This window comes from Aquarana catesbeiana, linkage group LG09 (assembly GCF_042186555.1).
Source record: "Aquarana catesbeiana isolate 2022-GZ linkage group LG09, ASM4218655v1, whole genome shotgun sequence".
NCBI classification, from domain to species: domain Eukaryota; kingdom Metazoa; phylum Chordata; class Amphibia; order Anura; family Ranidae; genus Aquarana; species Aquarana catesbeiana.
Window position 1 is genome coordinate 26,688,800 of NC_133332.1, and position 72,089 is coordinate 26,760,888.

At 43.7% G+C, this 72,089-nt stretch overlaps 1 protein-coding gene across 3 annotated transcripts; it reads left to right on the top strand.

The window, feature by feature from the left end:
• The first annotated feature begins 7,424 nt into the window (after nt 1-7,424).
• On the top strand, nt 7,425-51,611 carry LOC141107441 (carbohydrate sulfotransferase 6-like). 3 transcript variants are annotated; one of them, XR_012235908.1, is made up of 2 exons: nt 7,425-8,304; nt 33,571-34,257. XR_012235908.1 is itself a non-coding variant. In XM_073598161.1 (2 exons), the coding sequence occupies exon 2, from the start codon at nt 48,578-48,580 to the stop codon at nt 49,697-49,699; it is 1,122 nt and encodes a 373-aa protein (XP_073454262.1). In that variant the 5' UTR covers nt 8,059-8,304; nt 48,503-48,577; the 3' UTR covers nt 49,700-51,611. The 3 variants fall into 3 exon arrangements, 2 of the variants coding, with proteins under 2 accessions (XP_073454262.1, XP_073454263.1); XM_073598161.1 differs by lacking the exon at nt 33,571-34,257 and adding an exon at nt 48,503-51,611 and having other exon boundaries at nt 8,059-8,304; XM_073598162.1 differs by lacking the exons at nt 7,425-8,304; nt 33,571-34,257 and adding exons at nt 38,324-38,485; nt 48,503-51,611.
• The last annotated feature ends 20,478 nt before the right edge of the window (nt 51,612-72,089 follow it).

Sequence of the window (72,089 nt, forward strand, 5' to 3'; positions counted from 1 at the left end):
TCATCAGCTGCTCCTCAGTTTTTCATCAGCTGCTCATCAGTTTTTCATCAGCTGCTCATCAGTTTTTCATCAGCTGCTCATCAGTTTTTCATCAGCTGCTCATCAGTTTTTCATCAGCTGCTCATCAGTTTTTCATCAGCTGCTCATCAGGTTTTCATCAGCTGCTCATTGGTTGCTCATCAATTTCTCATCAGTTGCTCATCAGCTGCTCATTGGTTGCTCATCAGTTGCTCATCAGCTGCTCATTGGTTGCTCATCAGTTTCTCATCAGCTGCTTATCAGTTTCTCAGCAGATTTTGCTTCTGTTTTTTACATCCACTTCCAATGCAAGACGTATGCAAAAATTGACCGTTTATCAGTTTACTTTAATTTTTTTGTCTGTTCCATTTTTTTTAATGGAACAAAAATAGGGCTTTGATTTGTTTCAAAAAACAGATGTAAACTGATGTAAATGGATGATCGTCCATTTACATCAGTTTACATCTGTTTTTTGAAACAAATCAGGAGAACAACCATAGGGGGACAACACTGCTGTTTCAAAAATACTGTACAATGTGGTTGATCATCCATTTACATCTGTTTTTCCATAGAGATGCATTGGTGTCTATTTTTCATCTCTCAACAGATGGATGAAAAAAGGACAAACGGCCTGCATGTGTGAAAGGGGCCTTAATCTAAACCCAAAAGGTAATATATTTCACTTTGTCAGTCATGTCAGTCCTCCCTTGTGGTAGCTACATTAGTCTTCATTTTCAAGTACATGTTCTGCTAGTACTTAAATGTACTGGCCATTTGTTTGTACTAAGACTTAAAGTAGAACTATAGGCAAAACTATTTTTTTCCCCATTTTGGATAGAGTAAAGGAGTATTATAACCCCTGTCAGTTTTTTTTTCGCCATCCGTGTCCCATTGCGGAGATTTCACCTCAATTCCTGTCCCATAACCAAACAGGCAGTGAGAGGAAATCCCTGAAAATGAAGGGCATTCCTTGAGAACTTGTGTCCCCATTGGAAGATTTCCATGCTGTTACTTTTTAAAGGACAACCCAAAATTTGGGATTTTCCTAGTCAAAAAAGTTTATTGAACATACAGTAATAAAAAGATGTATTAAAGTGGAGTTCCACCCATGGGGTCCATTAAAAAAAAAAAAAAAAATTAAAAGTCAGCAGCTACAAATACTGCAGCTGCTGACTTTTAATTGGACACTTACCTGTCCCTGGGTCCAGCGATGCGGGGGATAGAAGCCCCGCTCGTCCCCCCGCCTCTGCTCGTCGGCGCCGGCATTTCAACTGTGGGCGCCGGGCTGTGGCTTCACAGCCTGGCACCCACTGCGCATGCGCGAGCGGTGCCGCGCGCCGTGATTGGCCGCACAATCACCTGGGACCTGTAATGGGTCCCAGATGATTGACAGGAGGGAGGGAGCAGAGCCGAGCCCTTCCTGTGCGGAGGGGGAAGTGATGTCACCAGCCCAGACAAAGGAAGAGGCAGACTACGAGGGACCCCCTGGCAACATGCATTTAGAGGTAAGTAAAAAAAAAAAAAAAAATATCCAAATGTTTTTTTGTTTTTTTAGAATTTTTCAGGTATTTTTGTTTTTTTTCGGTGGAACCCCACTTTAAGTACGTTTACAAGTCTATATAAAGTAAGCTCATTGTTATACAATAGAATTTATATAAATATTTAACATGAAATTTTCAAATATTAATAATCAGGTACACAAAACCTAAAATAAAGGTGGAAAGTAATACATCAATTTCTTTTGGATGTATTTGAGAAATCTATACCACCTATAAATATTAACTATTAGTTATATGTGTACGGATCAGGTGCCAAAATTTGGGATTTTATTTTCACTTTCAATGATAATGGTAAACAGGACAAATAGAGAGAGTATATCTCCTTAACGGGATACAGAAAGAAATAAAAACTGACAGGGGTTCTAATCCCTCTCCACTCTGTCCAAAACTAAAAAAAAAAGTTTTGTCTTTTGTTATATTTTAAAATACGCGATGATCCTGTCAGAAATGTAGTGTCTTTGGTAACTTCCAGTGGACTGAAATGTAATCTAAAACAATGATATCAGCTTTCCAAACAATTTTCTGAGAACTACAATCCAACACCCCCCCCCCCCCCATGTAATGCAGAAGAGGAGAGGGGGAGGCATTTGTAATCCAAATCAGGAGAACAACCATAGGGGGACAACACTGCTGTTTCAAAAATACTGTACAATGTGGTTGATTTATTAAAGGCAACTAGACTGAGCACTTTGGAAAGTACAGTTGTTCCAGAGCTTAGTAAATGAGGTAAAGCTCCACTTTGCAAAGATTACCCAATCACAAGCAGGGAAAAAACCCCCATAATTTTTGCTTGCATGTGATTGGATCAGGGCCGGATTAAGAGCATCATGGGCCTGGTGCTGAGGATTTCGGAGGGCCGTTTTTATTCCTAATAAATGAAATTAAACGCAAACCATTTATTGTTAAAACAAATTACGTATTTTAAACAAACTGCTCATTCACACTGTATGTGCAAGAGAACCCGTGAGAGTGAGCCCACATTTTCTTGATACTTTTTAAAAAAAATATTTTTTTAATTGTTGCAATCTTTTATTGTTTACATTGTTATTTATGTTTTTATTTTATTTTATTTATTTTTTTACAATTTAACTTTTTATTTGTTTTTTTTCCACAATGCTTTTTTTTTTGGGGGGGGCAGTTTTTTTAAAAATATTTTTAATATTTAAATATTTTTATTTTAAATTTTTATTTATTTTTTTACAATTTCATTTTTTATCTTTATTTTTTCAAAATGCATTTGGGGCTGGGTTTGTCAGTGGACGGCATGAGTAGGGCAATGACAGTGCCCAAATGGTCAGTCCAACCCTGCTGGGCCTATATTAAGGTAGGGGCCTGGAGCTGCAGCTCCAATAGCCCCTACGTTAACCTGGCCCTGGGTTGGTTGTAGGGTTGCCACCTGTCCAGGATTCACCTGGACAGTTCGGGTTTGGAATCATGCGTCCGGGTTTCAGACCACCTGCAACCCGGACACATTATTCAGACCAGACTATGGCTTCCCAGCAGGGTTTCTGGCTGCAGTTGTGTAAGCCGAGAGTTTCTGTTGCACTCTCTTTCACAATGCGCAAAGCCAGCACTAACAATTACCCCCCCCCCCCCACACACAGACGGGAGAGGAGAGTGGGGTTGATATGCTCCTCTTCCTTCCGCCCCTACCCCTCTTTGTCTGCCCACACTTCAATCCCTGGCGCTGTGCTTCAGAAAGGGAAAATGGGGGCCAGGAATTTGAAGTCCAGCAGCCTCAGATACATCTGGATGAGAGGTACTGACTCCCAAGGGGTGAGTGAGCTCACCATCCATCCCTCTCTGTGACTGAAGTCTCCCCCTTCTCTCTCCTGCCTCTGAGTAAGTACACTAAGGTAAATCCGGGTTCTCAGAGTACCCCTTACATCAGAGTTCCCCTTTATTCCAGTGGCCACAGTGTTCCCCCTTACATCAGAGTCCTCTCCGTACATCAGAGTTCTCACTGTTCCCCCTTAAAGCGGAGTTCCGCTTAAAAAAAAAAAAAAAAAAAATTAAAAGTCAGCAGCTACAAATACTGCAGTTGCTGACTTTTAATAATCGGACACTTACCTGTACCAGGGTCCAGCGATGCGGGGGATCGAAGCCCCGCTCATCTCCCCCTCTGCTCGGCGGCGCCGGCATTGTAAATGTGGGCGCCCGGCTGTGGCTTCACAGCCGGGCACCCACTGCACATGCACGAACCGCAACTGGCTGCGCAATTATCTGGGACCTGTGACGTGTCCCAGATGATTGCCTAGAGGGAGGGGTGATCTCCCTTTCTGCACCGAGGGAAGTGACGTCAGGAGCCCAGGCGCTGAAGGAGGCAGATTTCGAGGGACCACATAGCAACAGGCATAACAAGGTAAGTAAAAAAAAAAAATTTTCTCCAAATGTTTTTTTTTTTTATTTATTTCATGCACGTTAACCTACCTGGCGGTATAATTATTTCAGATTTTTGATGCTGAAAGCGGTACAATTATTTTGCACGGAAATTTGGCGTTTTATATTGTAGGCCTGTAATTCTTAGGAATAACTCACTTAAATCTGTCCAAACAAGAGTCTAGTAGACATCCCGGGTATGATAAAGTTTGAAAAATGAAATAAAAAATTATAATATAATACATAACTATAAATAATTATAACAAATAATAATATAATAATAATAAAAATGATTCAATAATGTAATCAAATCAAAAACACTGAAATTTGCTCAGTCGCAGAATTGTCGCTGTCATTACTTTTCAGTGTTTGATGACGGATCTCCCCACAAATCACTATCGCTCAATTCTGCGAGTGTTTCTAATTTATTATCGCTGTTTTCTAGCTGGTCTAAAAGCACTTTTGACGTAAACGGACACTTTTTGGTTGCTATGGACAATCTCCAGTTTCCTGGCAGAAAGAACACTATTTATAATATAAAACTGCATGCAGGACACTGGACAGACCACTAGGGACAAAGGGGATGTGTAATTATTTGATACAGTACACTGTAATCTTACAGATTACATTATTGTATGTGTTTTTTACTTTTTGAATTTGGCGCCGAACTCCATCCCCGTGCGTCGCAACCCTCGCAGGGAACGGAGCTCGGCACTGTGAATCGAGCGAGACACGGCGGCTCGCAGATCACAGCGGGGAGACATCGCAGGATCCAGGGGACAAGGTAAGTAACCTCTACAAGGATCCTGCAATGCGATCCCGAGTCTGGCTCGGGGTATACCGCTTTTGGTACTGAAAATCTACCCCGAGCCACACTCAGGAATACCGCCAGGGGGGGTTAATGACATTTTTTTTTTGGGGTGGAATTCCACCTTAAATCAGGGTTCCTGGAGTTCTCCCTTACATCAGAGTCTGCAGAGTCCCCCCCCCCCCCCCTTACAGTGTAATGCCCCATCCACACGGTCGGACATTGATCGGACATTCCGACAACAAAATCCTAGGATTTTTTCCGACGGATGTTGGCTCAAACTTGCCTTGCATACACACGGTCAAACAACGTTGTCGGAAAATCTGATCGTTCTGAACGCGGTGACGTAAAACACGTACGTCGGGACTATAAACGGGGCGGTAGCCAATAGCTTTCATCCCTTTATTTATTCTGAGCATGCGTTGCACTTTGTGCGTCGGATTTGTGTACACACGATCGGAATTTCCGACAACGGATTTTGTTGTCGGAAAATTTTATCTCCTGCTCTCAAACTTTGTGCGTCGGAAAATCCGATGGAAAAAGTCCGATGGAGCCCACACACGGTCGGAATTTCCGACAACACGCTCCGATCGGACATTTTCCATCGGAAAATCCGACCGTGTGTACGGGGCATAACCTGAACTTATGTAAAAGAGGAACTCTGTGGACTCTGATGTAAAGGGGGACTCTTGTGATTAACTTCATTTGATTAGAAATGTTATTTACCGTATTTATCAGCGGATAACACGCACCCCAAGTTTAGGAGGGAATTTTATGGAAAAAAACTTTTAGGAGGGAAGTTTAAGGAAATAAAACCTTACATTTAAATGCCCATCAATGCAGCCTTATCAGTGTCCATCTACAGCCTTGTTCATCATTGCAGCCTTGTCCAGTGTCATTGCAGCCTTGTCCAGTGTCATTGCAGCCTTGTGTCATGATTGCAGCCTTGTGTCATGATTGCAGCCTTGTGTCATTGCAGCCTTGTGTCATTGCCTCCTTGTGTCATGATTGCAGCCTTGTGTCATGATTGCACCCTTGTGTCATTGCTGCCTTGTGTCATGATTGCAGCTTTGTGTCATTGCAGCCTTGTGTCATGATTGCAGCCTTGTGTCATGATTGTAGCCTTGTGTCATTGCAGCCTTGTGTCATGATTGCAGCCTTGTGTCATGATTGCAGCCTTGTGTCATGATTGCAGCCTTGTGTCATTGCAGCCTTGTGTCATGATTGTAGCCTTGTGTCATTGCAGCCTTGTGTCATGATTGCAGCCTTGTGTCATTGCAGCCTTGTGTCATGATTGCAGCCTTGTGTCATTGCCTCCTTGTGTCATGATTGCAGACTTGTGTCATTGCCTCCTTGTGTCATGATTGCAGACTTGTGTCATGATTGCAGCCTTGTGTCATGATTGCAGACTTGTGTCATGATTGCAGACTTTTGTCATGATTGCAGCCTTGTGTCATGATTGCAGCCTTGTGTCATTGCAGTCTTGTGTCATTGCCTCCTTGTGTCATGATTGCAGCTTTGTGTAATTGCAGCTTTGTGTCATTGCAGCCTTGTGTCATGATTGCTGCCTTGTGTCATGATTGCAGCCTTGTGTCATGATTGCTGCCTTGTGTCATGATTGCAGCCTTGTGTCATGATTGCACCCTTGTGTCATTGCTGCCTTGTGTCATGATTGCAGCCTTGTGTCATTGCAGCCTTGTGTCATTGCCTCCTTGTGTCATGATTGCAGCTTTGTGTCATTGCAGCCTTGTGTCATGATTGCAGCCTTGTGTCATGATTGCAGCCTTGTGTCATGATTGCACCCTTGTGTCATTGCTGCCTTGTGTCATGATTGCAGCCTTGTGTCATTGCAGCCTTGTGTCATTGCCTCCTTGTGTCATGATTGCAGCTTTGTGTCATTGCAGCCTTGTGTCATGATTGCAGCCTTGTGTCATGATTGTAGCCTTGTGTCATTGCAGCCTTGTGTCATGATTGCAGCCTTGTGTCATGATTGCAGCCTTGTGTCATGATTGCAGCCTTGTGTCATGATTGCAGCCTTGTGTCATGATTGCAGCCTTGTGTCATTGCAGCCTTGTGTCATGATTGCAGCCTTGTGTCATTGCAGCCTTGTGTCATGATTGCAGCTTTGTGTCATTGCCTCCTTGTGTCATGATTGCAGACTTGTGTCATTGCCTCCTTGTGTCATGATTGCAGACTTGTGTCATGATTGCAGCCTTGTGTCATGATTGCAGACTTGTGTCATGATTGCAGACTTTTGTCATGATTGCAGCCTTGTGTCATGATTGCAGCCTTGTGTCATTGCAGCCTTGTGTCATTGCAGTCTTGTGTCATTGCCTCCTTGTGTCATGATTGCAGCTTTGTGTAATTGCAGCTTTGTGTCATTGCAGCCTTGTGTCATGATTGCTGCCTTGTGTCATGATTGCAGCCTTGTGTCATGATTGCAGCCTTGTGTCATTGCAGCCTTGTGTCATGATTGCAGACTTGTGTCATTGCAGCCTTGCCCAGCCTCATTGCAGGCTATTTAAAATTGGCGCCGATCTCCGCTGATTGTGAGAGGAGTGTAGCGAGCGCCGCTGACATACACAAAGCCGAGTGTACTCGGCTAGGCTTGGCTCCTCTCGCAGTCCCGCCCAGTCCCGCCCCTATGATGGACATAACAATGGCGGGATTGGGCGTGACTGTGAGCGGAGCCGAGCCTAGGCGAGTACACTCGGCTTTGTGTACGTCAGCACTCGCTCGCTCTGCTCCGCTCACAGTCAGCGGGGATCGGCGTATAACACGCACCCACGATTTTGCCCTGATTTTAAGGGGAAAAAAGTGCGTGTTTTTACGCCGATAAATACGGTCATTGCAAAATATATGTATAGTTTATACTATAAAAAAAAAAGATTGCTGTGCGCCGCTAAAGTGGGTTTGACTTGAAGAAAAGGTGGCAACCCTAATTGGATGATGGAAGTCAGCAGAGCTTCTGCTCATTTACTAAGCTCTGGAGCAACTGCACTTTGCAAAGTGCACAGTCTATTTGCTTTAAGTAAATGAACCCCAGTGAGTCAATGTTGTCACCCTAGGACAGGAGGTATATAGCTAAGATCATCATGTGGAAAAAAAGACAGAAAAAAAAAAATAATAATAATAATAATAATGTAGCCATTGCACCTGAGGACTGGTAATCTGAAATCTATCACATTTTTGTTTTTAGATTTAGATAAGATTTAGTAAGTATTTTTCCATGCCCTCACCCTCTGCAATGCACACGTATATCATTTGTACTTTGACTTGCACATTCCTAAGTATTACAATATCTTCTTCCTTATAAACACCTGTCCCTTATGACATCTGTTATTACATTGACTTAAATCTAAATGCCGCCCATCCTGTTTGAAGCCTCTCGTTACTCCGCATCTCATTGTCAGGTTGGTTTCTTCTCCTTCCTTCCTCTATAAATTCTCACTCAGACTTTCTCTTCACTTCATCGATTTTCCAGTTGTCATTTCACAGCGGGATCCTTTCTGCTACGGCTCCAAGGTACATTATTCACAGGTAAGCCGGATACATATGAATCCAAAAAAAAAAAATACAAATTAATAATTCTGACTACAATAATGTCATTGCCTGAATAGTTTTGTTTTTTCTTTTTTTTTGCTTTGCAGACTAGGAAGACCAATGGGGTGGATTTAGTAAAGGCAAATAGGTTGTGAACTTTTTTGCAAGTGCAGTTGCTGCAGAGCTTAATGAATGAGGGAGAGCTCTGCTGACTTCCATCATCCAATCATGTGCAAGCAAAAATGCTGTTTTTTTTTTTTTAATTTTTCCTTGCATGTGATTGGATAATCTTTGCAAAGTGAACCTTCACCTCATTTACTAAGCTCTGGAGCAACTGCACTTGCAAAGTGCACATCTATTTGCATTTAGTAAATCAACCCCAATGTGTAATAAGATTCTGTTGATCTTAGAATTTCCTTATGCAATATATCATTTTGATTTTTTATTATTTTTATTTACTATTATATTATACTACATGATAAATACCGTATATTAAAATCCTATCTTTTAAAATAATAATTTATTATTTGAACATTATATAACAAGATATTTACTTTTAAATGGTGCAGTTATACAGTTAGATATATAGAGAGCGAGAGAGATACAATTTTTTTTTATATAAGTGTGTGTGTGTGTATATATATATATATATATATATATATATATATATATATATATATATTATTTTTTTTTTTATATATAATATATATAAGCTGTATAATTGCACCATTTAATAGTAAATATCTTGTTATTTAATGTTCAAACAATAAGTTAATATTTAAAAGACATAAGGTTTTAATATACAGTATTTATCATGTAGTATAATATATATATATATATATATATATATATATATATATATATATATATTCTATTATTACAATGTTCAAGAAAAAGAGGGTTTGGGACTTTAAATGAGGGATCTGGCATGGCTAAAAGATGAGTCAATGTAACAAGACATGTTTTATTCAATAAAAAACATGACATGTCATGTAATTTACTATGTATGTACTCATATTGCCATGTAATGTTTTTTAATGAATAAAACATGTCTTGTTACATTGACTCATCTTTTAGCCATGCCAGATCCCTCATTTAAAGTCCCAAACCCTCTTTTTCTTGCATACAGATAGGGATGGAGATGTGTGATCATCCCACACACCTCATTTAAAGTCCCAAACCCCCCCCCCCTTTTTTTGTTTCATATTATTACAATGTTATTGGTTAGCATTGTCTAGTCCTATTATTTCTGTCAGCCTGGGTTCACACTATAGTGATGCGGGAACCAGTGCGATTCCAGCGCCGGTTCCCGCATCGCATCTCTCCCGCAGGCAGTTCACACCGCCTTCTGTGAACGCCTGCGGGTGTCAATACAGTGCTAATGACACCCCCAGATCAGTTCACAGATCGCAGTGCAAACTGTGGATTCGGACAGAAATCAGATCGCATAGGTGCGAACACCCATGCGATCCGATTCCAATGCGGGAAAAGAAAAAGTCCCTGCACCTTTTTTGTGTGAATCCAATTTGAGTTTTTGGCCATACAATCTGTATGGCTGAACTCACATCGCATAGACATCGCATGTGATCAGCACAGCAATGCGGGTGCGAATCATATGTCATGTCTGTGTTCGCAAGAGTGTGATACCCGGGCTTAAGGTTCTCATTTTTGAAGCTTTTCATATACAATATATCATTTTGATTTATTATTATTATTATTATTATTATTATTATTGTTTTATTATTATTACTATTCGTATAATATAAAACATGATAAGTATATTAAAATCCTATTTATTTATTACAATGTTATTGGTTAGCATTGTGTATTCCTATTATTTCTTTGAAGGTTCTCATATGCAATATATCTTTTTGCTTTATTAAAATTATTAACTATTATTATTATTAGGGTTGTCCCGATACTGATACTAGTATCGGTATCGGAACCAATACCGAGCCAAACCGCTGGCAAAGCGCAGCTGCAGTGCGGTTTTAACCATTTTTTGGCCCGCTAGCGGGGGGTAAAAAGTGCCCCACTAGCGGCCGAATAGTGCCGCTAAAACGACGGTAAAGCGCCGCTAAAATAGATGACGCCTCAGTGTGAAAGTAGCCTAAATATTAGAACAAATAAACTGGCGCTCAGAGGCTATAAGGCAAATGACTATAAAAGTTAATGAAATTATAAAGTCTAAAAGCTGGATCAATCACGGTGTAATCAGGACGGTGTTGGAAGTCTTGGACAGGAGCCAGGAAACAGTCTATAAAGCAGGAGAGGATCCCTGGAGGATAAGTCATAGGTAAAACAAAACACCTGAATAAAACTTTTCTTTTCTTGTAAGAATTTGTGTGGCCAGATTCACGAAAGGCAGCTCTTCTTGTTGAGAGAAGTCAAACTCAGATCCATCCAGGTAAAAAAGAGAGAGAGGAGCGCCACTAAGTAAAATCATTTATTCACCAATATAAGAACAAAGTATCAACTTACATTTAGGAGCGGTATATAGAACAGACAGATGTGATTCCTGATAGAAGAGGGGGAAGGGAACAGTCAGTGATTCCCCGGGGATGCCTCCAAACACGACGCAGTCTGGCGGGGAGGCCAGGACGGTACACAGCCTGTCTGTGCGGAAGGACGGAGCGGCAGCCCAGGAAGCCGCTGGCAATGTTGTCAAAGAGGAAAAACATTAGACGTGTGCAATTCCTTTTGTTACGAATCGTTATTCAGAAGATTTTAATGTATCCGAATTTCAGAATCATAATAGTAACAAATTTCAACGAATCCAAAATAAACTATAACAAAATGAATTATGCAGATTAAAATATAAATTCTAATTTGAAAATGAATTCAAATTCAAGAATGAATTTGAAATGGAAACACATTGCAATGAATACAGTAAGTGGAATAAGATGTCGATGATTCCTACTTAGGATGATTTATAATATATAAAATAATAATACATTTTTTTTAAAGATTTTTTTTTATATCCTAGACCGCTACAGCTCTCCACATATGATACTAGGAGGAGACTTCAATATGACGGCACACCCCGCTCTCAATAGAAGTAGAATAGTCCCTTCTTCTAAGGCCTTCTCTAAATCCATTAACCGTTCTCTCAGCATAGTTCAACTAATTGATTCATGGAGCGCCCATAACATAGGCATTAAAGCTTACACCCATTATTCCCACCCACACAACTGCTATGCCCGGTTGGACTATATTGTTTGCACACCAATATTGCTTGCTAACTCATCCAAAGCGCATATTCACCCATGCCCCATGGTCAGATCACAACATGGTCTCCTTTGACACATCCCATGTAGGTTTAGCTCCAACTCCATTCAACTGGAGCCTAAACGATTCCCTTCTAACAGACCCCTCCAATATCCAAAAAATATCTACTCATATAGAAAATTACTTCACTGAAAACTCAACAGATGATATACTCCCTACCTCACTTTGGTCAGCACACAAAGCCGTTTTCAGAGGCCACCTAATCAGTATAGCAGCAGCCAAGAACAAAGACAGACTCACTGAAATTAAATGCCTTACGAAGGACCTAGACCATCTATACAAAAAACTAAATTATTCACTCTTCCAAGAACTGAATCATCAAATACAATCTTAATGCCAAGCTTAAGATTCAATTCTATCAGCTCTCAGATTATCTAAGGCTAAATTTCTACTACAGGGAAACTCTACATCTACCATGTTTGCAAGAAAGCTCAATCAAGAACATAAACCACCCCATATCTACAAATTACGAGACCAAAAAGGCAATCTGGTTAGCCATCCCCAAGACGTTCTTGAAATATTCACATCCTTTTACAAAAACCTCCTTTCTGATCCGCAACCCTTAAAATCAAACCTCATCTTTTAATTGGCTTAATAACCTCCAACTTCCAAACCTTAACAATGAGCAAATTAACTCCTTGAATGATCCTTGCAATGATTTAGAAGAAATAAACATAATTAAAACTCTTAAAGCATCCACTGCCCCAGGCCCTGATGGTTTTACTTCATCCTACTACAAAAACTTTGCACCCCTTTCAGCACCTAAACTTACCAAATCATTTAACCACATCCTTCAAGGTAACCACTTCCCTGAAGAAATGTTTTTGGCCAATCTCGCTTTAATTCCAAAACCACTCAAAGTCCACACCCTCCCACAAAACTTTCGCACCATCTCAGTACTAAATAACGACCTCAAAATCTTTGGCAGAATGTTAGTTGACAGACTTGTGGCAGTGATTACTATGATTACTAATCTAATTCATACAGATCAAACCGGCTTCATCCCAGGCCGACAAATAGTAGATAACATTAGACTAGTCACAAACATCATTCAAGATGCCAATCTTCACTCACGCCCGGTTTGTCTTCTCAGCTTAGACATTCACATTTGGTAGCCTAAACTGGTCCTACCTCAGTCATCTACTCCCTAAATATGGTATTTCCAACAAATTTCTACACGGCTTCAACGCCCTTTACCATTCCATACAAACTAGAATTAAAATCCCCGGTAACAACTCGGATTTCTTCCCCTTAAGCAGAGGAACCAGACAAGGTTGTCCCTTATCCCCACTTTATTTGCATTAGCAATTGAACCCCTGGTACTTGCATTGAGAAGCAATAGTAATATAAAAGATTACACTAAAGGGCCTAATGAATTTAAATTAAGCCTATACGCAGTAGACATGTGCACAGCCAAAAGATTCGTTCATTTTCGTTTCATTAGTTTATTTTTTTTTTGTTTTGTTTTTCGGGTCATTCGTTATGATCGCGATTCGTAAATTCGTTCATTCGTAAATGCGTTCGTTCGTACATTCGTAAATTCGAACATTCATTCATTCGTACATTCGTTCATTCGTACATTCGTACATTCGTACATTTTTACATTTGTTCATTTGTAAATTCGTACATTCATAAATTCTTAAAATCATACATTTGTAAATAAGAAAATTCGGAAATTTGTAAATTCGAAGTTTGAAAATCCAAAAACCCAAAAATTCAAAAATCTGAAATAGTAACTAACTATTAAATTATAGGTATTGTAATTTCCTTTCAAATTTGACTGTCAGTGAACGTAACAAATACGAATTTATCAGAAGTTACGAATTATCCAAAACGAATGCTGCATCTAAACAAATGGAACGGAACAAATTAATAATAAATAATAATAATAAAACGTTGTTATTATTATTATTGTTATTTATTATTATTAATTAATTACGTTCCATTCCATTTTTTCGGATCATTCATAACTTCGGATAAATTTGTATGTGTTACGTTCACTAACAGCCAAATTTTAAAGGAAATTACAATACCTATAATTTAAAAGTTACTAGTAATTACTAATAGTTAAGTTATTATTAGTTAACTATTATTTCAGATTTCCGAATTTTCGAATTTACAAATTTACTAATTCACTAATTTACTAATGTACGAATGTACGAATGCCCGAATTTACGAATGTCCAATTTTATCGAATTTACAAATATTCGGAAAAAATTCGTTAAACAAGTTTTCGTTAATTCGGATATTCCCGAATTAACGAATTTGTCGAAATTAGTTAAAAAACGAATTCGGAACGAAACGAATTGCACATGCCTAATACGCAGATGATGCTCTCCTAGTCTTATCAGACCCACTCATATCCATACCCAACCTTCTCACCAAACTCAAAACATTCCACAATCTTTCAGGCCTGGGTATTATTAATAAATGTTCAGCCCTACCTATCAATCTCCCTCAAAACACGCAATCTCTGCTACAACAAAACTTCCCATTCACATGGTGTTCCCAATCTTTCAGATCCCTCGATATACATATCACACCCTCATTTAAAACACTCTACAAAGATAATTACCCCCCACTCTTTTCCCACATTAGCTCCTTACTTAAAAAAATGGTCCTATTACCACATTTCCTTCCTTGGAAGAATTTGTGCCATTAAAATGTCAACCATTCCCAAACTTCTATACTACTTTAGAGCCCTCCCAATCAACATCCCCAAAACTAGAATAGAATCCCTCCAAAGAGAAATTAATAAATTTATCTGGGCAAACAAAAACCTAGATATAGCTACTCTCTTATGCACAGACCACAAATGAATGGAGGACTAGGTCTTCCAACCTATGGCACTATTTTCTTGCTGCCAGACTCACACAACTATCCCAAACGTTTCCCCCTATCCATAACATTCCCTGGAAAATATTTGAATCAATCTCAATCTCCCCACTACACCTACAGGGCATCTTATGATCCAATCTATACTCCCATCGCACATTAAATAAATCCAATACAATAGTTGCCCAAATTCTCCTATTATGGCTAAAGATCAGGGATCCCAATAAATTATCTTCAAATGTTCCACCTCTAGCCTCATGCTAGGTTTATGCAAGCATATAACAACAATAACATATTCACAATCTGGATTAAAAATAACCTAACTACATTGAGATCATTCATCATTAAATCAGAATTCCCTTCCTTTACCACTCTTCAGACTACCGTATTTTTCGCTCCATAAGACACACCTGACCATAAGACGCACCTAGATTTTAGAGGAAAACAAGAAAAAAAATATTCTGAACCAAATGGTGTACTAAAATATTTACCAGTGCCCATGAAATGCAGCCTGACCTGTGCCGAAGAAACGCAGACTTACCAGTGCCAATAAAATGCAGCCTGACCATTGCCAATTATTGCAGCTTGACCTGTGCCAATTATTGCAGCCCGACCTGTGCCAACTATTGCAGCCCAACCTGTGCCATTATTGCAGCCTGACCTGTGCCATTATTGCAGCCTGACCTGTGCCATTATTGCAGCCTGACCTGTGCCAATTATTGCAGCCCGACCTGTGCCAATTATTGCAGCCCGACCTGTGCCAATTATTGCAGCCCAACCTGTGCCAATTATTGCAGCCCGACCTGTGCCATTATTGCAGCCTGACCTGTGCCATTATTGCAGCCTGACCTATACCATTATTGCAGCCCGATCTGTGCCATTATTGCAGCCTGACCTATGCCATTATTGCAACCTTACCATTGCCATCTCTTGGGCTGCTCTGTCTTCTATCTCGACAAGCCGGGAGATCGCCCGGCGCTTGCGGGGGCTTGGGATGTCTTTCCTCTGCTCTCCTGACTCTCTTCTGGTATTAACGTGGCGTTGGCAGGGGGGGGGGCGCTGCTGGAAGCGCCGGGGGGGGCGGTGCCGGCATTGGCGGGGGGCGGTGCCTGATGTACATTCGGATCATAAGACGCAGAGACATTTTCCCCCATGTTTTTTGGGGGGAAAAAGTGCGTCTTATGGTCCGAAAAATACGGCAAATACAATTTACCCCACTCAGAACTCACCCATTACACCCAAATCAAACGATTCTTTTCACAACACTACTCATTATATATCCACACTCCAAACACATTCTTTGAAGAAATATGCATAAAATCCTCGAGGGATAGAGGCCTAATTTTACAACTCTATAGATACTTGAATTCCCTCACTATGAGAAAAATCAGCACCGATGATACACTGGGAGACTGAATTGGATTGCTCTTTTACAACGGATTTGTGAAATATCATGATAGACAATCTCCGTAAGAGTAACAGAGCAATCTCATTTAGGGAATCCCCAATTAAACTGTTTTCTAGATGGTATACGACTCCCTCCAGAATACACTCCTTCTACCCTGAAACCTCCCCTGACTGCTTCAGGGGCTGCTCAGAACTTGGCACCTTCTTGCACATCTTTTGGAGCTGAGAACACCTTAAACCAATTTGGCAAACCGCTACAGCCAGAATTGAAGAATCATCCAAACAAAAAGTTCCTCTCGCCCACAAGCATGCCTTTTTATATGCTAATGTACCAAACATACGAGTACCATGTAATAGACTGCTACATTCATTGATCAGTTCGATCCAATGGATGATAGCATTCAATTGGAGAACCAACAACCTACCATGGACGCAGGTCTTATCCAGGATGGAAATGCTCTGACCACACCCTTCAAGATATTATATATATTTTCAATGAGAAATGGAATTATTGAATATTACCATAAAATTTCTCTCGCATAATACATCCTCAGTTGATTTATTAGCAGATAGCAACAACGTCACTTCCAAATCTCAGGATATAATTATTCTCACGATTTAAATAATCTCTAGATTGACCTACTTAATTATATGTTATTATCTCCTCTTTCATTACACTTATATGATTGTTATCATTCTTTTACTGTATTATCCGTATACCACATTATATTGTTCTATGAAACTTCCTTGCATTGAAAATGTATGTTCAAACTTTCAAATAAAACTTTTGTAAACAGAATATGATAGAATAGAATAGAATGAATATAGCCATCTTACGAAATTCTAATTTAAAAAATTTACAAAACTAATCTGAATATACGAAACAAACCATTCTAACATAACGAAAAGGGATGAGCCGAACACTGATTGGGTTCACACCAGAACATGCAAACAGACAAAAAATTTGTTCAAACACGCGAACACTGTTAAAGTCTATGGGACACGAACGTGAAAAATCAAAAGGGTTAATTTTAAAGGCTTATATGCAAGTTATTGCCATAAAAAGTGTTTGGGGACCCGGGTCCTGCCCCAGGGGACATGGATCAATGCAATTTTTTTTTTTTTTTAAACAGCCGTTTTTTCGGGAGCAGTGATTTTAATAATGCTTAAAGTGAAACAATAAAAATGAAATATTCCTTTAAAGTGGAGTTCCACCCAAAAGTGGAACTTCCACTCATCAGGTTCCTCCCCCCCCTCCGGTGACACAGTTGGCACCTTTCAGGGAGGAGGGGGGTGCAGATACCTGTATATTACAGGTATCTGTACCCACTTCCGGCGTAGATAGCCGCAGAATCTGCGGTTATTTACGCCACTTCCTGCTCCCTCCCCGCTGCCTGCTGGGAAACACACGGGTCCCAGAGGCAGCAGGGAGCATTCGTATTGCGCGGCGCGACTCGCACATGCGCAGTAGGGAACCGGGAAGTGAAGCCGCACGGCTTCACTTCCTGATTCCCTTACCGAAGATGGAGGCGGCAGCACCCGAGGACGGAGAGACGCTTCGGCCTCGGGTGCCGACATCGCGGGCGCCCTGGATAGGTAAGTGTCCATGTTTTAAAAGTCAGCAGCTGCAGTATTTGTAGCTGCTGACTTTTAAAAAAAATTTTTTCGGCGGCGCTCCGCTTTAAATATCATGCCTGCTTGGTCCCCTTAGTCTGCCTATAAAGAAGGCGCATCTTCCCCATGTTTTTAACATTACCAAAGCAAAAATGACATTTATGGATTTTAGGAACGACCCCGTGCCAAAGTAAAAAAAAAATGGCGTGGGGGTTTTCCCAAAACCCATACCAGACTCTTATCCGAGCATGAATGCTCGGATAAGGGTCTGGTATGAAGTTAGGGGGCGATCAAAGGGTTAACTGTGTGCCTAACCAGTGATTTTGTGTAAACTGTGTGCTGCTTTTACTAGGGCAAGTGATGGATTTTATTCCTTTTTGTGTCCTTTGCAGGGACACAAAATCCATTACTTTCCCCCTGCCAGAACACAGCTCTACTTTGTTTGCTTAGGCAGAGCTCTGTTCTCTAACGATCGGCGGGTGCCGGCAGACATCCAGTGCCCGGCACCTGCAGATTGGTTTCTGTGAAGCGGCCCGCCAGCTGAAGTGCAGAATCGCATCAATAGATAAGATTTTGCACAGAGCGGCAGTACATCTGCTATAGGGTGGTCCTTAACCACTTCAGCCCCAGAAGAATTTACCCCCCTCCTGACCAGAGCACTTTTTGCGATTCGGCACTGCGTCGCTTTATCTGACAATTGCGCGGTCGTGCGACGTTGCCAGGGCCGTCTTTATTATTGATAGGACCCTGGGCAAACATTTTCTTGGGCCCCCCCCATGCAATTTTGCTCTCCATCCAAAAAACTGGTCCAGGCTCACTAATTGGTTGCTGCACATCTTTACTGTTCACTGATTCGGTTACTAGAGGTTACTGCACATTAATACTGCTCACACATTGGTTGCTAGAGGTTACTGAACATTATTACCGCTCACTGATTGGTTGCTGAAAGTTTCAGCCTTTTAGCCATTTTTTATCCTTTTAGCATCCATTTATTTACAACACATGCCAGCAGAGAAACAATAAGTGCCATACTTACGCACCAAAAACACGTCAACAGACACAATATATATATATATATATATATATTTTAATATACATATATATATATATATATATGTATATATATATATATATATATGTATATATATATATATATATATGTGTGTGTGTATATAACAGACACTATATATATATATATATGTATATTAAAATATATATATATATATTGTGTCTGTTATATACATATATATATGTATATAATATACGGTATATATATATATATATATATATATATATATATATATATATTATAAATTACAGAAATTGCAGCTATTCCCACATCAGCAACCACCCACAGTCAGAGCACTAAACACGTTGCGAGTGTGTGGGTACAGGAACCGAAGGGAAATCGCATGGAAAATGCAGGCACAGCTCTCCATACAAATAAATGGGCTGTCGTACCCGGCAGATGTGGGCCTCAAACCCACTCAAGTGTGAACCTAGCCTTGGGATGCAGGGCAGTGTACACATGTCAGTAGTAGGTAGGACACTGTACAGAGGTTAGTAGTATGTAGGGCAGAGTACAGAGGTCAGTAGTATGTAGGGCACTGTACAGAGGTCAGTAGTATGTAGGGCAGTGTACAGAGGTCAGTAGTATGTAGGGCAGTGTACAGAGAAAAGTAGGGTGGAGGACAGGAGATGACAGGACAGAGGATAGGCAGTCAGTAGGGCAGAGGACAGCAACAAGACAGTGTACAGATGTCAGTGGGATGTAGAGCAGTGTATGGAGTTTACTAGAGCAAAGGGCAGTTTTCAGGGTTTAGCAGGGCAGAGGACTGGGAGACACCAGGGCAAACAACTGAGCGTCACAAGGGCAGAATACAGGGGGTCTAGAGGGAACAGTACAAGGGGGTCAGCATTGTACAGTAAAAGGGGTCAGGAGAGTTAAGGACACAGTGCAGGGAGTGAGGGCAAAGTACAGGGGGGCCAGGAGGTAAAAGTGTGGAGATGGGAGGGCACAGTATGGGCGTCAGGAAGGCACAGTACAGGGGCTGGCAGGGCACACACCAGGGGCTGGGTGGGCACAGTATGGGCATTGGGAGGGTACAGTATGGGTGTCAGGAGGGTACAGTAGGGGCATCAGGAGGGAACAGTAAAGAGGTCAGGAGAGCACAGTATTGGGGTTGAGAGGGAACAGTACGGGGGGCAGAAAGGCACAGTACAGGGGTCAGAAGGGCACAGTACAGAGGTAAGGAGGGCACAGTACAGAGGTAAGGAGGGCACAGTACGGGCATCAGGTGGGCACAGTACAGAGGTCAGGAGAGCACAGTACGGGGGTTGAAAGGGAACAGTACGGGGGGCAGAAAAGCACATTATGGGGGTCAGAAGGGCACAGTACAGAGGTAAGGAGGGCACAGTACAGAGGTAAGGAGGGCACAGTACGGACATCAGGTGGGCACAGTACAGAGGTCAAGAGGGCACAGTACAGGGGTGGGGAGGGCACAGTATGGGGGCTGGGAGGAAACACACGGGGTCCGGAGGGCATACACTAGCTAGGGGGCAGTAAAAACCTGGAGGCAGTGACAACCTGTAATAAACCCATCATTTCTCCTAGCGCTACATGAAAAATATGCCATCTTCCCATTTGTCAGCAAACATGCAGCACTTCTATGCTAAGCTGGAGTAATTCAGCAGACTTAGCATAGGGTTGCCTGCAGATGAGTTTATCTCCACAGTCCAGACACACTAGCTCAGGACACGGCTTATCTCCTCAGCGCGCTATCACACCACACTCCTCCCAGCGGGCGTGATCTCATAGATCGGGCACATCCCCGCCCCCCCGTCCTACATCCAACAGGAGGCTCCATCTTAGGGATGTCCCTTCGTTCAGGAGAGTGCCCGCAAAACAGCGGGGGTACATGGGGCAGAGATTCCAGTCTGTGCGGACAGTGGACAGCAATCCCCAGTACAGTGACCTGCGATGTGCTGTCCCAACCGCGGCTTTGATTTTTGGGAGCTTTCTGACATTTTGAGAGTATGGGCAGCGCGGTCTCTAGGGGCAGCTGCTTTGGGCCCCCAACAATGACCGGGCCCTGGGCAGCTGCCCCTTTTGCCCTGCGGTAAAGACGGCCCTGGACGTTGCACCCAAACAAAATTGACGTCCTTTTTTTCCCACAAATAGAGCTTTCTTTTGGTGGTATTTGATCGCCTCTGTGGTTTTTATTTTTTGCGCTATAAACAAAAAAAGAGCGACAATTTTGAAAAAAAATGCATTATTTTTTACTTTTTTGTTATAATAAATATCCCCCAAAAATATATAAAAAAAACTATTTTTTTCCTCAGTTTAGGCCGATATGTATTCTTCTACATATTTTTGGTAAAAAAAAATCGCAATAAGCGTATATTGATTGGTTTGCGCAAAAGTTATAGCGTCTACAAAATAGGGGATAGATTTATAGCATTTTTATTATTATTATTTTGTTTTTACTAGTAATGGCGGCGATCTGCGATTTATGCGATCTGCGTTCTATGTCTACATACTTGCTAATAGGCAAGGCTTTTTTTGCAGCGGGAACGCGGGGAGCGCAGATCCGGCACCTTTAGCACTGAATGTATGTAATGGAAAGGGGTGCTGGGGTGAAAAACACAGACCCCCTTGGGAAATGGGATTTTGAAAGTGACCAAAAACACCAAGTATTAACCCATTCCTGCCGAGCGTACGCAGATATGCGGCCTCAGCTTTCGGGGGTTATACCGGGATGATGCCCGCCGTTGCAGGCATCATCCCCGTACCGTTTTTTAGAGCGTGCGATCGGCATTCCAGGGATAACAACCGATGCGGCTAAAAGCCGCTCGATTGTTATCCCGGAGGAGCGGGAGGGGACGTCCCCCTTCCCACTGCCACCTCCCGCTGCTCTGACCAGGCCTCACGTCCCACCGGGAGACCCGATCCTCTATCCGCCACTTCCGGTGCCTTCAATCCAGTCTCCTGAATGAAAACACGGAAGCGACGTCACAACGTCACTTCCTGTTTACTCGGCTGCCAATGGCACCGGATTTAAAAAAATATACAGTATTCAGAATCGCCGTTTTTGGCGATCTGAATACTTTGAAGTACAAAGGAGGGATTGTAGGTCTTTTAGACCCCCGATCCCTCCATAAAGAGTACCTGTCACCACCTATTACTGTCACAAGGGATGTTTACATTACTTGTGACAGCAATAATTAATGATATAAAAATAAATAAAATAAATAAATAAGAAAAAAAAAATTTTTAAAGCGTCCCGTTCCCGCGAGCTCATGCAGCAAAGAAAACGCATACGGAAGTTGCGCCCGCATATGTAAACGGTGTTCGAATCATACATGGGAGGTATTGCTGCGATCGTCAGAGCGAGAGCAATAATTCTAGCACTAGACCTCCTCTGTAACTCTAACCTGGTAACCGTAAAAAAAAAAATTAAAGCGTTGCCTATGGAGATTTTTAGGTACCGTAGTTCGTCGCCATTCCACGAGGGTCTAGGGTCTCTGCTAAAAAAATATATAAAATGTTTGGGGGTTCTAAGTAATTTTCTAGCAAAAAATATGGATTTTAACTTGTAAACACCAAATGTCCACGGACAAATGTGTGTTGTCGGATTTTCCGAGCGTGTGTACACAAGTCCGTCGGACAAAAGTCCAAAGTACAAACACGCATGCTCAGAAGCAAGGACGAGCCGGAAGCGGTCGGTCTTGTAAACTAATGTTTGTAACGGAGAATTAACATTCGCGTGACGTGGCAAATTATTAAATCTGGAAATGCAGCGCACAATTCTCTTCTTCTTTAATGGGATAATAATGAAGCTGCTTTGCTGGTGATACTGATGAAGTTTTTGCAAACAAATTTTCAAAGGCTTTTTTTTTCTAGTGATCTCAAGAATAATATTATTATGCTTTTTTTTTTTTTGGGCAAGTTACCACAAAACCATTATCCTGTACTTTTTAAGATCAAAGATACAACTATGTTGGTGTCCCTTGTTAATTTTACTTTGTATTTTTTTTTATTGTAACTGCCTACTAGGGATGAGCCGAACACCCCCCGGTTCGGTTCGCACCAGAACCTGCGAACGGACCGAAAGTTCGCACGAACGTTAGAACCCCATTGACGTTTATGGGACTCGAACGTTCGAAATCAAAAGTGCTCATTTTAAAGGCTAATTTGCATGGTATTGTCCTAAAAAGGGTTTGGGGACCCGGGTCCTACCCCAGGGGACATGTATCAATGCAAAAAAAACTTTTAAAAACGGCCGTTTTTTCGGGAGCAGTGATTTTAATGATGCTTAAAGTAAAAAAAAAAAAAGTGAAATATTCCTTTAAATATCGTACCTGAGGGGTGTCTATAGTATGCCTGTAAAGTGACACGTGTTTCCCGTGTTTAGAACAGTCCCTGCACCAAATGTCATTTTTAAAGGAAAAAATCTCATTTAAAACTGCTTGCGGGTTTAATGTAATGTCGGGTCCTGACTCCTGGCAATATGGATGAAAATCAGTGAGACAAACGGCATGGGTACCCCCCAGTCCATTACCAGGCCCTTTGGGTCTTGTATGGATATTAAGGGGAACTCCGCACCCAAATTAAAATAAGGAAAGGTGTGGGGCCACCAGGCCCTATATACTCTGAACAGCAGTATACAGGCTGTAGGTTTGTTGTTAAGTAGAATCGCTTTGTAATTTAGAACGAGTACATTTTTAACGTGTTTAGCTCCAGCCAAAAAATCTTTTTTAAGCTTTTTGGAAAACATAGGGAAGGGTTATCACCCCTGTGACATTTGTTTTGCTGTCTTTCCTCCTCTTCAGAAGATTTCACCTCACTTTTTGTCCCAATGGATTGGAAAGCATCAGTGGAAAGGAGAAATGTTTTTCCCATATTAACTCTTACAGGAGAGAATTTCCCTTCCTAGGGGTAGATTTATTCTCACTTCCTGTTGTCTCCTTCCGTTTGCAAGTAGGAGTCGTTTGTAAGTTAGTTGTTTGAAAGTAGGGTCCTGCCCTATATACTCAGCAGAAATTTGGGCCTTAGGTGTTGCTGTGGCCACAACACTGTAAGCCCTCACAGGGCTCTGCTGTGAAATATTAGATCAAGAATTGTAATTACATGCCCCTGTTGAACAGGAGCTGAAAAATTAGGCCTTAGGCACTGGTGCTGGTGCCACAACACTGCAACCCCTCACAGACACTCTAGTTGGAATGCAGGAACGAGCCCTGCTGCAAAGTATTGCATCAAAAATTGTAATTACATGCCCCTGTTAAACAAGGGCTGAAAAATTGGGCCTTAGGCACTGGTGCTGGTGCCACAACACTGCAACCCCTCACAGACACTCTAGTTGGAATGCAGGCACGAGCCCTGCTGCAAAGTATTACATCAAAAATCGTAATTACACGCCCCTGTTAAACAGGGGCTGAAAAATTGTGCCTTAGGCACTGGTGGTGGCACCCAGAACCAAAAATGTTCTTACAAGCTATCAGCGTGATGATTGAGGAGGAAGAGGATAATTACTCAGGGATAGTCACTCAGCATCAGCATAGGCAGTCTTTGAAGGGATCTGAGATTTCAAAAAAAATTATTCGGTTACATCAGCATCAGGTGTTTGGTAGCTGGTGGTGATCCAAGACTCATTCATTTTTATGAAGGTCAGTCGATCGACCGAGTCAGTGGACAGACGCACCCTGTGATCGGTTACCACGCCTCCAGCAGCACTGAATGTGCGTTCCGAAAGAACGCTGGATGCAGGACAGGCCAGTAGCTCAATTGCATACTGTGCAAGCTCTGGCCAGTGATCCATCCTCAAGACCCAGTAACCCAGAGGATTTTCGGTGGGAAAGGTGTCCAAGTCTGATCTTGCCCCTAGGTATTCCTGCACCATGTAAAACAGACGCTGGCGATGGTTGCTGGAACCGATCATACCTTGGGGCTGCGGACCAAAAAATTGTCTGAACGCATCGGTCAGACGGCCACCTTCTCCACCGCTCCTTCTTTGACTGACCGAAGCCTCAGCAACACGTTGTCCAGAAACAGGAGTTTGTAACCTCCCAGTCTCTGGGAACGCGTTGCACAGACCTTTCTGCAAGGCCTCCCGAAGATGTTTCATCCTCTGCTCCCTCTGCGATGGCAAGATAAGGTCCGCAACCTTACCCTTGTAACGTGGATCAAGGAGGGTTGCCAGCCAGTATTGGTCCTTCTCCTTGATACCACGAATACGAGGATCCTTACGCAGGCTTTGCAGGATCAGGGAGGCCATGCAGCGTAGGTTTGCTGAGGCATTCGGTCCGGAGTCCTCTGGGTCACTAAGGACGACATGGTCCGCAGCCACCTCCTCCCAGCCACGTACAAGTCCATGTGTTTCTTGGGACTGATCCCTTAAAGACTGCTGCTGATGCTGAGTGCCAGGCTCCACCTCCATACTGACACAATCTTCCTCCTCCTCCTCCTCCTCGTCCTCTTCCTGTGTGATCGGCGGGCACGCAGGAACACTGTCTGGATAAAGGGGGCCTTGAGAGCTAAGGAAGTCCTCCTCTTTCTGCCTCTGTTCTGCCTCAAGTGCCCTGTCCATTATTCCAGGCAGTGTGTGCTCCAACAGGTGGACAAGGGGGACAGTGTCACTGATGCATGCACTGTCACTGCTCACCATCCTCGTGGCCTCCTCAAATGGTGACAGGACAGTGCATGCATCCCTGATCATGGCCCACTGGCGTGGGGAAAAAAAACCAAGCTCCCCTGACCCTGTCCTGGTGCCATAGTCGCACAGGTACTCATTGATGGCCCTCTGCTGCGTGTGCAGCCATTGCAGCATGGCCAACGTTGAGTTCCACCTGGTGGGCATGTCACAGATTAGGCGGTTCTTGGGCAGGTTAAACTCCTTTTGGAGGTCCGTCAGCCGAGCACTGGCATTATATGACCGGCGGAAATGCACACAGACTTTCCTGGCCTGCCTCAGGACATCCTGTAAGCCCGGGTACCTGCCCAAGAACCGCTGCACCACCAAGTTAAGGACGTGAGCCAAACAGGGCACATGGGTCATTTGTCCCTGTCGGAGGGCAGAGAGGAGGTTGGTGCCATTGTCGCAAACCACCATTCCTGCCTTAAGTTGGCGTGGCGTCAACCACCTCTGAACCTGCCCCTGCAGAGCTGACAGAACCTCTGCCCCAGTGTGGCTCCTGTCCCCCAAGCACGCCAGCTCAAGCACCGCATGGCATCTTTTGGCCTGCGTACTTGCGTAGCCCCTTGAATGACTACGGAGCACCGCTGGTTCCGAGGAAGAGGCCATGGAGGAAGAAGAAGAGGAGGGGGTGGAGGAGAGAGGTGTGTCACAATCATTAGCATTTTGGAGGCGTGGTGGCGGAACAACCTCCAACACTACTGCACCTTGTCCTGCATCCTTCCCAGCTGCCAGCAGAGTCACCCAATGCGCCGTGAAACTTAGGTAACGTCCCTGTCCATGCCTGCTGGACCATGAGTCAGCGGTAATATGCACCTTACCGCTGACCGCTCTGTCCAGCGAGGCATGGACATTGCCTTCCACATGCTGGTAGAGAGCCGGAATCGCCTTCCGTGAGAAAAAGTGGCGTTTGGGTACCTGCCACTGAGGAACCGCACATTCCACAAACTCACGGAAGGGGGCAGAGTCTACCAACTGAAAAGGCAGCAGTTGAAGTGCTAGCAATTTTGCCAAGCTAGCATTCAACCGTTGGGCATGTGGATGGCTGGGAGCAAACTTCTTTCGGCGGTGCAGCAGCTGGGGCAGGGAAATTTGCCTGGTACAATCTGACGTCGGTGTACCAAAATCAGATTGCCCACAAGTACGTGGCTGTGACACACCTAATTCTACACCTTCATTCCTCTCAGTGCAGGTCTCAGAGAGGACTGAAGGTCTAGTGGGGTTGGAAATCTCAGCTGATGAGGAGCAAGCAGAGGTCCTCTTTGTTCTTTGGTGTGGGTCTTTTAGATACGCTTGCCAACGAACTGCATGGCAGGTCAACATATGTCTGGTCAAGCATGTGGTACCCAAGCGGGAGATGTTTTGGCCACGCGAGATACGCTTGAGACATATGTTGCAAATAGCAGCGGTGCGATCTGATGCACTTGTCTCAAAAAAGGCTCACACCAAAGAACTTTTTGAATAACACGCAGAGACTGCAGTGCCCTGCACATGTGGAGCTTTGGGGTGTGATGCAGTCAATGTGCTGCCCTTAGGCTGGCCCCTGGAGGGCATCCTGCCTCGTTGGTGATGTGCCGCCTCCTCCTCCTCCTCCTCCTCCTCTCTCCTATCAGGCACCCACGTTGAGTCAGTGACCTCATCATCCCCTCCCTCCTCATCACTGGAGCAACCTGGCAGTATGCTGCAGCAGGGGGAGCATGACTGCCAGATTGCTGTCCTTCTTGGGCACCCCCTCTGTCCGTGCTCCTGTTACTGCCTTCATCGAGCTCAGTATCATCATCAGAGCCTTCCAAACGCTGGGCATCCTCCTGGAGCATGTACCCAACACTGTGGTCAAACAGTTCGAGGGACTCCTCAGGAGGACATGGTGGGGCTAGGGAAGGAGTCACTGATGACATTGAGCCGAGGGAAGAGGCCGCTGCTTTGCCAGACAAAGTACCCTGGGCATGGGTGAGAGAGGATGAGGAGGATGAGGACGGCTTGGTCATCCACTCGACCAAGTCTTCCGCATGTTGCGGCTCAACATGGCCAGCTGCCGAAAAAAAGGCCAAGCGTGTCCCATGGCCACGTGCTGATGAGGATGCACCGTCTCCACGACCAGCACTAGACACAGAGCCTGCTTGCCCTCTCTTATTGGCTTGTGACTGTCTGCCTCTCCTTCTTGGCCTTCCAGACATACTAATGGCCTGTAGCTGCACTAAGCTGGGATATATATATATATATATATATATATATGTACTGATACTGCAGCTAGCAAAATCAACTGCCTGCCTGTAGTATGAGAACACCACCAACCTTCTACAGGTAGCTTTAGCTGAACACTGTGAGGTGGACGCACCCCACTAACTTGTAGGTTTAGCAGAACACTGTGAGCAGGACGCACTGCACTAACTGTAAATAGTCTAGCTGCCTGACTGTGGTACTAATAGGATCAAAAGAACACCAGCAATTTTCTTCAGGTAGCTGTATTTACTGTAACAAGACAAGCCTGCCTGTCAGTAAGAAGATAACAGAAACGGATCTAGCTGAACACTGTGAGCAGGACGCACCCCACTAGCTTGTAGGTTTAGCTGAACACTGTGAGGTGGACGCACCCCACTAACTTGTAGGTTTAGCTGAACACTGTGAGCAGGACGCACCCCACTAACTTGTAGGTTTAGCAGAACACTGTGAGCAGGACGCACCCCACTAGCTTGTAGGTTTAGCTGAACACTGTGAGGTGGACGCACCCCACTAACTTGTAGGTTTAGTTGAACACTGTGAGCAGGACGCACACCACTAACTTGTAGGTTTAGCAGAACACTGTGAGCAGGACGCACTGCACTAACTGTAAATAGTCTAGCTGCCTGACTGTGGTACTAATAGGATCAAAAGAACACCAGCAATTTTCTTTAAAATACTGTAACAAGACAAGCCTGCCTGTCAGTAAGAAGATAACAGGAACAGATCTAGCTGAACACTGTGAGCAGGACGCACCCCACTAGCTTGTAGGTTTAGCTGAACACTGTGAGGTGGACGCACCCCACTAACTTGTAGGTTTAGCTGAACACTGTGAGCAGGACGCACCCCACTAACTTGTAGGTTTAGCAGAACACTGTGAGCAGGACGCACTGCACTAACTGTAAATAGTCTAGCTGCCTGACTGTGGTACTAATAGGATCAAAAGAACACCAGCAATTTTCTTCACGTAGCTGTATTTACTGCAACAAGACAAGCCTGCCTGTCAGTAAGAAGATAACAGGAACGGATCTAGCTGAACACTGTGAGCAGGACGCACCCCACTAGCTTGTAGGTTTAGCTGAACACTGTGAGGTGGACGCACCCCACTAACTTGTAGGTTTAGCTGAACACTGTGAGCAGGACGCACCCCACTAACTTGTAGGTTTAGCAGAACACTGTGAGCAGGACGCACTGCACTAACTGTAAATAGTCTAGCTGCCTGACTGTGGTACTAATAGGATCAAAAGAACACCAGCAATTTTCTTCAGGTAGCTGTATTTACTGTAACAAGACAAGCCTGCCTGTCAGTAAGAAGATAACAGAAACAGATCTAGCTGAACACTGTGAGCAGGACGCACCCCACTAGCTTGTAGGTTTAGCTGAACACTGTGAGGTGGACGCACCCCACTAACTTGTAGGTTTAGCTGAACACTGTGAGCAGGACGCACTGCACTAACTGTAAATAGTCTAGCTGCCTGACTGTGGTACTAATAGGATGAAAAGAACACCAGTAATTTTCTTTAAAATACTGTAACAAGACAAGCCTGCCTGTCAGTAGGAATATAACAGGAACGGATCTAGCTGAACACTGTGAGCAGGACGCACTGCACTAAATGTAAATAGTCTAGAAGATAACAGGAACGGATCTAGCTAAACTGAATACAGTGTATATATATATATATGCAACACCTGGGATGCATATATATACACAATACACTTTAAGTGCAGCTAACTGACTGACTGTCCTGCCTAATCTAGCTAACTCAAATGAAATGACACTGTCTCTCTCTCTCTAAGCACACCGGAACACACTGAACAGGGCCGCCGTGCAGGCGGCCTTATATAGTGTGGGGCGTGTACTAAATCCCCTGAGCCATAATTGGCCAAAGCCTCCTTGGCTTTGGCCAATTATGGCTCTCTGTTAAGGCGGCGCTGTGATTGGCCAAGCATGCGGGTCATAGTGCATGCTTGGCCAATCATCAGCAAGCAATGCACTGCGATGCCGCAGTGAATTATGGGCCGTGACGCGCCACACGAATTTGGCGCGAACGGCCCATATCGTTCGCAATTCGGCGAACGATCGAACAGCCGATGTTCGAGTCGAACATGGGTTCGACTCGAACACGAAGCTCATCCCTACTGCCTACTTCCAAACTGTCATTTGAAGTAAAACACATAGCCAAGTATTATTCTACACAATTATTTTATTGTGCATTAAAAAAAAAAAACAAATAAAATTTGACATGCTATCTGCCAATAGAACTTAACTAAAAAGTACATTCTATGCATCCAAAAATATAGAAAATATAACAAATCAAATCATTATTATTCAACCAAAAAATAAAATAAAAGCCTCAGGCATGTGTCCTGCTTCTTAATATAGAAAGCAGGGGTCTGTCATCTGGAGATAATTCCTAAAATCATCCGGATTATTCTCCTGGAGCTCCTGCAGCAAAGGCATATGACATAATTGGTCACGATTAATAAAGCAACCAATTTTTGGTCCAAGAAATCCTCCTCCTCCTGTTCCTGGACTGGACTTGGGTCGAAGCAATAACTCCAAGGCCAATAATAAATAAAACGTTATCTCCTCCAATTCCGTAACATGGCTGGTTGAGGAACGGCCGTTCAGAAATTAACTGAAGAGCACGAAATGAAAAGCGCAAAGTGAAAAGCGCAAATCAACATTCACCAAACTTCTACTAACACGAAATTAACAGAAGGAGCCCAAAGGGTGGCGCTAAAGAGCTGACAAAAAACACGTAGTACGTCACTACGTTCGTGTTTGTTGGCCGACAATTCCTTGCCCTTTGTATGCAAGACAAAATTCAGGCACAGGCCTTCGGACAAAAGTCCGAGGTTTTGTCTGCGGAAAATCCGATCGTGTGTTCAGTGTGTATGAGGCTTTACTAAAATGTACCTAGCAACAAAACACGGCTCCACTAAACACACTGAGCCAGCACTAAATCTAACAATTCCTAGCACCAATCTAGAAGGGTGCTACATACAATAAGCAGACACTCCTTTATTTATTTTCCTCTTGTACTCCCTACAAAGAGTATACATTTTTTATTAGTGTATATTGACTCTACAAAGGAACAAATATATTCTGACAGCAACTAACAAAAGTGACAGACACCTTCTTACAATATTCAATGTTTAAAGAAAAATACAAAAAGAAGGAAATAAATGCAACAGAAGAACAGCTATGACGTGAATGAATTCACTATGAACTACAGCTAAATTAAACTTTTTTTTTTTTTTTTTTTTACTATTTTGGGGCAGTTTTCCTTTGACAAAAAAAATATAATAAATTATAATATCAGGAGATATCCATGACCGTTTACCACCAAATGAAAGCCCAATTTGTTTTGGAAAAAAATGCGGTAAAATCCACCTGGATACACAAAGTAGTTGCGATGATATGTACAGTTTTTCTAACACATGTCAAAGTTGCAAAATTGTGTTCAGGCATTAAAATTTGTTTTACCCTTTAACCACTTTAAGACCACCCACCGCACATATACTGCGGCAAAACGATGTATCTGTACGTCGTTTCATGCAATAGATACTGTGAGCCTGCGCCGCGGGTCTGGTGGACTTGATCTCCCAGCCGGCTACCCGCGATCTCTGCACAGGGAGGCAGAATGGGGATCTGCCTATGTAAACAAAGCGGATCCCCGTTATGACAGGGCACAACATGGAGATCTGCTGTTCCTAGTGATCTGGAACAGCAATCTCTGAGTTGTCCCAGTGAGCCCAACCCAAACACAGTTAGAACACACCCAGGGAACACAGTTAACCCCTTTGATCGCCCCCTAGTGTTTTACCCCTTCCCTGCCAGTGACATTTATACAATGATCAGTGCATTTTTTATTCACTGTAATAATGTCACTGGTCCCCAAAAAGTGTCACTTGGTGTCAGAGGCGCTTTGCGGTGGTATTTAACCCTTTCTCGGCCGCTAGCGGGGGGTAAAACCGCCCCGCTAGCGGCCGCATACCGACGGTAAAACGCCGCCCCCCGCCCCAGTGTGAAAGGGCTCTTACTGATACCTACCGCAACTGTTTTGTTTACACTTCAGCTGTCAGCAATAGTACAAAGCATTGAGTTATTTACAAATTAAATATATATATTTTTGTGGGGGATATATTGTTGCTGTTTTGTGTTCTTCACTGACGGGCACTGATGAGGTGGCACTGATAAGGTGGCATTGATGGGCACTGATGAGGAGGCACTGATATGTAGAATTGATGGGCACTGATATGCAGCACTGATGGGTACTGACCGGCGGCACTGATGGGCACTGACTGGTGGCACTGATGGGCACTGACTGGTGACACTGATGGGCACTGACCGGCGGCACTGATGGACACTGACCGGCGGCACTGATGGGCACTGACCGGCGGCACTGATGGGCACTGACCGGCGGAACTGATGGGCACTGATGGGCACTGATAGGCGGAACTGATTGGCACTGATAGGCGGCACTGATTGGCACTGACAGGTGGCACTGATGGACACTAATAGATGGCACTGATGGGCAGCACTGATGATGAGGTACTGACAGATGTTACTGCTGGACACTGATTGGCACTGTGATGGGCACTGATTGGCACTGTAGTGGGCTCTGATTGGCACTGTGGTGGGCACTGATTGGCACTGGCAGACTTTATTGGTGGGGCACTGACTGGCAGCTGATGGGCGCATCTGATGGGGGCTGTGCTGATAATCAATGTGCTGATTATCAGCACAGACCCCTCTCTGATTGGCTCTCCCTGTCAGCGCGAACTGAGGAATGGCGTTTACCGGTACTTCCTGGTTCACACGATGATCAGCTGTGATTGGTCACAGCTGATCACATGTTAAGAAGCCTCCGTCAGAGGCTCCCTACTATGATCGGAGATGCGGTGTGTAGGACTGACACACAGCAAATCCGATTGCCGCGCTGCGCGCCCCCGCTGGCACGTGCCGGCATGTTATCCTGGTGGATGCCATATGACGCCCACTCAGGATAATAGAACCACCGCCCGGCCATCAATCTGCTATAGGCCGGGTGGGAAGTGGTTAACCACTTGCCTACTGGGCACTTTTACCCCCTTCCTGCCCAGGACAATTTTCAGCTTTCAGCGCTCTCACACTTTGAATGACAATTGCGCGGTCACGCAACGCTGTACACATATAACGTTTTTAGCATTTTTTTCACACAAATAGAGTTTTCTTTTGGTGGTATTTATCACGACTGGGTTTTTTAATTTTTGCTAAAGAAACATATAAAGAGCGAAAATTCTGAAAAAAAACCCAAAAACAAACATTTTCATAGTTTGCTATAAAATTTTGCAAACAGGTGATTTTTCTCCTTCACCGATGTGCACTGATAGGCAGCACTAATGGGCACTGATTGGCTGCATTGAGAGGCACTGATGAGGCGGCAGTGGTCGGAGGCACTGATGAGGCTGCACTGATAGGTGGCACTGATGAACACTGATAGGCAGCACTAATGGGCACTGATAGGCACTGGTGGGTGGCACTGATAGGCATCACTGATAAGTGAAACTGATGATGAGGCACTGATTGACACTGGCACGGATGGGTGGCACTAATGGACACTGATAAGGCGGCACTGGTCAGGAGGCACTGATGAGGCTGCACTGATAGGTGGCACTGATAGGCAGCACTAATGGGCACTGGTGGGTGGCACTGATAGGTATCACTGATGATGAGGCATTGATTTACACTAATTGGCACTGATTGGTGGCACTGGTGGGCACTGATAGGTGGCATTGGTTGGCAATTTTGGGACCAATGTCCCTTTAACAAAAGCCGGCTATCGGCTTTACGACAACTGGCTTCTGTTTACATCATGTGATCAGCTGTCATTGGCTGACAGCTGATCACATGGTAAAGGGGTGCTGTGATTGGCCCCTTATCCTGATCACAGAGCACGCCGCCTGCACAGGGGGTGCGCAGGCAGCGCGAGAACGTGAGGATTTCCATGGACGCCCTCCCGGCATTTTAAGCCTGTGCTGTAGCCATCTTTCCGCGATAGCGCGGGCAGGGGTAAAAACTGACTTCATCTGCAGACCGAAGCTCATCCTTTTGATCCGTACATGTATAAACAAAATGAAACAATATTTCTTTTTATCTATCTATTTCAGCGGCTGAGAAATGCTGTTGATAAACATTCCCCAGCTGCTTTTTTTTTTTTAGAAAATCCAATAGAAAATCTATGGACAGAAGTAAAGATCAGCGTTCATAGAAGAGGCCCATGGAACCTTCAAGATATGAAGACTGTTTGTGTGGAAGAATGGGCCAAAATCGCACCTGAGCAACGCATGCGACTAGTTTCTCCATACAGGAGGCGTCTTGAAGCTGTCATTACCAACAAAGGATTTTTTTACCAAATATTCAATACATTTCCTTTTAGGCTACTTTCACACTGAGGCACTTTACAGGCACTATAGCGCTAAAAATAGCGCCTGCAAAGCTCCTGTGAAGCCTGAGAACTTTCACACTGGAGCGGTGCACTTACGTTAAAAAAACTCCCGCAAGCAGCATCTATGAGACGCTTTAGGAGCGGTGTATACATCGCTCCCAAAGCGCCCCTGCCCATTGAAATCAATAGGCAGCGCCGCCGAAGCACCTGCAAAGCCCCGAGGCAGCAGCGCTTTGCGGGCGCTATTAACCCTTTATTTGGCCACTAGCGGGGGTTATAAGCGCTCCGATAGCGGCCAAAAAGTGCCTCTAAAATGCCAACTACTGCCGACGCCCCCCGCGCCTCAGTGTGAAAGTGCCCTTAGCGGTTTTAATTCTTGCTCCCTGTGTCATTCCATTTTATTGCACTTAACTTAATTTCTGAACGTATTTGTTTTGGTGTCTTTGTATGTATGGATTGTATGGGTTGTTACCGATGTGGTGAAAATGTCATATCAATAGCACCTTTAGAAATATATTTACATAGAAAAAATGGTGACATGTTCAATACTTATTGTACCCTCTGTATATGAATTTGGGACTACAGGTATATCTCCTATATTATTTTGTTAATTGTCCTTTTGGCTGGGTTCACACTATTGCGGATTGGATGTGGGTCAGGGGATTGTGACCAGCTCTCTATGGAGCCGGGTTCACACATCTGGTCAGGAGCTCCGGTGTGAATTGCACAGAGGTCTTGTGCGTCTTTTGGTCCATTTAAGGTCAGAATTCAGACAAAAATTTGGACTGAAATCGGACCTGAAACGGTGAATGGGGACGCACCGGAGTCCTGCTGTGACCTGCTCTGTGCTGCGGTGTGAACGTGTGAACCCGGCCTAAAACATTCACTATGCACTAAAAAAGTGGTTGTCTTTTATTATTTTCTTTTTCACTGCATTCTTCAGGAATTTCCCGAGGATTTGCAAGGCTTAGCAATACTCTATTTTCAGTTACTGGTTTAACTAGTTTAACTTGTTCAAATCTTTGTAGCTGTTGGTAACTCCAGGAAACCAAAAACATAAAGTGTTAGCAGTGGCATCTGGTGCTCAAAATTTTTTTGGGGGGCAAACAAACTGAAAAATTCTGAAAAAAAAATCAATTGCAGCCACTGTGCCCATCAGATGCCGCCACTGTGCCCATCAATTGCAGCCACTGTGCCTATCAAATACCGCCACTGTGCCCATCAAATGCTGCCGCTGTGACCCCCCCTGCCCGCTCGCCATCTGCACGGCACTTACCCTATCTCAGTGGGGCAGTGGGTGACGGCGGCGAGATGTGTCCTCCATGCGTCTCCTCCCATCCTCTCCTCCTGATAGGAATCCAATCACAGCGCCTGTCGTTTCAGTCAATCAGGTGACGGGTAACACACCCGCGCTTCCTGATTGGCGGAGAGGCGGTTCAGTGTTAGAAAAGGGAATATTCATTTGCTTTTCTAACACACCTGGGGGAACTGTGCTCTGCGCTTGCAGTTCACCTTTTTTTGAAGCCTATTAGAGCCTATGACTCTAATCAGGTGCTTCAAAAACACACCCCTGCTGCTGGAAAAGAGGCCGGACGCCTGAATAGGCGGCATCCATGGATAGATTCATGCAATGCATGAATCTATCCATCTACATAGAGGGGGTGGCTGGAGAGAGGGAGCAGCGCCCGTGTGCCCTTAATGGACTCACCACCACTGAGTGTTAGCCTGGTTAAAGTAGTGCCAGGTTAAGTTTTATCTTTTACTGGGTTTACTTGGGGGAGCTCTACTTCATATTGGATACTAGCCCATGATTAGAGATGGGCCCGGTGTTTGTTTGTTCATAGAACAAATTAACATATGGGGCGCTCGCAGGACATTCGCCCACCGACAAGCTCCCCTTAATGCACTGCGAGATCGCAGTGCATTCAAGGCTGCTGACTGGCCAAAGCATTCACCTGACATGATTGCTTTGGCCAATCACAGCATGATGTACAGTGAGAGCCATGATTGGCCAAAGGCAGGGTGCCCAAGTATAGTACACGGCGTCCGCGTATAGTGTTTATCAATGGAGAGAGATTAGACAGGTTAGTTAGTGGATTGAGCGTGCAGTCAGTGTAGTGTATATAACACAGTGCAGAATATATAGTGCAGTCAGTGTAGTGTATATAACGCAGTGCAGAATATATATAGTGCAGTCATTGTAGTGTATATAATGCAGTGCAAGGGGACACAAGGGGACCCCCAGATTCCACCCCCCCCCCAATGTGAATGGGTATCGGGTATATCGTATCCCTACCCATTCACCAAAAAAGTGTCAAAGTAAAAACCACAAGAGGCAGTTTTTGTCAAATCCTTTATCATGTGATTCACGTGACCCCGCCGCTTCTGACTTCATGGGACAACACATGATGTCAGAAGGGGCGCGGTCACCTGGTTACGTCACTGGGTGGCCCCGCCTTTGCCAATATAAGAGCAGTCAAAGCAAAGAGAGAGCAGTCGGCAGCAGTCTTTTTTTCATATTTTTTTTTCATCTATATTGCCGGGAGGCGGCAATATATTACAGCAGCGAGCAAGTTTAAATGACATTTTTTCCTTTAGAAATGTCATTATTGCTGCGGCATGTTCTATACATTGTACAGATGAGCCACTTTACAGGTAGACTAAGGGTACCCCTCAGGCACGATATTTAAAGAAATATTTCATTTTTATTGTTTCACTTTAAGCATTATTGAAATCACTGCTCCTGAAAAGACAGCTGTTTTTAAAACTTTTTTTGCATTGATACATGTCCCCTTGGGCCAATAGTTGTGATATCAACTTTTGGGTTTCAATGTGGAAGTGATAGAAGTGGCAGTGAGGCCGCTGATCACTTCCACGCGCAACGAAATGTGTCGCCCCCCCCCCCCATGCAACCTCCCACCATGTTCACCAGGCTCCTCTGTCCCACCTGCAGACCTGGTGCGGTCATGGTGGGTTTCGCTAGGAAGGGCATCGGGAGCTCAACTGTGAATGGGCAGGAAATGGTGTGTACAGTGCGTCCGGAAAGTATTCACAGCGCTTCATTTTTTCCACATTTTGTTATATTACAGCCTTGTTCCAAAATGGATTAAATAAATTATTTTCCTCAAAAATCTACAAACAATACCCCATAATGACAACGTGAAAGAAGTTTGTTCAAAATTTTTGCAAATTTATTAAAAATAAAAAAGGAAAAAATCCCATGTACATACTGTAAGTTTTCACAGCCTTTGCCATGACACTCAAAATTGAGCTCAGGTGCATTTTGTTTCCTCTGATCATCCTTAAGATGATTCTACAACTTGATTTGAGTCCACCTGTGGTAAATTCAGTTGATTGGACATGATTTGGAAAGGCACACACCTTTCTATAGAAGGTCCCACAATTAACAGTGCATGTCAGAGCACAAACCAAACCATGAAGTCCAAGGAATTGTCTGTAGACCTCCGGAGCAGGATTGTATTGAGGCACAGATCTGTGGAAGGGTACAGAAAAATGTCTGCAGCAACCCTACACCTGCACACAGACAAGCAGAGCTGGACTGGCCTACCGGGATACCGGGAAATTTCCCGGTAGGCCGCCTGCCCTGGGGCCGCTTTGAGCTGCGGCTGCAGCAACGCCCAGGGCCGATCCAAGTACCTCCTTTCCCTCTCTCCACTTTTGTAATCACACACAGTGGTATGTATGTCCCGCTGTCATGGAGCTGGGGTCTGAACTGTTCGGCGGCCGTCCACTCACTGTAACAAAGCCCCGTCTCCTAGATTGTGATAGACGGAACACTGATTCAATTTAATTAGTGCTCCATCTATCACGATCTAGGAGGCGGGGCCTTGTTACAGTGAGTGATGGCCGCAGAACAGTTCAGAGTTCAGACCCCAGCTCCATGACACAGCGGGAGATACATACTGCTGTGTGTAATCAAGGCACTGGTGAGGCTGCAGATGAGCACAGATGAGGCTGTATTATTGGCACAGTTAGGCTGCAGATGGGCACAGTAAGACGGCCTAGATGGGCACAGTGAGGCTGCAAATGGGCACAGTGAGGCTGCAGATGGGCACAGTGATGCTGCTTAGATGGGCAAGGTGATGCTGCTTAGATGGGCACAGTGAGGCTACTTAGATGGGTACAGTGAGACTGATTAGATTGTCACAGTGGGGCTGCAAATAGGCACAGTGCGGCTGCAGTTGGGCACAGTTAGACTGCTTAGATGGGCACAGTGAGGCTGCAAATGGGCACAGTGATGCTGCTTAGATGGGCACAGTGGTGCTGCATTGATGGGCACTGACAAGGCTGCAGATGGGCACAGTGAGGCTGCATTTATGCGCACAGTGAGGTTGCATTGATGGGCACAGTGAGGCTGCATTTGATGGGCACTGGTGAGGCTGCATTGATCTCTTGTATCATGTCCGCAGTCTCTGACCATCTCCTGTAATATGTCCGCAGTCTCTGACCATCTCCTGTACCATGTCCGCAGTCTCTGACCATCTCCTGTATCCTGTCTGCAGTCTCTGAGGGAGTCTGGAGAGGAGTCAAGAGTGGGAATGCCGCCAGGATGGGAATTACAGGAGGAGTCAGACGTGTGTGGACTGTGGAGAGGAGACTATAAGATAAAACCAGAGCCACCAACCTGGAGCCATCTGACTGATCCCTGCATGGTGCGCCTGAGAAGAGGTCAGTGACAGCGCCGCCAGGCCAGTCGGAGGGGGGTCACCGATGTAAGGGGGGAGTGAATACAATAATGTAAGGGGGCACTGATATAAAGGTTCCCCCTTATATCAGTAACCCCCCCCCTTACCTTAGTGCATTCTTTCTGCGGAAGGTGGTCTCTGTGCTTTAAAATGTATGTTTTTTTTCCCTTTATGAACAAGAAAATAATGCATAGGATGCATTAAGGTGAAAAACCTTGAGACTTTACAATGCCTTTAAAAAAAACAAAAACAAACATGTCTTTACTTACCTGCTCTGTGTAATGGAATTGCACAGAGCAGCCGCAAACCTCCTCTATTCAGGTCCCCAGGTGTGTGTGTATATATGTATATATATATATATATATATATATATATATATATATATAATGCATCCAGTGTAGCCTAGTAGCCTATATCTACAGTGCATTCTGTGGTGTACTGTTTCTAATACACTTCAGGTGGTGTACAGAGTATCTAATACAGTGTGTACAGTGTCTACTACACTTCTGGTGGTGTACACAGTATCTAATACAGTGTGTACAGTTTCTACTACACTTCTGGTGGTGTACATAGTATAAAATACAGTGCAGCCATAGTACAGTTGCTAATACAGTGCAGGTAGGGTTGCCATCTCATCCCTTTAAACTCAAACATATATGAATTACACAGGTTCTGAGGCTAATTTATTGCAGATAAGGCACCAAGTGAGTTTAATTACCACCTTAATCAGCCACAGAACCTGTGTAATTCATATGTGTTCGGGTTTAAAGGGATGAGGTGGCAACTCTAAGTGCAGGCGGTGTACACAGTATCTAATACAGTGTGTACAGTTTCTACTACACATCTCGTGGTGTACACAATACAGTGCAGCCGTAGTGCAGTTTTTACTACTTTTCTGGTGGTGTACACAGTATCTAATACAGTGTGTACAGTGTCTTCTACACTTCTGGTGGTGTACACAGTATAAAATACAGTGCAGTCATAGTACAGTTTCTAATACAGTGCAGGCGGTGTACACTGTATCTAATACAGTGTGTACAGTTTCTACTACACTTATGGTGGTGAACACAGAATTTAATACAGTGTAGTGTGGTGTTGCAAAACAAAATATACATCATGTCCGGAAGGCCACCAAGGAGAGGCAGATGCTCACAGGCCACTAAAAGAGGGCAAGCAGCCTCTGCGTCTACAGTTGTCAATGCTGGTCGTGGACATGGTGCATCCTCTGCCGGTGATCGTGGGGCACACTTGTCCTTTTTTCCTGCTGTTGGCCGTGTTATTGAGCCAGAACATGCAAAAGAGTTGGTGGAGTGGATAACAAAGCCATCCTCATCCTCCTCATCCTCTGTCACCCAGGCTCAGAGTAGTTTGCCTTCCAACACAGCTGCCAAAGCGGCCTATTCCATCGGCTCCTTGTACACAGTCACTTGACCCCATGTTCCTTGTTTGGCACACGTCCTGAACTTGGTGATGCAGTTGTTCTTCAGCAGATACCCAGGCTTACAGGATCTTTTGAGGCAGGCCAGAAAAGTCTGTGGTCATTTTTGCCGGTCATACAATGCCAGTGCTCTGCTGGCTGACATTCAAAGGGAATTGCAACCTGCCCACCAACCGCCTCATTTGTGACATGCCCACCAGGTGGAACTCAATGTTGGCAATGCTGCAGTGGCTGTACATGCAGCAGAGGGCAATCAATGAGTACTTGTGCGAGTCAGGGTCAGGGGAGCTTGGCTTCTTTTCGCTATGCCAGTGGCCACTGATCAAGGATGCATGCACTGTCCTGTCACCATTTGAGGAGGTCACAAGGATGGTGAGCAGCGACAATGCATGCACCGATGACACTGTCCCTCTAGTCTTCCTGTTGGAGCACACGCTTCGTGGAATAATGGATGGGGAACTTGAGGCAGAACAGTGGGAGGAAGAGGAGGACTTCCTTACCTCTCAAGGCCCACTTTATCAAGATAGCATTCCTGCAGGCCAACCAAACACACAGGAAGAAAGAGGAGGAGGAGGAAGATTGCGTCAGCATGGATGTAGAGGATAACACTTAGTAGCAGTCTTCAAGGGATGGTTTTCAGTCCCCAGAAACCCAAGGAGTTGTACATGGCTGGGAGGAGGTAGTTACGGATCATGTGATCCTTAGTGACCCAGAGGACTCAGAATTGAATGCCTCTGCAAACTTACGCTGCATGGCTTCCCTGATTCTGCAAAGCCTGCGAAAGCACCCTAGGATTCGTGGTATCAAGGAGAGGGATCATTACTGGCTGGCAACCCTTCTTGATCCATGTTACAAGGGTAAGGTTGCAGAACTAATCCTGCCTTTGCAGAGGGAGCAGAGGATGAAACATCTTCAGGAGGGCTTGAAGAAAGGTTTGTGCAATGCATTTCCAGACCCTGGGAGGTTACAATTTCCCAGTGCTGGACAACGTGTTGCTGAGGCTTCATTCAGTCAGAGGAAGAGTAGTGGAGAAGGTGGCCAGCTGACCGATGCCTTTAAACAAATTTTCAGTCCTCAGCGCCAAGGTCTGATCAGTTCAAGCAACCATTGCCGTTAATGCGTTACATGGTGCAGGAATATCTAGGGGCAAGAGCAGACTTGGAGACCTTTCCAACAGAGCATCCACTGGGTTACTGGGTCTTGAGGATGGACCACTGGCCAGAACTTTTTCAATATGCTATTGAGCTACTGGCCTGTCCTGCATCCAGCGTGCTTTCTGAACGCACATTCAGTGCTGTTGGAGGGTTTGTAATGGATCAAAGAGTTTGCCTGTCCACAGAATCCGTTGATAGGCTCACATTCATAAAAATGAACCAGTCTTGGATCAGCAGCTATCAAGCACCTGATGCTGATGTAACTGATTGAATTTTCTATGGATGTGGGATCCCTTGAAGACTGCCTATGTTGACTATCCTCTTGCTCTTCAATCTTGATGATGCTAGCTTCCAACAATACTTTTGGTTTGGGGCACCACCACCACCACCCAAGGCCCAATTTTTCTGCCCCTGTTTAACATGTTTAAATTGGCATGTAATTACAATTTTTGATCTAATATTTCACAGCAGGGCCTGTTTCTGTACCCAACAAGAGTAACTGTGAGGGCTTACAATGTTGTTGCACCACCACCACCAAAGGCCCAATTTTTGTAATTACATGTAATTACAATTTTTGATATAGTATTTCACAGCAGGGCCTGTTCCTGCGCTCACCTAGAGTAACTGTGAGGGCTTACAGTGTTCTGGTACCACCAACACCTAAGGCCTAATTTTCTGCAGAGTATATTGGGCAGGCCGTATAGTATATATACTGCTGTTCAGAGTATATAGTGCCTGGGGGACCCCCATGTCATTTTTTTTTTTTTTTATTTGGGTGTGGGGTTCCCCTTAATATCCATACCAGATCCAAAGGGCCTGGTAATAGACTGGGGGGAACCTATACCATTTTTTTTTCAATGATTTTCATCTATAATGCCAGGCCCCGACAATACATTACAGCCACAAGTAGTTTTAAATGACATTTTTTCCTTTAGAAATGTCATTTTGCTGTGGTATTGTTTTAAACATGGGAAAAATGCGCTACTTTACAGGCATACTAAGGATACCCCCCAGGCACGATATTTAAAGGAATATTTCATTTTTATTGTTTCACTTTAAGCATTATTAAAATCACTACTCCCAAAATAACGCCCATTTTTAAAACTTTTTTTTGCATTGATACATGTCCCCTGGGGCAGGAGCCGGGTCCCCAAACACTTTTTATGGCACTAACTTGCATATAAGCCTTTAAAATTAGCACTTTTGATTTTTCACATTCGTGTCCCATAGACTTTAACGGTGTTCGAACAAATTTTTTGTCTGTTCGCAAGTTCTGCTGCGAAATGAACCGGGGGGGGGGGGTGTTCGGCTCATCCCTACATAACACTACATAAAAGAGTCCACGGCTGAATACACAGTAGATGACAACAGAAGGAAAATCAGTTGAGCATTGGAACAAGGTTTCCGTAACAATCTAAAAAAATATTTCAGATGTACACGTTCCTGAGAAGGGCTGAAGAGTAGTTGGGTACTGTAGGGACCACTGACAGGAGACTGGAATGACTCAGAGCAAGGAATATGTCACCAACACACCAGGGAACTCCATAAAAAGATCCAACTCTTTATTGAGCAATCACATCACAGCAAAGGATAGCAACGTTTTGAAGACTAAGCATGTGACTTCCCTGTTGAAGGGGTCCTGAATTGCTGCAAAACACCTCTATCCTTCGCTGTCATGTGATTGTTCAATAAAGCTTGGACCATTTGATGGAGTTCCCTGGTGTGCTGGTGACATGTTCCTTGCTCTGCAACAATCCATACACTCCAGCTTGGCATCCTGTTCTAAATGTTGTTGAAATACCTTTTAACTGGGAAATAGGCACCCACTTTCATACATGGTGTTCTTGCCCCATGGTAAGCCAGTTTTGGACTCTAGGTCTTTTCAACCCTGTTCTCAAAAATGATCAACCCTGATTCACTTGTTGCAGTGCTAAATCCCCAGCCATCAGACATTACAAATTCTCAGTTCAAAGCACTGTAGCATATACCTACAGTGGCCAAACAAACCATAGCAAAAGCGTGGGAGCCCCTCTGACTCAAGCAATGGTTCATACGAAGTTTGAAGCCATATTACATGATAGGATCACTAAATATGCTAAGACATGGCAACCATGGGGTGGACCATTACCTCCTCCCATATTATGATAACTGTTGCTACCAAGCTGACTCCATCATGCTTACTGGCAATATACCAGTTATATGCATCATTCCTGGATGAACCTTGGGTTCCCTGACCCCCTTTTTGACTCTTTCTCCCCCTTTCCCCTCTGCCATTTCCCCCTTTGCTTAACGTTATGGGTTTCCATCTTAGTTATTTAATAATCCTGTGAATATTTACCCAGGGTTGATCGCACATTTACTCCAGCTACTTCTGTTTACACCATTTAACTCATGGGCAGGTCCTTTTTTGATCTTGTGCTTCTGTCAATATCTGAAAGCCAACATCTGTGAAACGAGAACGAATACTTCCTTATCTGATTCTGACTTAAGCTGAGCATTTGTTTTATACGCCTATAACCCATATGTCTAACAGTCATTGTAATTCGACTAAAATTCAATGAACATGTTGAACAAGAAATAGCTTTTAACTTAGCTTATATCAGTTGAATTTACATATAACAAAGAACAAACAATTTGTATAGTTAATATAAATATGATATAAAAGGGCAGTTAACTAGACAATGGCTGCACTTCAGTATAAGCAAAGCTCATTTCCCCTTCAATACTTACAATGGCACAATATACAGTGCCTTGAAAAAGTATTCACACCCCTTCACATTTTCCACATTATGTCATGTTACAACCAAAAATGTAAATGTAAATACAAACTACAGGTGTTTCACCAGGCCTGCAGAAACACCACTCGGCGCCAGGTCACTATGCTGATCCAAAATACAGATAAGTGTAAACAGATATTAATGAACATTCAAAAGTGCATAAATGTGAATAAACATCACTTTGCAGCTATATAAATATTCAAAACCATTCATAAATGCATATATAAGGTTAGAATCCACTTTGCGGTTATGCAGAGAGGAAACCAGGGAAAAGGAAGAGCAGCTGTCTCAAACAAAATACGTAAATATGAACACTGTGTTAGAAAATAATCCAAAATTAGACTAAATTGTCACACTAGACAGCGCTAATGTTGAGCAATTAACAGCTAAAACATGTGGCCAACAACACATGCAAAGGAAAATCCTATAACAGAAAGTCCCTTAGGAGAAAGTCCCTTATAAAGGGCAGTGATGTAAAGTTCAGGGTGTAGTTCAAAAATATTAATCAGGTGATCATGAAAACATTCCTCAGCATGCACCTTCCACCGATCACTGGGAAATCCACCCGGTGCGAGCACTCTCCCCCTAGGGGGTTAAACTCACCAGAATTGGGGAGTAATAGAGCATTCAGAATAAAAATCTTTGCCAGCAACTTGTTGTTAACATCACTTCATGAAGGGTCACAGATTTCCAGGGCTCATAATAAGTCAAAAAACGGAAAGAAAAGTGCACATAGCGTAATCTCGTTTATTGACTGTATACCCTTCCACATATAAAAACAGCAACCCCCCTTCAATAAATATACGTACATCAATTAGCTTAAAAAAGAGCAATCATTCAAGCAGGCAGGTAGTGAGATTGTGTAAACTTCACCATGAGATGTCAGCGCCGCTACACAGGAGACGATGGTCACTTCCTGGTTGTGCAGTTGGCTCAGGTGGAGCACACACACGTCACTTCCTACGTCGCGTAAGCCTCACCCTGATGCGTTTCATCATATCATGACTTCAACAGAGGCCCTCTGTTGAAGTTAGGATATGACGAAACGTTAGAAACACTATTTATTGTGCTAAAATAACACTCACACTGTAAAACAAGAATGCGCATATCACCAAACAAACTCGACAGGTAACAATGGCGTTCGCTGTCACTTCCGGTACGCAATGTTCCGCTCGGATTCTTATCATGACATAAACCATAATGCTTATACAAACTATGGTTAGGAAAACCCATAATATGTTAAGTCTTAAGTCTCGTTTGTAATATACCGACCGTACGGCCCACATATTGGAGTCCACCTGGGCACTGGATTAAATATACAAAATTTTTTGAAGAGCGGGTCATATATATAAACCTATATCATATCATTTAGATGTACTATTGGAGGGTAAGGACAAATACTTTATGTTTTAAAAAGAATTAATTCTACAAACTCCACATTTTCTCGTGCCTCACCAAGCACGAGGACCGCGGGCATCTTGCTGGTTTGAAACTTTTCCCACGCTTTGTTGACATGCTCTTTTTGATTGTGTAGAGTGTGAGTATTCTGGAGTTTTTAAATAAACGTTGAAGTGCCTTTTAATACTTCACCATGAATCGGTTCTGTTCTTCTTTCTGATATGCATGGGTTGGCAATCTGACTTTTGGAGAGATTATCCATGAGGGAAGACTACATCTAAGCCAAAATTCCTAACTCGGTTTGCGAGTGTTGTCTCGCAAAACAGGCAGGTTTCAGGCCAAAAGCGGTGGGGGGCGCCAGAGCCGAAAGTCGCCGATCGGCGCCGTTCAGATATGCACAGAAAGGCCCGAGGACAGTTCGGTTGACCTCGGTAAACCTCGGAAAGGCTCGTGAACGGAGTCTTTTGGAGGTTTGCCGAGGTCCGCTGAAGTGTCCCTCGGGCCTTTTCGGCCGTTTCCGAGGCTCTCCGGCGCCCCCGTCTCTGGCCGCATGCGGTATTGCATCCCATTGAAGTCAATGCGGAACTAATTATTTTAGTTTCCATTGACTTCAATGGGAAAACTCGTTTTGATATGCGAGTACATTGGATTGCGAGCATAGTCCTGGAACGGATTATGCTCGTAATCCGAGGTTCCACTGTATAATGTTGTGTACTACATTGTGTTTGCACCACATGTATTGATTGATGATTTTCTTAATTTTTTGTACCAGAGCTCATATTTTAACTGTCTATGTCATTGTACTATGATTTTTTATCAATAAAGGTATAATTTATGAACTACATCTACCATTTTTCCAACCCCTGCTGCCTAGAAAAACCCCATCGGGGGAAATTCCCATTTTTTTGCCATTATTTTGGCACCATTTCCTTTTCTCCTAAAAGTGTCTCCCCCTCTACAATCATTTTTTGATGTGCTCTTAATGCCTTCCATTGACTGAGGACACTTTCACACCGATCAATTTTTCAGTTAAAAAAGCAGAAGAAAAATGCATCCTTTGAAATCCTATGGAAGTCTTCACACTGGTCAGTTGCGTTTTAAAAAGTCCTGCTTGCTGCATTTTTGCCACATGTTTGGTGCACAGCTCCGTGCGTTTTTACTACGTGTTTGCCGCGTTTCCGGTGCGTTTTGCACCTGTGAAAAAAAAAAAAGACATGTAACTCTAAAACTGCACCAAAAACACAACCGCGGGTGTGTTTTTGATGTGTTTTTGACACTTTTTCGATGCAGTTTCTATTAATTTCACTGGGAATGTGTATTTTCTGTGCAGGATTTGTCCCTGCACCAAACATGCACTAAAGATGCAGAAAACTGGATTTTACAAAACGCAGCGGACCAACAACTGGTCAGTGTAAAGAGTTCCATAGGTTTTCATGGTCAGGCATTTTTCTTCCACTGTTTTTAAATGCAAAAGCAGAAGAAGAACGGATCAAATGGATTTAATGCAGGGAATGCATTATAGTATAAGTGAACCATCACCTTGTAAAACAACTCAATTTTTAAAGAGAGGTGAAAGGCAAAAGATTTGTGTATACATATAAAAAAACATTATCACCTACCTTGTTTTCCCATTTTTTTTATTAGTGATCACATACCCTCTGTTCTCATCTGTATAAGGAGCTAAGAGAGCTGAAGAAGAAAACACAGCAGCACTCTGATCTTCCCAGTAAATGGCTGTGCGATGGGGGGGGCTCAGGACAAGTCTGATCATTGGAAGAGAATAGGCTGAGTTCCCAGCACAGCTAGAAAACTGACCATGCTGTTCTCTCATGCCTAGTGTGGTCAGTTTTGAATAGGAAAGCAGGGGGGGCTGGAAGGAACACCAGGGATTTCACACAAAGGAAGCAATACAAAAAAAAAAAAAAAAAAAAAACAAGAGAGTTTCTCATACAACTACATGGTACAGCAGGCACATATCAGGAATATGAAATGTTCGGTTTACATGCTAAAAAATGTTTCTGCTTTAGAACCACTTTAAATGTAACCGTTTTGCTGCTAGAGCTGTTTTTTTCATGTTTTTTTTGCACATGTTTAACTACTTCTCGCCAGGGCTATAGCTGTAAGACGGCTACAGTGCTGGCTTACTTTGCCGGGAGGGTGTAGATGGACGTCCTCCCATAATCGTGCTGCCCACACGCCCCCTGACAGCGTGAGGAAAGAAGAAGGGAGCCAATAACCAGCTTGTATTAAAGGGACATTGTCACTGATAATCAGGACATTGATTATCAGTGCAGTCCCAATAGTGCCCACCAACGCTGCCAATCAGTGCCCACCAGTGCCACTTCATCAGTGTCATATATCAGTGCCCATCAGTGTCGCCTATCAGTGCCCATCAGTACCACCTATCAGTGCTTCCTCAGTGCCCACCAGTGCCACCTCATCAGTGCCATCTATCAGTGCCTTTCAGTGCAGCCTCATCAGCGCACATCCGTAAAGGAGAAAAATTACCTGTTTGCAAAATTTTATAACAAACTATGAACTTTTTTTTTTTTCAACTTTGTCATTTTTTATTTATTTAGCAAAAAATAAAAAATTCAGTGGTGATAGAAAAACCACCAAAGGAAAGCTCTATTTGTGTGAAAAAAATGATAACAAAGTCATATGGGTACAGTGTTGCATGACCGCGCAATTGTCATTCAAAGTGTGACAGCGCTGAGAGCTGAAAATTGGCCTGGGCAGGAAGGGGGTAAAAGTGCCCAGTATTGAAGTGGTTAAAAATGCACATTTTAGGCCTGATGATTATGGACAGAGTAATGACAGGTTAGAACCTCTGTTGGCTTTTATTTTAGTGCTATCCGGGGCTCAGTAACTGTTTCAGTGACAACAGTTTCACCAGACAGTGGAAGTGAAGGCAAATCCTCAAGAGCCACACGGGCAGACATAAAAATGTTTTTTTTTTCATTAGTGTGGGGGAAGGCTAAAAGCCCCATCAGATTTTTATTTCAGATTTTTTTTTCTCACTTCCTGTCTAGTAAATCTGTTGTCACTGTAAAAATAAGTGAAAGCAAATCTAACCGAACCTCAAAAAGCTGACATGGGTTCTAATCCTTCTCCACTCCAAAAATTAAAAAAAAAAAAGTCTTGGCTGGACATATTCTTTAATTTGTTTATAGTTATTCATCTTCTGCAATTTCCATTTACTTATCTTTATAATTTTTTACTATCTTTTACAGCTCCTGTTTTCATCTCTCATTGGATTTTAGGCTTCCTGGTCTTCCGAGGCCATTCCAGTTCTTACGTGATTTCGGATGATGCCCCCACATCGTACAACTTTCTTTTGCCTCTTCGTATCATTATCTTTCTTCTCTCTAAGCTCATATTTTTTCCTCAAAATTCCCTCCTCTACTAACTCTTTACCCAAAAATAAACCGGTCCATCTCCTGGTTGTGTCATCCTGGAGATCAGGTTCTTCATTCCTTGGTGAGATCTTCAACCATCACAATGATGTCTTTTACCTCTTTGAACCTGGACGTCACGTCTGGATGACGCTTAAGGGTGAAAGCTCTGAGCTGCTGCATTTTCCTGTAAGAGATCTTCTACGATCACTTTTCACTTGTGATGTGTCCCCTCTTCATCAGTATCTTCCTTATGGGGGAAAACACATTTCTGATTTAGGTTTCTTTGATCATAGTCAAGTACTCTGCGCCCCACCAGCTTGTTCAGCCTTTACCCCTTCTGAAGGCTATGACCAAACAAAGTGCTACAAACATTGCGGAAATGCTTCACTGGATCTAATGGCAGAAATTTGCAAGACATACAGCCACGTGGTGATGAAAGCAGTCCGGATTTTAGACCTTTCTGTTCTGCTTCCCCTTTTTCGAGACCCCGCTCTTGATCTTCGGATCCTGCACCTTGTGAGGGACCCTCGAGCTGTTGCTTTGTCAAGGAAATACATTGATCTCGGCATTGATGATAAAATTATACTTAAAAATGAAGGAGACAAAAATATTACAATAAGCAGGGTTATGAAGAAGATTTGCAAGTCTCAGGTTGACATCAACAACGTGGCTAAAGCAGCTGAGGTGTTGCAAGGGCGATACATGGCAATTCGACACGAGGACCTTTCTAGTGAACCTCTTAAGTACGTTAAAAAAATTTACAATTTTGCTGAACTACATCTAACCAAAGACCTGGAACAGTGGGTTTACAATATCACCCATGAGGAGGTAGCAGGGATCTTGTCTTTCTCAAGAGACTCTTCAAAGGTGGCCCAAAAATGGAGAACTGATCTGAGCTTTGATTTTGTTAAACAGATTCAAAAGAACTGCAAGGAGGCAATGGATCGGTTTGGTTACAGGCCAGTAAAATCCAAAATAGAACAAAAAAATTTGACTTTGGACTTTGTAAATGAGGAATGGTCATTGGAGTGAACTATACAAACTGGCCAATGGCAGTTACAAGGTATCTCAACTTCTCTCACCCTACAGATGCCACTGTAAAGAGTCCTTACTAGTGAATTTGCTTTATTCACTCAGCTGAATCGGCTGAAATTCTGACCATGTATGGGCAGGCTGAACGTAACCGAGTTGATCGATCTGCTGACCTATCAGCATAATGCTTACCCTGCAGCACATCTAACTGGCTCCTTGTGCTGCTTTTTCTGTTGCCTCTCTGAGCTCTGCTGTAAAGGAATTGCAAGAGGCTGATGCATAGGTATTGATTTACTAAAACTGGAGAGTGCAAAATCTGGTGCAGCTCTGCATTATAGCCAATCAGCTTCTAACTTCAGCTTGTTCAATTAAGCTTTGACAAAAATGAAAAAAAAAAACTGGAAGCTGATTGGTTACTATGCAGAGCTGCACCAGATTTTTCACTGCCTACTTTTAGTAAATCAACCCCACGGTGTTCTATTTACATAGAATTTGCTGTAAAAAGTCTGACAAACATTCACAAAGCACAAACAAAATTACATAATTTTTTTTTGTTTTACTTTCTATGGTCATGAGTGACATCTAGTGGCCCTAATGCTGTATTTATTCAGAAATATCTTAATTAGGAAAATACTGCATTATGGCCACTAGATGACAGTGACGATCAAAGGAAATAATAATTTTAGACAAAAGTACGAAAGCTTCTCAGATCTGTACAGTGATTCTTTAGAACTAGAGCCCAAAGTGAAATTCAGGTACTTATGCTTCTTGAATTAAAAAAACAAAACTGTCTTTTATATTACCTAGAGCAGTGTTTCTCAACTCCAGTCCTCAAGGCGCCCCAACAGGTCATGTCTTCAGGATTTCCCTCAGATGAAGCAGCTGTGGTAATTACCAAGGTAGTGAAACTGATCAAATCACCTGTGAAAAATAATGGGAAGCCTGAAAACATGACCTGTTGAGGCGCCTTGAGGACTGGAGTTGAGAAACACTGACCTAGAGTACAGTTTTAAATATTCATATTGCAAATATGAAAGTTCTGTAACGTTACGTAAAACATATCTTACATCAACTTTATAAAGATGAAGCAATCTAGGAGTTGTAGTTATAATAATGGATTTGCTTCTGTTAAAAAGGATAAAAGATCTGCTTTACATTTTATGAAAAATACATTTTAAGCTGAACTCCAGAGCAAATAAGGAAATATTGTCCAAATACAAAATCCAGGTGTATTCTACTCGAATCTCGGTGTGCTTTGTGCTTTCAGATCTGTGCAGCAATCCAGTGTGAGACTATTTCTACCTGTCAGAGGTGTACCTAGAACCTTCAGGGCCCCGGTGCAGGAAACAATGAAGGGCCCCTTGACCCCACCCTTTCTATTTGAGCCCCGGGCTTCCAGTTTTGGGAGGGCATCCATGGACATCTTCCCAGAACCCTGCCTTCCGAGTGTCCTCTGAGGTGCGCATGCAGCGCGCTCTGTGACTGCTGAGTCCTTCGAACACACGGTAAAGGGCCAATCAGAGTGCCCATCAGTGCAGCCTATCAGTGCCACCTATCAGTGCTGCCTATCAGTGCCACCTATCAGTGCTCATCAATGATGCCTATCAATGCTGTCTGTCAGTGCCACCTATCAGTTCTCATCAGTGCTGTCTATCAGTGCACATCAGTGCCGCCTATCAGTGCCTCCTCAGCAGGACTCTGAGCTGAGAGTATGTATATCATACAGCCCAGAGCCTGCACTAACAGTTCCCCCTACCTCCTCCCTCGCACGGATAGGACAGGAGAGAGCCGATCTGCTCCTTCTCCTCCTGTGTGTGTACCATGGGAAGTGTGAAGCCCAGCTGCTGAATGATCAAATTCAGCGGCTTAGTGTCACACTTGCTGCGGTGCACTCACAGGAGGAGAGGGGCGGGAGGAGAAGGAGCAGATTGGCTCTCTCCTGTCCTATCCGTGCGAGGGAGGAGGGAGGGGGAACTGTCAGTGCAGGCTCTGGGCTGTATGAGAGAGACGCTCTCAGCTCAGAGCCTTGCGGACAGCAATTCCGCTGGGTTCCCTTGACGGTGGCGGAATGCCAGGGCCCGGTCGCAAGTGAGACCTTTGCGACCCTGGTCGTTCTGTCACTGCTTCCTGTAATAAAGACCGCTCACTGCTGCGTTCTCTCCTTGAGCAGGGTGACTGGTCTTGTCTCCAGCCCCTGCTGTAGTTTTAAGCAGACAGCCAGTAGTCGGTGGAGCCTTGTGGGCTCCCCCCACAACTCTGCTCTGCGCACATGTCCAGCACAGTGATGATGTCACTGCTAATATTACAAGGTAGTATCTGGGTTTGCAAAGGCATTTGGGCAACACAAAGTGGATTTATATCCATTTGGCTTTAGAGGAATATTTTTAAATATATTTTTTTTGTGCCTGGAGTTCAGCTTTAAGATATTTATGTAACTTATTTTAACTGTGAGAGTATTATATTTCAATGTGACCGGGAAATGCAATGCATGTGTTTGTTTTACTGATTTTGTACTCTGTAAGATGTTTAAGCAGACAAACTATATGTACTTCCTTATGTAAATGTCAAACTATATCTAAGGGCAAAGAGAAAGAAAGAAGATAATCTTTCAGATCTGGTGATAAGGATGATGACGATCATGATTATTGAAATACTAGCCGAGCAATAGTGAAATGTCATTTTGTTTTTTACTAAAAGCTTAACTACTTGAGCTCCGGAAGGTTTTACCCCCTTGCATAACCAGGCCATTTTTTGCTATTCAGCACTGTAAATCAATTTCTATTTATTCATTATCCTTATGAGCATAATAAATAATTTATTTAACTTCTTGTCGACCGCCCACCGTACATTTACTTCGGGGCGGTGGCTCCTCTCCGCAGAATCGCGTACCTGTATGTGATTCTGCACTTCTGGGTCTGGGGCGTGCACTCGCGCTGCCAGTGACCCGCTCTCGCTGTGATTGGACACAGCGGGAGCCAATCAGCGGGTCTGGCGGATGTGACATCCGCTGGGACACGCCGATCGTTTGAGGCACAGGCAAAACAGCGATCTGCCTATGTGAACAAGGCAGATCTCTGTTCTGTGAAAAGGGAAGGCAGTGATCCTGTATTTCTTCTAAGAAGGAACACGGATTTCTGTCTTCCCACAGTACAACCACCCCCCACACAGTTAAAAAGCACTCCCTAGGAACACATTTAACACTTTCATAGCCCCTGATGTTAACCCCTTCCCAGCTAGTGTCATTAGTACAGTGACAGTGTATTTTTTTTTTTAGCACTGATCACTCTATTAGTGTCACAAGTCCCCAAAAAAAGTGTCACTTAGTGTCTGATTTGTCCGCTGCAATATTGTCACTGATCGCCACCATTACTAGTGAAAAGAAAAAAAAAATACGAAAATATATCCCATAGTTTGTAGACACTAGAACTTTTGCGCAAGCCAATCAATATACGCTTATTGAGATTTTTTTTAACCAAAAATATGTAGCAGAATACATATTGGCCTAAATTGAAAATTTGAGAATGTCCAGTGACGAAACGCGTCAGCCGGAGCCACGCTCTTACGTCACACCCGGAAGAATAGAGCCTGGAACGCAGATGGTGTGCACGCCGCGGACCGGCTCTTTTTGCTTAATTCATTGCGATTTTTTTTTGCTCTTGCCTACCAGCGATGGGAAGCTATTGTTTTTATATATACTTTTAATAAATTACAATTTTAAATACTGCACTATGGGAGCCCCTTGTTTTTTCCTGTGAGGACCCCACCACTTGCTACTGTGGAATGACCTGGGAGGTCCTGATTGGAGCATACTCCGGAGTTTGAATGAACAGGTGGATAACCCCGATGGAGGAACAGATGGCATAGCACAGTTTACCAAGGAGGAGGTTCACCCACAGTCACCCATCCTTTGCCTGCTACCCCTGCAGGGGTAACTACATCTGGTGAGTGGGGACCCAGTGGGGGGAGCACCAAAAGTCACACTACGTGCTGTGCACTGAAGTCACCTGATATATGCAACATTGGACACTCTGGGATCACATTTTTGTTTTTTCTTTTTATATTTTTTACTTTTCAAGAGGGACTTGGATTTTTATATTGATCACACATTATTTTTATGTCATAGGTGTGGACTATATCTGCACTTTATTAACAGTGGTGTGTTGACATTATTTTTATAGTATAGGTGTGGACTATATTTGCACTTTATTAATAGTGGTGTGTTTATTATCTACTTATCACATTGTTTGTGGTACAACGAATTGAGATATCATATGGTTATTGGCTGGGTCACATGGTTGGTTAATTAAGGGAGGTTATGTGTCTCAGTAGGTACAATCTGAGCTGTATCCTCAGCCTTACTTAGGTACACTCTAAGACATACCCACCTTTTCAGTTTTACTTTTAATTTTACTTACCTCTCGCATCTTTTAGTTATGATTTGATACACTTCTCACACGCCCACTTTTGCTTATCACACTTTCCAGTGGGGGTACGCAAACTTATACTTTGGCTTACAAGGAAGTTGCAGCCCAGTATTCTACATTATTTATAACTCTTTAATATTCATTGAATGGTTCACAGGGTAGCGCCAATTACCCCGTTTGTTATATCTATGAAGGGGGTAAAATCTTCCGGAGCTGAAGTGGTTAAGCTGGGCACGCTTGCTCGAAAAAAGGAGTCACAGAATATTGACTTTCATAATGGAATTCTTCCAGCATGCCACTTTCTCCGACCAGTGCAAAAACCTAAAACTTTACATCATTTTGTTTTTTTCTTAATGCCTAAATAATGTACAATTATTTATTTATCTTTTAATTTATTACAGGCTTCTATATTGCGCCAACAATTTGCGCAGCACCTTATGTACCATGCATTCATATCAGTCTCTGCCCTCAAGAAGCTTCCAATTAGGGATGAGCCAGCAGTTTGTTCTGACCTTTGACTGTTCGGGCAAATGCCTGAACTTTTTCCCATCCAGTCCCCTGTTTAGCAGGAGCCAAGCATCATAAAAAGAAGCAATATTTCTTCCGCTTCTATATATGACACCTTCCTGCCATCAATGATTCCTAAAGATGCACAGGTCACTACAAAAACGTTTTGCACTGGTAGATATTCCTCAGGGCAGTGCCCACCCCATGCTATTTTTCTTGACAACACTTTTCCTATTAGCCCAGAAAATGGGCATTTTTGATTTGACAAATTTGTTTCCCATTGATTTCCATGGGGTTTGGGTTTGTTATCCAAATTTCGTTGAATTTCTTTGAACCCCGCTCGAATCGAACCCAGTTCGGCTCATCAACACCCACACATTAAGGTCTGTGTTGCCCATGCACACGTACACATACTAGGGCCAAAATAGACAGGAGCCAATTGACCTACCTGTGTTTGGAATGTGGGAGGAAACCGGAGTACATGGAGGAAATCCACACATGCACAGGGAAAACATGCAAACTCCATGCAGGTAGTGTCCTGACCAGGATAGGAAACCCAGTTCAGACCATACCAGCCCATAGTGACCCAAGTTCTGTTAACCTCCCTGGTGGTATGATTATGTCATAGAGATCTGCCGTTTTATATTGTAGGCCTGTAATTCTTGGTAATAACACACTTAAATCTGTCCAAACAAGAGTCTAGTAGACATCCCGGGTATGATAAAGTTTGAAACACGAAATCATAAATTATAATATAATAAATAACTATAAATAATTATAAAAAAAAATAATATAATAATAAAATGAATTTCCCCGCGAATCACTATCGCCCAAATCTGCAAGTGTTCTAATTTACTATCGTTGTTTTCTAGCTGGTCTAAAACCACTTTTGAAGTAAAGGGACACTTTTTGGTTGCCATGGACATTCTCAAGTTTCCAGGCAGAAAGAACAGTATATATATATATAATAAAACTGCATGCAGGGTACTGGACAAAGCACTAGGGACAAAAGGGAGGTGAAATGATTTTATACAGTAATGTAATCTGTAAGTATACTGTATGTGTTGTATATTTTGTACTTTTTGAATTTACCACCGGGCTCCGCCCCCATGGGTCGCGACGCTCGCAGGGAACGGAGCCCAGCACACAGAGCATCGGCCCAGGATACAGTGGGGGGACGCCGCAGGATCCTGGGGACAAGGTAAGTTACCTGGAACAGGATTCTGCAATGCAATCCCTCGTGTGGCTCGGGGTTACTGGAAATTTAACCCCCGAGCCACACTCAAGATTACCACCAGGAGGGTTAATTATCCACCTAAGTATAAGGCTGGCCATAGATGACTCAAATTTTGTCTGATTCCCGTTGTGTTAGCCAAAATTGAAGCTATGGTTGGTCCTGCAGGCACCACTGATTGAGCCAGATGGAAAATAATTTTGACTGCATCTTATCAGATAAGCTTGAGTTTCGTACCACATCTGGGCTTGAAACAAAAACCATAGAATATTGCCAGTGGTGGCCAACTAGCTGCTGGTGAGGGATTCCCTGTCCCACAGGTGCACATAAGCAAAGACCTGGAGATTCTACATGTAACAGCATTTCCTGTTGCAGGCTGACAACACTAAGCTGAAACCTCACAATCAAACCCCACTGAATTCCTTCAGTGGGCTCCCACCCACCCCCCCCCCAACCCCCAATGTAGTTCTCCTTGATGCTTCTAATTCTGTAATTCTCAGGTATTAAAATGACAGCCGGGATTTGCTGCAAAAATAAGGCAACCTTTTGCAGTCACTGCTATCAAAAATAAACCTGCTGATCAGTGTTTGAAAAGAATGTATAACATTGGAATATCAGGATTTAAAGTAATATAGTTGTTACTTTGTATTCAATATATTTTATTCATCTGAAGAACAAAGAATTGCATGTGATGTCAGTAGAAGCAATTTACAAATAAATGCATTTATTTAAAGTAAAATTTCTTCAAACTTTTTTTGTTTTGCATTTGATTCAATTTATTAATTGTTTTGAATGTCACATTAAAAAATATTAAAAACTGGAAAAATAGTCTTTTATTTAATTTGTGTCTTTCCAATATCTTTGTAATATCTTTGCAATGCTTTGTGGCAGAAATGTAATTGTGTCATTATAAGAGGTAAGTAAGATAGTCTAAAGATATTAGTAGGATAGTAAAGGAGAGGAAATCAGCATATAGAACATTTATGCCTCGTAGACACGGTCGGACTTTCTGGCCTACTTGGTCCGGCACACTTTTTGACGGACTTTGTCCGCCAGGTGCGCCGGACTTTAAAACGGATGGACTTGCCCACACACAACCGGACTTTGCGGCGGGCCAAGTCCGCCCGTCTTTCCGACGGACTTTCGCCGGAGTTACGGCGGACTTTCAGAATATACAGCCTTGCCCACACACGGACAAGTCCGTTCATTTTAAACGTGACTCAGGTGCGACGGGACTTGAAAAGGATGTCAATCTTGCCGCTTTTATCGGCGAGATTGACACCTTGCGAGCCCCGTCGCGGGTCATACCAGGCCCTTAGGTCTGGTATGGATTATAAAGGGAAACCCCTACACCGAAAAAACGGCGTGGGGTCCCCCCTAAAATCCATACCAGACCCCGATCCGAGCACGCAGCCTGGCCGGTCAGGAAAGGGGGTGGGGACGAGCGAGCACCATCCCCCTCCTGAACCGTACCAGGCCGCATGCCCTCAACATGGTGGGTGGGTGCTCTGGGGGAGGGGGGCGCCCTGTTTGATGAGGACAAGGGCCTCTTCCCGACAACCCTGGCAGTTGGTTGTCGGGGTCTGCGGGCGGGGGGCTTATCGGAATTCGGGAGCCCCCTATAAGAGGGCCCCCAGATCCCGGCCCCCCCACCCTATGTGAATGAGTATGGGGTACATGGTACCCCTACCCATTCACCTAGGGAAAAAGTGTAAATAATAAAACACTACACAGGTTTTTAAAATATTTTATTAAACAGCTCCGGGGGGGGATCTTCCTCCGGCTTCGGGGGTCTTCTTCCGGCTTCGGGGGTCCCTCCGGTTCATCTTCTCCCGGCGTCCGGTTGGTTCTTCTCCGCTCTCTTCTCCCGGTGTTCCAGTTCTTTGGCCGGCTCCTCTGCTGTCTTCAGGTAGCTCTCTTGCCAGCAGAGGTCCGGACTTCTGGGCTTCTTGTCTTCTCTTCTCTTCTCCAGATGTTGACACGATGCTCTCTCCGGCTGGACTGCTCTCTGAGGGCTGCGTTGTGACTTATATAGGTGGAGACCCCGCCCCTTTTGATGTCACAGTCCCTGGGCATGCTGGGACTGTGATGTTTTAGGGGGCGTGGTCACTGGGTGATGTTGACTACGCCCCTTAAAACATCACAGTCCCAGCATGCCCAGGGACTGTGACATCAAAAGGGGGCAGGGTCTCCGCCTATATAAGTCACAATGCAGCCCTCAGAGAGCAGTCCAGCCGGAGAGAGCATCGTGTCAACATCTGGAGAAGAGAAGAGAAGACAAGAAGCCCAGAAGACAAGAAGCCCAGAAGTCTGGACCTCTGCTGGCAAGAGAGCTACCTGAAGACAGCGGAGGAGCCGGCCGAAGAACTGGAACACCGGGAGAAGACAGCGGAGAAGAACCAACCGGACGGCGGGAGAAGATGAACCGGAGGGACCTCCGAAACCGGAAGAAGACCCCCGAAGCCGGAGGAAGATTCCCCCCCGGAGCTGTTTGATAAAATATTTTAAAAACCTGTGTAGCGTTTTATTATTTACACTTTTTCCCTAGGTGAATGGGTAGGGGTACCATGTACCCCATACTCATTCACATAGGGTGGGGGGGCCAGGATCTGGGGGCCCTCTTATAGGGCCCCCCCCGCCCGCAGACCCCGACAACCAACGACCAGGGTTGTCGGGAAGAGGCCCTTGTCCTCATCAACATGGGGACAAGGTGCTTTGGAGTGGGGGGGCCCCGCAGGGCGCCCCCCTCCCCCAAAGCACCCACCCCCCATGTTGAGGGCATGCGGCCTGGTACGGTTCAGGAGGGGGGGGCGCTCGCTCGTCCCCACCCCCTTTCCTGACCGGCCAGACTGCGTGCTCGGATCGGGGTCTGGTATGGATTTTAGGGGGGACCCCACGCGCCGGTTTTTCGGCGTAGGGGCTTCCCTTTATGATCCATACCAGACCTAAGGGCCTGGTATGCCGCGCGCTCGCCACAATAGGAAAATTTGTTTTTCCTATTGCAGCGAGCGCGAAATGCAATACCCTGCCCTTGCGTCGTATCTGGTCCGTTGGACCAGCATACACACGAGCGGGCTGTCCGTCAGACCAGCACACAGACGAGCGGACTTTCCGCCCGAAACTGAGTCCGACGGAAAGATTTAAAACATGTTTCAAATCTAGGTCCGGCGGGCTTTTGGGAAAAAGTCCGCCGGAGCCTACACACGGGCGGATTGTCCGGCACACCCTGGTCCGCCGGACCAAGTATGCCGGAAAGTCCGACCGTGTGTACGCGGCATTAGGCTGGGTTTACACATCCAATTTGCAATAGCAAGAGATTTTGACCGGCTTTATGGAGTCGGTTCACACATCTCCGCAGCGGGTCCGGTGCATTTTGCACAAAAACGCTGTGTGTCTTTTCGTCCATTTCAGGTCCGAATTCAGCCCAAAATTCAGGCTGAAATCGGACCTAAAACTGTGAATCAGGACACACCGGAGCATGCGGCTCATGTCAGCTCATGTGTGAACCGAGCCTTAAGGATTCAGGAGGTGTAGCTCACAGAGAAGAGTATAAAAATAGACAAAGGGAGGCCAAACACATTATCAGCACTGCCAAAGCAAAGGAAGAGGAAGAAATAGCTAAATCTATTAAGAAAGGAGATAAAACTTTTTAAGGTATATTAGTGATAGAAGAGAAAAATACAATGGGATCACTAAAATGAAAACTGGGCGCAACGCATATGTTGAAAGAGACCGGGATGTAGCTAACCAATTAAAAACAATTAGTTCTGTTCAGTCTTCTCAGAAATCTTCTCTGTTCTGTTCTGTTCAGTCTTCTCAGAAATACATTTTACTAACAATAACAAGTTGGGGAATCATATTGATTCTAGCAATGGTTAATTTTTAAGATTTCTGGAGACAGAGGTAGAAGAGGAACTGGCTTGGTTAAAGCTTAATAAATCAATAGGGTCTGATGGTATTTATCCCATGGTTCTAAGAAAACTTCGAGGTAAAGTTGTTGGACCATTAATGGATCTTTTTAATCAGTCTCTTCTAACAGGAGACGTTCTCCATGGACTGGCGAACAGCTAATATTGTACCTACCCTCAAGAAGGGCAGCAAGGTAGAATTTGGCAATTACAGGCCAGCGAGTTTATCATTGGCCTGTAATTGGGGAATCAAGTTGGTTCTAGCAATGGTTAATTTTTAGGATTTCTGGAGACAGAGGTAGCAAAGGAACTGGCTTGGTTAAAGCTTAATAAATCAATAGGGTATTCATGGTATTCATTCCAGGGTTCTAAGAGAACTTCGAGGTAAAGTTGTTGGACCATTAAGGGATCTTTTTAATCAATCTCTTCTAACAGGAGACGTTTTCCATGGACTGGCAAACAGCTAATATTGTACCTACCCTCAAGAAGTTCAGCAAGATAGAATTTGGCAATTACAGGCCACTGAGTTTATCATTGGTTGTAGTCAGGTTAAGGGAATCACTCCTGAAAAGAACGATTATTATTCACCTAAAAATACATAGCTTGTTGGATGCAAAGCAGCATGGCTTTACTGAGGGCAGATCATGTCATACTAATCTGATTGAATTTTTTGACTATATTACCAATGGTTTGGACCAGGGTGGTTCTGTGGACATAGCATATCTTGATTTGAGCAAGGCATTTCATACAGTTCCACATAATGATCTAAGATAAAAGTTGTACAAGCTTTAAAGGAAGCAGTTCTATGGGGCGCACCCCCATGCCTGGGATGCTATGGACCCAACAAATCGTATTCATTCTTGCTCTAAAAGCTATTGCTTTCCATACCACACAATCATTAAGATTGGTTTCACTTCAGTTCAAAGAAGGATGATTGTCTCAATGTTAATGCCACATATCTCTCCGAGACATGTTTCTTGTATCTCAGCTGTATTGATCCTTATATATCACAACAATTTTCTGTGACATGTTTATTGTATTCTGTCTCTTTCCTCCAATAAAATACTTGAACAAGAAAAGTTGTACAAGCTAGGACTTAACCCTTGGGTGGTTCAGTGGATATGCAGTTAAAGGATAGATACCAGAGTGTGGTTGTAAATGGGGTTCACTTAGAACAGAGACCAGTCACTAGTGGTCACCAGAACATACCGAACAGGCAAAAAATACGGAAGAACATATGAACACCGTTAAAAATATATGGGACACGAACATGAAAAATCAAAAGTGCTAATTTTAAAGGCTTATATGCAAGTTATTGTCATAAAAAGTGTGTGGGGACCTGGGTCCTGCCCCAGGGGACATGTATCAATGCAAATTTTTTTTTTTTAAACAGCCGTTTTTCCGGGAGCAGTGATTTTTTTAATGCTTAAAGTGAAACAATAAAAATTAAATATTCCTTTAAATATCGTGCCTGGGGGGTGTCCTTAGTATGCCTGTAAAGTGGCACATTTTTCCCATGTTTAGAACAGTACCACAGCCAAATTACATTTCTAAAGGAAAAATTCTCATTTAAAACTGATCGCGGCTGTAATGAATTGTCGGGTCTCGGCAATAGAGATGAAACTCATTGAAAAAAGGGGCATGGGTTCCCCCCCAGCTTATTACCAGGCCCTTTGGGTCTGGTTTGAATATTAAGAGGAACCCCGAACCAAAAATTAAAAACAAATTGCATGGGGGCCCCCCTAAAATCCATACCAGGCCCTTTAGGTTTGATATGGAAATTAAGGGGAACCCTGTGCCAATTTTTTTTTTTAAATGGCGTAGGGATCCCCCAAAATCCATACCAGAAGCTTCAGGTCTGGTATAGATTTTAAGTGGAACCCTGCGCCAAAATTTTTCAAAAAATGGCGTAGGGGTCCCCCCCAAAATCCATACCAGACCCGTATCCGAGCACGCAACCTGGCAGGGGGGAGGAGAGAGCAGCCCTCAACATGGGGAGGGTGCTTTGGAGTAGCCTCCCCAAAGCACCTTGTCCCCATGTTGATGGTGACAATGGCTTCATTCCCACAACTCTTGCCTTGTGGTTGTGAGGGTATGCGGGCAGGGGGGCTTATCGGAATCTGGAAGCCCCCTGTAACAAGGGGACCCCCAGATCCCGGCCTCCCCCCCATATGAATTGGTAACGGGGTACATTGTACCCTTACTATTTCACAAAAAAAGTGTAAGAAATGGTAAAAAAGACAAGAGACAGCTTGGGACAAGTCCTTTATTAAAAAATAAAAAGAATAAAAATGTCCCGCGATGTAAATCCATGCCGCCCGACGGACCAAAAAAAAAAAAGCTGCAACTGTTCCACCTTCATGGGAGGCTCCCACCGACTGACGCTTCTTCTGGGTGACAGTTCTTATATAGCTGAGGGCGGGGCCACCCGCTGCCGTAAACGGATGACCCCGCCCCCTCTGACGCCATGGGGGCTTCCCCGTGGCATGCTGCTGCCCAAGCGACCAGCTGCCCAATCGACAGCTGGTCGTGACACAGACATATCGGTGTGACCTGCTTAGCATTGGACATGACATTCCCCTAACTGGTCACCTTGGAGTGACCAAAACCGTTCACCTTTTGAATCAGCTATTCTTCTGGCCAAGGATAACCGGGGATATTAGACAGTATTGTCGTACCTGTGATACTTGTCAGTGTGTGCGACCGATCTATAGCTCCTTTGTACCCCCTACCGATCATAGCTGAGCCCTTTAGCCAGATGTAGACCTGGTAGGACCATTACCCCGACCCAGTCCCTCTGGGAAGAGATATATCTTGATGATGGTAGATTATTTTACTTGTTACCCGGAGGCAGTTCTTCTGACAAACATCCAGTAGTGGAGGCCCTGCTCCGGATCTTTGCCAGAGTGGATTTCCCTCAGGAGATTATCTCAGACCAAGGGACTCAGTTTACTGCGGACCTGACCCGGCAGTTGTGGAAGCTCTGTGGAATTAAGCCTATACACAGCTCTCCCTACCACCCCCAGGCTAACGGACTATGTGAGCGGTTCAATGGAACTCTGAAGTAATTACTGTGGACGTTCGCAACTTCTTACCGGGATTGGGAGAAATTTCTGCTGCACCTCCTGTTCGCTTACAGGGAAGTGCCGCAGGAATCTACAGGGTTCTCCCCCTTTGAGTTATTGTATGGCAAACAGGTGAGGGGGCCACTAGATTTACTTAGAGCCCATTGGGAAGGATGTGTAGGGGCTGAGGGGACCTCGGTGGTAGGATACGTACTAGTGCTCAGGGACAGGCTGAAGGAACTCACAGACACCGTACAGGAGAACCTTCAGACCGCACAGGGGTGGCAGTATGATCGTACCGCCTGGAATTGTACCTTGGCTGTAGGTCAGAAAGTTCTTGCCCTCAAGCCTACCAACTCTGACAAATTACAGGCCTCTCGTCAGGGTCCCTAAAAGGTAGTGCAGCAAATATGTGACACTACCTGCTTGGGTAGATAAAAGAGTGCTCAGATGAAAGAGTCTGGCGGACCTTCCATATGAACATGCTCAAAGTGTACCAGGAGAGGCCAGAGCAGATAGCTGCCATATGTGCTCCAGCAAGGGAAGATTCCAAGAACCTTCCCCTGCCGGAGCTACCGGCGAGAGATAGGGACAGAGCAGGTGTAGACACAGTGAGGTTAGATGGGCAGTTAGGGTCAGAGCAGCAGGACCAGGCCAGGCTGGTCCTTAGGCAGCATTAGGTAATGTTGTCCACCAAGCCTGCGTACACTACAATGGCAGTGCACCGAGTGGAGACCCCGGGGCAGCCACCTATCAAACCAAATGGCTTACTGGGTACCCGAGTCAGTGAGAGAGGGTATGAGGCAGGAGATAAAGGACATGCTTGATTTAGGAGTCATCGAGCCCTCCAACAGTCCGTGGGCATCCCCAGTAGTGTTAGTGCCAAAGAAGGATGGTACTACCTGCTTCTGCGTAGATTACTGCTGACTAAACGACTGCACAATGACTGATGCATACCCCATGCCCTGGGTTAATGAACTGTTAGACCTCATCACCTGAGGCAATTTCCTAACTACCCTTGACCTATGCAAAGGGTATTGGCAGATTCCTCTGGAACCAGAATCTGTTCCGAAGTCAGCATTCATCATCCCCTTTGGCTTGTACCAGTCTAAGGTCATGCCATTTGGGATGAAGAATGCTCCAGCGATGTTCCAGAGTATGGTAGATCAACTCCTCGATGGCCTCCATGATAATGCCTGTGCCTGGATGACATTGCGATCTACAGCGATACCTGGGAGGAACATCTACTCCACCTGGGTACTGTGTTAGACCACATTAGGGCTGCGGGACTGACATTAAAGCCAGAGAAATATAGCATAGGGATGTCTGAGGTTCAGTACCTCGGGCATCAGGTTGACTGTGGGCAACAGCGCCCCAAACCAGCTAAAGTAGAGGCCATTGCCAACCAGCCCACCCCCCGGACTAAAACCCAGGTCTTGGCATTCCTAGGCACTGCAGGGTACTATAGGAGGTTTGTTCCCGACTATAGCACGATAGCTAAACCCCTGACTGACTTGACCAGAAAGAATCTTCCCCACCAGGTCCTGTGGTCCCCAGAGTGTGAAAATGCTTTCCAGAGCCTGAAAATGCTTTGATTTCTGCCCCAGTTTTGGCTGCTCCTGACCCAAACAAACGTTTTTGGGTACATACAGATGCTTCTACCATCAGATTGGGAGCAGTGCTAAGCCAAGTGGTCGCAGATGGCAGAGAACAGCCCGTTGCCTACATCAGATGCAAGTTACTATCCCGGGAGGTTGGGTATGCAGCCATAGAAAAATAATGTTTGGCGCTGCTGTGGGCCTTGAAAAAACTTCAGCCGTATCTCTATGAACAATCCTTCACGGTGCTCACTGACCACAACCCTTTGATCTGGTTAAATCAAGTATCCGGGGACAATGGGCGCTTACTGAGGTGGAGTCTTGCCCTGCAGCCCTACAACTTTACTGGGCAGTACAGGCCGGGCCAACAAAATGGCAACGCAGATGGACTTTCACGGCAAACTGAACTTTAATTGTACTATAGCTCACGGACATCCCCAAGCTGACCCTTTTGGATCTAGCCAGGTCTGCCGGACTATGGAACAGGCTGGGGAGTGTTGTAATGGACTTTGGGCTGCAGGACAAACATTGCCTGGAGAACTCTGTGTTTTAATGCATTCTTAAGTTATCCAGACAGAGCTGGTTACTAATTGCTTTTGGTTTCTTATGCATAAGTTAGTCCTATGGGGGAGCTGGACTGTCTGGGGTGGTTATTATCATGATAATAGAATTAGCTCTACTGTCTAAAGTGACCATTGTGTGCAAAAATGGGAGTAGCCTCTATCTGATGGTTTTCTGTATAAATTCAGTGCGTGTTTCTCAAATAAAGCAGTTCTTATTCTAGTTCACTCCAAGACTGGTGTGGTCTGGTTCTTGGGGTTTTTATAGCCAGATCCATTGGTCTCATGTTCCAGGACTTGGGAAACAGCTTCTTGGTGGAAACACCCAACAGGGTGTCCGAAGTCTGTCACATCTTGTTCTAGCAGTATGAGAACCTGTAGTAGTAGCCTCAAAAGTAATGCTTCAAAAGAGGGGACAGACAGTAAATCTGAGACACATGAGAGCAGTCATAGTCATTATGCAGCAACTTCTGGAATCTTACCTTCAAGAAGTACTTCCACATCTGAAGTTGCACGCAAAAGTTCCCACCTCTCTCTAGCTGAGCTTTGTTCAAGTTTTCTTCTAGGTCCCTCAGCTCATAGCACCTGCCAAGGCCTAGTAGTAGTAACTTTTCTGGAACATATACTAATGAGACTAATAAGATTGTCAGGAAGTATAAACTATTAAACAAGACAGCAATACCAACTATTTAATTTATTAATATAAGCAGCGACTCTGCTCTTCGGGTGTGCCAACCTAATAAGCATAAAATGTGTTAAAAATAAACCACACTGCGGGAGATGGGCGGAGCCTAGCGGATCAGACATGCATTGTTAGAGCTCCACACCGCTGAGGAGAGAAGAGAAGGACAAAGCGGAGTCTGCAGGCTCAAAAGGTATCCATTTGAACCTTTTTGCCCCTGGGAACAAACTGTGAAAGTTTGGGCAGGAAATATGGTACTGGGAGGAAACCGTGGCAGAAATAAAAATCACCTCACAAAGAGCTCACAGGCACTCACTGCAACTAAAGCAGCTCCAGTCACCTCACAATATACAGCATCAGGGCGCTCTCACAGACAGAAAATGTCACAGCAAGACTCTCCATTTGAGTCAGGTACAGAACAAATCCTCTCACAAACTTCTCCACAAGCCTCCTCAGTATCCCCAGTAATATTATTACAATTTGAAAAGATGCTTCATAAGGCGTTAAAACAAACCTCAGACCAAATAACAAAAAGCCTAACCAAAGAAATAAGAGAGCTGGGAAACCGCACCGCAGCCTTAGAAATAAAAATGGATGAAATTGAAATTACAACCCAAGAAAATATAACAGAATTGGAACAATTAAAAGAAGAGAATTTAATACTTCAAACTAAGCTCGAAGATTACGAAAATAGAGCCAGACGTTCAAACTTGCACATAAGGGGAATACCTGAAACTGTGACAGAACTGCAATCTACTATTACTGCTCTATTACAAGAACTAAAGCCAGATATCCCTATTGAACGTTTAGAACTGGACAGAGTACACAGAGCCCTCACAGCCAAAAAGAAAGATGGACCCCCACGTGATATAATCACAAAATTTCATTATTACAGAACGAAAGAACAAATACTAATTGCTGCAAGAGAAAAAAAGGAACTTAATTTTCAAGGACACAATTATCAAATTTTTGCTGACCTATGCCAACTTACTATTACTAAAAGACGATCCATGAAACCCCAACTAATGGAACTGCAACGCCACAACATTATGTATCAATGGGGCTTCCCCCCGTTATGCCACATCATCCATGGACCAAGAAGATTCAATGGACTTACATCCTAATTCCTGATATCTCTTCATTTATTATACTAAGAGATGGTTCTCTATAAAAAACCTGTATTTATAACTGAATGTAACTGCATTCTGATAGTCACACACTGTGTGGGATCATGTTACATTCCAGTTATATTTCTTATTACTTCTGATTCATATAGCCTTAGAATATATAAGTGAAATAATTCCTAATTCCTAAATTGTTCCTAATTTTTACAGATAGTCTACTGACTGGAATGGTACCAGCTGATTGGAGAAAAGCCAATGTAGCACCAATATTTAAAAAGGGCTCAAAATACATCCCTGGGAATTACAGACCAGTTAGCTTAACATCAATAGTATGTAAACTCTTGGAGGGGATGATAAGGGACTATATACAAGATTTTAGTAATAAGAACGGTATCATTAGCAGTAATCAGCATGGATTCATGAAGAATCGTTCTTGCCAAACCAATCTATTAACCTTCTATGAGGAGGTGAGTTGCCATCTAGATAAAGGAAGGCCCGTAGACGTGGTGTATCTGGATTTTGCAAAAGCATTTGACACAGTTCCCCATAAACGTTTACTGTACAAGATAAGGTCCATTGGCATGGACCATAGGGTGAGTACATGGATTGAAAACTGGCTACAAGGGCGAGTTCAGAGGGTGGTGATAAATGGGGAGTACTTGGAATGGTCAGGGGTGGGTAGTGGGGTTCCCCAGGGTTCTGTGCTGGGACCAATCCTATTTAATTTGTTCATAAACGATCTAGAGGATGGGATAAACAGTTCAATCTCTGTATTTGCAGACGATACTAAACTAAGCAGGGCAATAACTTCTCCACAGGACGTGGAAACCTTGCAAAAAGACCTGAACAAATTAATGGGGTGGGCGACTACATGGCAAATGAGGTTCAATGTAGAAAAATGTAAAATAATGCATTTGGGTGGCAAAAATATGAATGCAATCTATACACTGGGGGAGAACCTCTGGGGGAATCTAGGATGGAAAAGGACCTGGGGGTCCTAGTAGATGATCGGCTCAGCAATGGCATGCAATGCCAAGCTGCTGCTAACAAAGCAAACAGAATATTGGCATGCATTAAAAGGGGGATCAACTCCAGAGATAAAACGATAATTCTCCTGCTCTACAAGACTCTGGTCCGGCCGCACCTAGAGTATGCGGTCCAGTTCTGGACACCAGTCCTCAGGAAGGATGTACTGGAAATGGAGCGAGTACAAAGAAGGGCAACAAAGCTAATAAAGGGTCTGGAGGATCTTAGTTATGAGGAAAGGTTGCGAGCACTGAACTTATTCTCTCTGGAGAAGAGACGCTTGAGAGGGGATATGATTTCAATTTACATATACCGGACTGATGACCCCACAATAGGGTTAAAACTTTTTCGCAGAAGAGAGTTTAACAAGACTCATGGCCACTCATTAAAATTAGAAGAAAAGAGGTTTAACCTTAAACTACGTAGAGGGTTCTTTACTGTAAGAGCGGCAAGGATGTGGAATTCCCTTCCACAGGCGGTGGTCTCAGCGGGGAGCATTGATAGCTTCAAGAAACTATTAGATAAGCACCTGAATGACCGCAACATACAGGGATATACAATGTAATACTGACACATAATCACACACATAGGTTGGACTTGGACCCTGGAATAAATAATTTCAACAAAAACTATATTCTGCACTCCAATTAATGAAACATCATTTTGATGTCTTTTGACATAGCACTTCTCTCCTGTAAGCGGAAGATCCGTGTACCCCCATTAGCCCTCCTCATTCTCCCAACCATATTATGTGGGAGTGTGACGAAGGCACTTATTCCCCTGAGAGAGATATTTATTCTCTTTCACGGGTAAATTGTGATTACTTGCAAAAAATAATTTATACAATGTATCATCTAATCTCATATGTTTTTTGTTTACTCTTTACTCCAGAATTCACTGGTTTCTTTTCTATCTTTTCATCTCTTCAGTCCACACAGGTTGATCTGCGCAGTCAGCTCTGCATAACAAAAAGTAAGTCAAAACTATTTGATCTGTTGCCATGGCACCACTGAATATACTTTCCCTGAATGTTCAGGGAATAAATGTCCCTCAAAAAAGGACCAAAGCCTTCCGTACTTTTCATAACAAGAAGGCTCACATAGTATGCCTCCAAGAAACACACTTCACCAAAGATTCTACTCCAAAATATATTTCTCCTTTTTATCAACAAATTTACACGGCTTCTGCCTGTACCAAGCAAAGGGGAACTCTAATTGCATTTCACCGATCCACACCATTCACCTTATCATCAGAAATTAAAGACCCAGAAGGTAGATACCTGATACTCATGGGTTATATAATGGATACAGCAATCACGGTGATTTCCTACTACGCTCCTAACAAACAACCTACACCATTCCTCTCACATATATTACAAGTGATTAATACACACAAAATAGGAACAGTGATAATGTGTGGGGATTTCGAACCAGGTCCTCCTCCCATTTCTAGATAAATCACCTTTTACACCATCCAAAATAACCTCTAGATTACCTTTTCTCAACTTCTTTCCAAATACAATCTGGTAGATTCGTGGAGAGAAAGTAACCCAATGAAAAAGAAATTCACTTATTTCTCGCACCCTCATCAAACCTTCACCAGAATAGATCATATTTTTCTAACAATAGGAATGATACCAGAAATTATTGCATCAGATATAATTCCGATTCCGTGGTCTGACCATAATGCAGTATACTACAGCACTACTATAGCCTCAGCCATACCAAAAGCGCATGACCCAACGTGGTACTTACCGGACATAATGCTCAAACACCCACTACATCAGATGGCCATTGAACAAGCTTTAAAGGAATACATATCAATTAATAATACAACAGACATCTCCCCAATAACACTGTGGGAAGCTCATAAGCCTGTCTTGCGTGGTACAATACAAAGACAAATGGCACTATTTAAACGGGAACGCAAAAATCTAGCAAAAAAACTAGAACTCAATTTTAATGCAGCCTACATATCATTCCAAGATAATCCATCTCAGAGTACAAAATCTCATCTGGAAAAATCTAGATTGGAATACGATCTATTTCTCACTGAGTCAGTTGATAAATCCCTCAAACGCTCCAAACACAATTTCTACATGAATACAAACAAACCAGGTACATATTTGGCTCGGGCATTAAATTCAACTAACAAATCTTTCAAACCAATACGTTTGAAATTATCAAAAAATGTTTATACTTGTAATCCAGTTAAAATAGTCCATAGATTTCACTCACATCTCGCAACTTTATACAAGACAAACAATGAATTTAATCCTACAGAGGCTGAATCCTTCTTCTCAAAAATAACCTTACCTGAGTTATCTCAGAATCAAAAAAGCAGTTTGGATGAGCCTATAACTATAGATGAAGTTGCTAACGCCATAAAAGACCTAAAACTTAACAAAAGACCAGGCCCAGACGGCTACTCGGCTTTATACTATAAAACATTCTCAGAAATACTCTCTCCCATTCTCACTGAAACTTTTAACAAACTTCTAGATGGACATTCTTTTCGGCAAGAAACACTAATGGCAATTGTTTGTATGATCCCAAAACCCCTTTCTGATGATACTTCCTGTGTGAATTATCGGCCTATCTCTCTGTTAAACCTTGATATTAAATTATTAGCAAAAATAATAGCAAAACGCCTCAATAGCATTATAGGAAAATTAATACATAGAGATCAAGTAGGCTTCATGCCAAATAGACAGGCAGGCGATAATATACACAGGGCAGTGTTATTGGCACATATTGCTAAAAAACGGAAAATCCCTTTATGTTTTCTATCTCTCGATGTTAAGAGGGCATTTGACACAGTATCCTGGCAATATATGCATTATTCATTACAAAAATTGGGTTTTGGACCCCACTTTTTAACATGGATCAAAGCATTATATAATAAACCCAAAGCCTATATAAAATATGCTGGATACAAATCTGATGCCTTTAATATCGAAAGAGGTACCCGACAGGGTTGCCCATTATCTCCCTTATTATTTGCCCTTATACTCAAACCCATGGCCCAATACATCAGAACAAACCAAACTATAACTGGCATTGAAGTAGGAGGTATTACACACAAATTATGTATATTTGCAGACGTTATATTACTTTTTCTATCATCACCACAGGTCTCTGGTCCTAACTTAATACCAGCTCTTGATGGATTTGCAGCCCTATCCGGCCTTATGATTAATCCTAAGAAATGCCTAGTGCTTAATATTTCACTCACAAACATGGAATTGATCCCGGCTAGGGCTGCACTCCCATTCACATGGGCAGAAAAATCAATCCCATATCTTGGAATTCATTTAACAGCATCTCATTCTGACTTATTCTCAACCAATTATCCTCCTGTATTAAGACAGATCACAAATCTAATAAAACAATGGTCGCAACTTCCTTTATCCTGGATAGGGAAGATTAATGCAATCAAATGACTATTCTACCCAAATTGCTTTATCTATTCAGAGTCCTCCCTATTCCAATTCCTTCCTATTTTTTGAGAATAGTACAAAAAAGAGCAACTTCGTTTATATGGGGCTCTTCTAAACCACGTATACCTACAGTATACACACACTACATCTTCCCAAAAATAATCATTCCTTTCATTCCCATCGCTTAGAGAAAAATATGATCTACCAAACTCTGAGATATTTAGATATCTCCAAATCAAAAATTTCTATACACCATTCCTAAAGGGGGATACACCATTATCCCAATTATCCATTTTTGAATCAATCTGTACAAAAGATCCATTTGCTAAAGGTACAATTTCATCACTTTATAATCAATTATATGGAGTAGCAAATCTTAATAGACCCTCTTACGTTCAGAGGTGGGAGGAGGACCTGGGACGAACTTTAGAAGACATGGACTGGTCTAACATATGGCTCACATCTAAGTCATCTTCACCCAACATCTTAGCACTGGAGACAAATTATAAAGTCCTAACTGGCTGGTACCTTGTACCCGCTAGAGTGGCAAAATATTCACCTAATACCTCAGCTCTTTGTTTTCCAGGATGCCCAGAAATAGGCACATATTTACACATATGGTGGACGTGCCCAGTAATCCAAACCTTCTGGAAGGAAGTCTTCGTGATTGCATCTAAAATATTTAAAAAAATAATACAACCAGATCCATATATAACTTTACTTAATCTAAAACCGGAATGGTTAACACTCTCTCAATTCAAACTTATGATCCAACTAATAACGGCTGCAAAACAAACAGTGGCCAAGGCATGGAAATCTCCTA

Excerpts from the sequence above, each read along its gene's own strand:
- LOC141107441 (XM_073598161.1), top strand. The coding sequence starts at position 48,578 with ATGATGCCCCCACATCGTACAACTTTCTTTTGCCTCTTCGTATCATTA.